The sequence below is a fragment of the Akebia trifoliata genome, chromosome 4 (genome assembly GCF_017979445.1).
Source record: "Akebia trifoliata isolate Shusen 1 chromosome 4, ASM1797944v1, whole genome shotgun sequence".
NCBI lineage: Eukaryota > Viridiplantae > Streptophyta > Magnoliopsida > Ranunculales > Lardizabalaceae > Akebia > Akebia trifoliata.
The window spans coordinates 44,771,222-44,840,168 of NC_141378.1; the positions used below are offsets into that span (position 1 = coordinate 44,771,222).

Genomic DNA, 68,947 nt, shown 5'->3' on the forward strand with positions numbered 1-68,947 from the left:
TTGAGTCTTTCCAAGTGGCAGATCTTATCTTTCGCTTCTAGGTTTCTGTCAACAGCTCTCCCGCAAGTGCACCTAACACAGATCCTCCTACAAGGTCCGTCCATCGCCATTTTTAATTCTTCTCTAATACTTCAAATCCTAAATTAGAGTTTTTTTTTATTTATTTATAAGATTAAAGCGGGGTTCAGGCAGCTACCCGGGGCGCTACAGAAGGAGAAGTTCTTCTCACGATGCAATTAAATGCTCACTTTAGAAGCCGCTTTGACTATGCTATTATAAAGAGGTGGTGTTGGATAACTTCGTGGAAGAAGAATGGGAAAAAGCTTTGACCCTCTTTTTTGAATTACAAGTGGCACTTTTAAGGAGGTATTTCAAATAAAGAAAGGCCTATCTATTGCAATTTTAGTATAAAAACTCCTTACTTTATTAAGTTTCTTTGCTGGACAAATCTTACTTTATGAATTATGATATCTTAATTAATCTTATAAGATTTCAAATTTTAATAAGGATCATTAAACCCACATGGACAATCAAATTAGCAATCCAATAATACAAAGTTCTAGATTGCATGTAAACACTCAGATTCCACTAAAAAAATTAAAAGAATTTTTTTTTTTTTTTTTTTATCTTGATAGTAGATACTGGATGGATATCGATCTCTCAAATTTAAAATTAAAATTCAATCGTGAAAATTATTTTTTTTTTTTAAATTCTTAGAATTTTATTCTTTATAATCTTCTATGTTTGATCAAGTTTTTAAATGCCACATATTAATGTGGTTAGAATCCACTCCAAGGTATGTTAAGTAAGATATTAATTGAAAAAAAAATAAATAAATAGAAAATTATGGCATGGATCTTGCTCAGGGTTTGCTTGTAACGAACTTGATAAAGTAGGGTTTAGTGGTTAACGAGCTTCATAAAAGCAAGGTTCCCTTAGAGTTGTCAGAATTTTAAGGGAGTTTTTGTAATAAAAGTGCAACGGTTAGATTTGTCGGGTAAATCTCTTTCAAATATTAATGCAGGAAATTTATAGTCTTCTCCTTCGAGTGATTGTTTACTCACCGTCCAATAACGTTTTGACATGTGGTACTGATGATGACGTAAGTCATAATGCATATCCACTGCCCAGAAATCTTAAAATGTATTATGAGATACTCATGGATTATCATGTTGGCAATCCAAGACTACAACCTTCTAAATTTCAAGCAATATCTCATGGTAAAAAATGAGAAGAAAACAAAGTTTTTTAAGCTTGATTAATGATGTAAAAATGTATAGCTGTCGAACACTCAAATTTAAAATTCAAATAAAATGATAAAAAATAACTTTTGATATAAAAAAAAAATTGGTTGAAATTCGTAGAATTTCATCCTCTACCACACTGTTCTATTGGATCATATTTTTGAATGCCACAATGTGATCTTACCAAGAAATTTCATTTTTTACTGTAGGCAGGAGAGAAATTCTCTTATTATTGCTTATGTCGTTTGGACTTAAACGGGTCGTGTTCAGGCCGGATACGTGTGTCTACACATATCCATAGCCAAATTTTTATTCTGATGCACATCTTGATCTGAATCTGACTCAAATCATATCCGAATTTTTTTTATTTTCATCAAACCCATATTCAGATCCAATCCGACCAAATGAATTGAAATAATTTCAAATCATTTCAAAGTAATTTATCAAGACCACTCACCTTTTAAAGAGAGCTTGGACCACTACACCTAATATTCATTTGTTAATGAATGATAGACTAAAAAATATAAAAATATAACATACAATATACAAAATAATATAGCATTCGGATCCGTATCCAACCTGTATCTGACCTATATCTGTATCCGACTCGACGGATATAGGGAGGGTCCTTTTAAGTAATTTTCCTTTCCATTTAAGGGATACTAGTAAGTCACGCACATGTTCTCAAAACCTTTGGGGACATACTAATAAAATGACTAAAATGCTCTCATCTCAACCTCTTTGTCAAAAAAAACTTATATTTTCCGAAAAATAAGCATTTGAATGATATAATTAAAAATATATATATATATATATAGATTTAGAATAATAGCACACCCACTAACCCCAATTTTTCAGATAAAGCTTCATATAAATATTCTCCCTACTCCCGACTAATTCATCGCAAAGTTTTTACAACTTTAAAGAATAGAAAAAAAAAAGGGGGGGGGGAATGTCGAGAAAAATCAAAGATTGCCATTTCAATCGTTCGAAAATGAATTGACCATACTGATCAAAATGACTCCATTTATTCTCTCTTCCTACACTTGCAGATCAAGCAGCTTTCTCACTCTCAAATGCCAAGGACATTGCAGTCACCCTTGCTGAAAGCAAGTGTAAAAATTTCAGTAAAGATCTGACAATCATTGATCCATCAGATTATGTTGTAAAACTGTACTCAAATTAAGATTTACCTCCTAGTCCAAAGACAGATTGTTATTGCGGATATTGCGTTGCTGATCCATGATTCCTTTGCCTAAATGCATCTGTAATAAGTTCAATTCTGCTGGTTTCCCACTGAATGGTGAAGCAAGCTTGGGTTGAAACCATCGTTTCATGGCTAGGCCGTTGATTCTAATTTTCCCGAATGATTCATTCCCTTGATATTGTAGCCCCAGTCTTCTCAGTAAAGCTCCAACTGCTTGACCAACTCTGTTGACCAAAATGTATTAAACGTTGGACATGTAACATATTCAATAAGGAAAATCCTAAACTGCCTTCCTATGACATTCGACACTGTGCTGACATGGCAGTGTGTATAGAACCATCAATGCCTTCCTTGAGATACGAGTGAAAAGATCTATGGTTCTGTTCACACTGCCATCAGCACAGTATCAAATGCAGTGTAGTAGGAAGTCAGTGTAGAACGGCTCATACAACAAGATCCAAAATGCTCACACAAACACTAAGGGTAGAGAATAAAATTACATTCTGGATGGTCAAAAAAGTAGATTTCGAAAAGCTTTTTTCATCTGAATAGAAACCCAAATCTTGGAGTTTCTCCAGAGAAGAAGAAATAGAATAAAAGTTAGTATGGTAATATAACAGCTCGAGGCGATGTTTCATAAAAGAGGAAAACCAACATTCCAAGACAATCCAAAACACTACCAAGACATTGAGTGTTTCGGGGTCAATGTTTTGTTCCACTCTTGGTTGAAACCAGATGTTCAGCTGAAACATTTCGAAATCAAATGAAACTTTGAACCATGTTGCCTATTCCTCAGGGGGAAAATGATTTTGATAGTTCAAATGTTCGTAAACCCTTGTACTGAGCATGAACTAGCAATGATTAAATGACTCTAATCATCTAAAGAGTGAATTTTTGCCACACTAACCTCATACCAATGCAAAATATTTTTTGACATCTTGATAAAGCAGTTAGACTTGAGAGAGTTTTGTGAACTTAGGTAATGGCCAATCAAAGGGTGGCCCTCTTTTTGAAACAGTGCAGATTGATGTCCGTGACACCACTTGGTCCTACTTTGACTGTCAAATTAAATGATATTGACAGGGACAATCGGAAATTTTCCAATCCTTATGCATACTGGTGTCTACAGGGGTGCTTTTCTCACCTTCCTGCCAGCTTCATTGTTTTCTCTCCTTTGTGGGTTAAGGTTTGTGTCTTTTCTACAGGTAGAAGAATGGAAAGGTTGGGCAACTTTGTACCTGCATACAGAATTCAATGATAGGCAAGAGCAATTAATAATAGTGAGAGGAGAAGTTTTAGAAAGTCTAGTTTATATCCTGAGACTAGAAGCTTTGTAAATACAGCACATCTCCCAACAACAAAAGGAGTTATACATAGATACACTATTGGGGAATTGAACTTATGAGCCACAATATGAATATGAAAGTATGAAATGAGAGAGAGAGAAGAAGGATATCAAAGAACAAATTCAGTCTCATGCCAAAGAAGTGATCATCAAAACCAGCTCTTTACAAATGATGATATTTAGAGTGAAAGAGGAAAATTTCCCCATGGTATAACTATTTAGGGTTACATTGGTGGGTTCAAGTCCAGCTTACCCATCAAAAAAAAAAAAAAAATAGTAGGGTGGCCAAAGTGGATATTGTTTTTAGAGTGATATGTGAGCGAGAGAAAAACTCAGACAATCTCGACCAAGACATTCTGAAACATTCCGGGACAATTTGAAACATTCAATGTTTCGCTCCAATGTCGGCCGAAACCAAAATATCTTGGACAAAACAATCCATAAAGGAATGAAACTTTAAACCATGTATGTAATCGATGAATACCAATTAGATTAAACTAAAATTTATAAGATGACTATACGACCAGTTATGCTTTTTGGAGTAGAATGTGGGGCAAGAAAGAAACATGTTTATAAAATGAGGAAAACAAAAGTGAGAAAAAGAAGTCCAGATAGATAAGCGGACCAGGAAAAAAAGCTAAAATTATAGAATGCAATCATCCATGGAAATTAGGAATAACCCCAATAAGTGATTAAATAAGGGAAATTCGTTTGAAATGGTTTTGTGAGGTGAAATGAAGATCATTGATAGGACCAATGAGAAGGAATGAAAAGGTAATAGGCCAAAAGGGATATTGATTGAGGAATTGATAGAACGTACGGATACAAGTGAATTATGAAAACACAGGTTTACATAGAACTGAATGGAAATCACCATCATCATGATAAGTAAACACTTTGACAATAGAAAGGCATCTTGATAGTTAATCCAAAAACTAGTTTGAGCAAAAAAAATTGGTGAAAAGTAAAATAAATTTTTTAATAGTGACAGATATTAACGTTAATAAGTTCTTTACAAGGGTATATTTAAGGGTATTTTAAAAGGTTCTACATTTTAAGTGCTTTTCCAATAAAAATCAGCAACATATTGCATTGGTTCAAAGTTTTGTTCCATTTTTGAATGATTCAGCCGAACATTCTGGTGAGACCAGATCAAAACATTGACACAGAAACATCGAATGTTCGGATTGTCTAGGAATTTTGGTCAAGACCATCTCAGTTTTTCTCATGATTGAAACATCGTACCTTGAAATATAGCAACACAAAAGAATTCGTTAAGTTAGAATGACAAACATAATCCATTTTTCAAAATTTTCCATCAGTTTGATAAACTTTCTTCTTTCTCACTTTCGTGCTGCATGGAATTGGATAAGTCAACTTGATGGACATTGAATGGATTTTGCTAGTAAGAGAAAGATGCTTTGGAGAATGATTCCCTTTGCTTTGAAGTGGTGTTTGAAAGGAACGATTAAGAGTGTAAGAGTATACTTGAGCATTATCTCAAGTAGTGCTCTATTTCTACGTTTTTTCCTGAGGTATGGGGCTATCCTCCCATTAATACATTTTAGGAGTCCAAACACATTGAGATACCAGACATTAAAAAGGGGCCTCTTGAAGTGTCCCAAGTTGATCTAGAAGTTTCCAATGCTGCAAATGACATAATTTCTTAGAGCAATGTGGACAGAGAAAGTAAAGCATTTCTGTGGGTAGGATTACCAGCAGCAAGCCGATGCTTGAGGCCCTTCAAAATTGTTAAGAGGTACACCTATACAGTAATAAAAACAAAAAAAGAAAAAGAAAAAGAAATTAGTCTCAAGAAAATAACAAAATGAAAGCTAATTGTTTTAGCTTAAGCCCTGATTTTGCAGGTGATAGATGCAAGAAACAGGATGACTAAACTGCAGTGATATAAGAACAGTGTTGAAGAGCAAAACAAACCAGAAATATATTCTTATTTTTTAAAGTATATGTAATGTTATTATTAATAGCAATGATTGTTGGTTGAGTTAACCAAATGATACAAAGCAAAATCTTAGGAATTCAAGCTAAAAATAAGGTCCCACATAAATAAAAACCAGAACATATTTCAAGACATGGATTTAGTTAAAAGGCTTGTCCAAAAAGATGTTGATAATGGTAAGCAGCCCAAAGTTTTTAAAACTCACGAGTACTCCAAAATTTTGTAGCCAGCTATCCAAATAAGTACGCTATAAAATCATTGCAGCACTCAAGATTTAACCAAACACCTGGGCAGAATATGCAATGAGAAAACAAATAGAATGATTGTATAGTGATGGTACACTTGCAGCCGTTGATTGTATAGTGATGGTACACTTGATACACTTCAATGCAACTTCAAAGATCATTCAATAGACAAATAGAGGGGTATTTTAGAAATACCCCCCTGTTAAATTGATGATATTAGGTTTACCCCCTTGCAAAATGCAAAATTAGGTTTACCCCCGATTGTAAGTCGACGTTGCGTTTTCTTGGTGATTTAACGGTTAAATTTTGAATTTTTTTTTCAAAATGCTCTTCAAATAAATTAGTAAATCAAAATCTGGAAGTAAAAAAAAAATCAAAATTTCACTGTTAAATCATCGAGAAAAAACAACGTTGACTTATGGTAAAGGGGGGCAACCCTAATATCACCAATTTAACAGGGGGTGTTTCTTAAATACCCCAAATAGAACCATATATTTTAGATTAAAAAGCTCACCTCAGCAGTATGAATAGGCAACTTCCTTGTATCAACAATGATAGGGCTTTCTTTCAAAGAAACATACGGTACAACACCAAGTGAAGCAGATTCCTAAGATCCAATAAAAGGCCCAGTTGATTTGAGTGTGAATGTTCATACCTACGGATGAATTCATAAAGGACCAAGAAAACTTTATAGTTTGTTCACTGACCTCAAATAAAGAAAAGGAACGTGGATCGTATTCTCCAAATCCATCAATCAATGAAAATAGGTTCGAGCATCTTGAAGTATCACTACTGACTCCTAGATTCTCAACAAGTCTAGCTCTCAAAGAAGAATCACGAGGAAACTGCAAGCATGCTAAAACTAGTGAAAAGACTTCCATAGTAGGTACAATTCCATCTGCAATTGCTTCTCGATAAACTGTTAAGGCCAAAGATGTCCTGCAAATAAATAAATTACTAGGAGATCTCAACCCAATGGATAATTATGGAAGCATGTCTATACAGAATATCCACGGTACTGAAGGGAAAGAAATTAAATACCATTTATTGTCAATTTGTGGTTTTCCTGATTTGAATGATAGAACACGCTCCCCAATTGAATAAGCCTTGTCAAACCTCCGTAAGCACATTCCTTCAAGGAGATCAAATTTAATTGATTATTGAGATTCGTAAGGGCAATTTGAATAGAGAGACTACAAATAAACATTTGGCACTTGACATAAGCACATTTGAAATCGAAGGGAGTTTTAGGCAGTAAAACCAGTCAAGCAGCCATTACTGGGAATGAAATGATGAAAACTTGTAAGTAACACATTATCTAATCAATCAGACAGACCCAATGAGCTTACCAATTAGGCATTTGCACATTATGAGGTTTGGGACGACATCATCCTCTTTGGCTTGAGAATGGATTGTCAAGCCTAGTTCTAGCTCATCATTCCTACAAATACGGAAGATTAGATTTTTTTTTTTTTTTCTTCTTAGCTACAAGATGTGATTCAATATCCAAGATTTATGAAAGGATTCACTAGGAAATATATGACTAAGATTTAAAAAAAGAAAAAAAATTGAAGTGTAAAAAAATTACTTTTCACTTGCTACTAAAAGAACAGAGTATGTTATGGTATTGGGGTGGACTCCTGCTTTCTTCATTTCAGTAAGAACCTCCATGGCCGTCTGCAGCTGACCCCCATCACCTGTAATCATGTTCACGAATGCAAATCAAATTTGCAATTAGTGAATTCCACCATCACCAGGACAAAGTAAAGGAATCAATGATAGGAAGAGTGACAAATGGTCATGGTCGTAAGTACACCACCTTTTCTGATAAGAAAAATTAGAGCACTTTTGCATGGAAGAGTTGAAATTTATGTTTTACTATTTCTTGGAGTTGTTTGGTATGTGGTCTTGTTTGCCGGAGTCGGTGATCTCATTATTTGGATCTTGGCTTTTTTTGGGGGTGGCATTCACAAAGTCGAATAGGATCTTGTGGTCCATATCTCCCTTCACCATTTGTTGGGGTTGTGGAAAGAGAAGAATCGTCAGGTTTTTTAGGGAAAGGAACTCTCACTTCAAGATGTTATTATATCGATAATGGGCTTTTTTTGTGTAAACAGTTCAAAGAGTTTAGGGGAGTTTTTTTTTTCTTGACAATTTTATGGGTAGATGGGATTGGGTTTGTAGAATCACCCGTGTTACATTGGGTCCTTAGCCCTTGTCGCTGTTTGTTGTTGGTCATCTCGACTACTTCTAATATATTTTTGCATTTACTCATCAAAACACACTCACACACAAGGGTCTGTTAGGACGGACACAGAATGAAGGCCAATATACCAATTTACCAAGCTGAAACTAGAAATTGGCAAATTTGGGCGTCAACTAAGAGCAATTGCTATTTTGGAAAATACTATTGAAAAACTCAAAAACAGTTCGGAAAACCAAAATCTAAGTTTTCTCAAATCCACATTCTAGAGCTTGAAAAGTATTGTGGGGCATGTCCTCATCCTCACATAAAAATCTTGGTAGTTGATTGGACATTATGAAATTGGAGAAATCTGAGTTCAGAAAAGATAAACCATATTAAAGAGACGTACACAAGGCGGTGATCAAAGCATTGAGCGTTGAAACTGTTGGCCGCAATTTAATGGCCTTAATCTCCTTATATAGCTCCAATGCCTTCTGCCAGTTTTTGGCCTGAAATAAGAAAGGTGAAGCTTTGTCAACTTGCTACCAGGTGTTATCAACTAGGGTGGTAGCCAGAAGAAAATAATAGAAGTAATAGATGAAGAGATGGGGAAAGGGTGACATCGATGAGAGCTCTTGGAATAATGCTCAAATCAATTTCACCATATATTTATATTGGGTTTTTTTAACATGTTCCCTACATAGTCACCAAGTCGGGGTTTGGGAATAATTCGGTAAGGGACAAAGTCGAAAAAAATCAAGAAAAAATCGGGAAAAATCAAAATAGTGTTAGGACAATGTTATTTTTCGTACTAAGTCATGTTATCATTTATATCATCAAATCCTATTCTAAACTTAGAGAATAAATGGCTTGTGGAAAAACCCTTTAAAAAGTGGGGACAATTAAATCACACATTTTTGTTTAAATCGTGACTTTTTTATTCATGATTAAATCGTAACTTTTGTTTAAATAGCGATTTAATCATGACTTTTTTAGAAAGTCGGCGACTTTGGTGACTATGGTTCCCTAAGGGTACACATTAAGATGCAATAAATACACCTCCAAACTTTATTTTCCTACCAAAAATGTCCTTAAAATTTTATTTTCTACCAAAAATACCCGCAAATGCTCATTTCCAAGGTGTATTTACCGCATCTTGACATGTGACCTTAGGGCACACATTAAAAAAAAATCCGTTGATATTAAAAAACTTTATTGTGATTACATAAAGGTCCTTGCAGTATTGGAAAATTATTAATAAGCCCCTACCAGCACCAGGTTCTGGTGCATAATATTTTTGTAACCAAATCAATATAATCTAATTAATTAGGAAGAAAATAAGCATAAATTGGAAAGAAAGATGCAAGTTTTGTTGATGAAGAATGCAAAATTGTATAAATTTAGTCAAAAGGTTTGTAAAAGTAATAATAGCTGGGGTTTGGCATGGAAAATAACAATGGTAATCCTATGAAGAATGGTTCCAAATCTCGGGTGCCTCCCTGTTGTCTGAATCTTAAGAAGGGATGACTTGAATTCTGGGAGTACCAAGAAAGGCCCAACCCAACCATAGTGAACTTCACATAAATATGAAATTGTCTCAGCCTAGATAGTTAAATCTCCTTCGAGGTGGCACCCTCTTTTCTCAATATCCAACAAAACCAAGTCAGGTGCCAAGACTGAGCTCAAGATAACAATCCCCATCAGCATATGACAAAAAAAAAATCACGATAGGTGAGACATACATTGCTACAGGCCCCCATCAATGAACTATATGATACATTCCCAAGCTTTGCTCCTTGCATTCTGGCTTCTTTTATGATTTTAAAGGCAACATCTATCTTCCCTGCATGCCCTGCAACATCTATTAATGCACTGAGGAACATCTGCATCAAATGAAGGTCAACAATTTTGGTAAGTAAACATTGTTTTGCAAGAGAAAACTGCTTTAAGAATTGCAATGATCTTCAAACAATATGCAACATCACTAGGCTGAAAACATTTTGTCGATAATACATACTGTACGTGAGTCAATTCAAATTAGAAGCATATTAATGACATCTAATAGTGCAGCAATGAATATATGTAGTCTAGACTGGCCTATTTATCAAAACACTGAAATTTATGTTTCTTGAATTTGAGGAAGTAAAAAAATATCTCTTCTGGAAAATTTGTCATCTCATATTGTTTCTCCGTTTGATAGAGCTCAAACAGTTAGTAGTTAGAAAATAGGCCCTACTGAGTGCCGCAGAGCAAAAGAAGAAAAGTACCAAACAGATATATTCCAAATGCAATATGATATTCTAGAGTTGGAAATACCTCATCAGGGACCACACCATTTCTTGTCATGTCACCATATACACTAAGTGCAAACTCCAAATCACCCATCTGACTGCAACTATTAACTGCTATTGTGTAAACCTCTGGAGTTCCCTTGATGTTATATTGATGGATCATCTTGTATACTTCGCGTGCTCGATCAAACTAAATGTAAGCCATTTATCTATGTTAATTGCTTACAAAATATTATATGCAAAATTATCCAAGTGAAGTTCAACAGAGAAAAAAAAAGAAGAAAAAGGAGCAGAACATGCAGCACCTGACCAGCTTGTGTGCATGTCTTCATCAAAGCACCAACAGTGAAATGATCCGGGTCTATGGGTGTTGGTTCTGCTCTCATTTCTGCCAAGACATCAAAAGCACGATCCACTGCTCCTGATTGACCACATGCAGTGATAAGTGCATTGAATACAACTCGGTCAGGCTTCACTTCCTACTGCATACAATACCTTGTTCAGTCGAAGACATTTCAGATAGCAATGCAGAAATATATAAGAACGACAAAAACTACATTATGGGATAAGTTAGTACCATTGGCTTCAACATCATCATCTACAACTTATCCAAATTACTAGGGTCAGCAACAATAATCTTGTTTCACCATTAAAATCTACCTTCAACCTCATCTTCAGTCAAAGCATGCATCTTAATATAATTATAATCCATGTTTGTCATTTAAGAAACAATTCGTGATTAATACATGTTTCAATAATATGCCTAGTCCAGAAGACATAAAATTCAACCGAATTTTGAAAAGTATGGTTGTATTGTTCAAGGGACTTGTGAACATAAAATAAGATACAAGGGAAATAAAGTATATTTTTGTTACATGTCATTGAAAACCATACCTTAGATCTTAATATCCCATAAGCACCAAATGCCTTTGCCACTTGTCCAGCTCTGGCACAACCATCAATCAATGCTCCATATGTATGAACATTTGGTTCTACTCCACCATTAACCATTTCATGAAACACCTAAGGAGACAATCTCAAAGCAGTTCAATAAATATGGGAAACTCAGCAGATAGGAAAAAAGAACAAGAAAGTTTTCCAGAGCTGTGATAGGGAACTCCAAGCAGTACAAGTTCAGGACTGCATTTATAAAGCCACTCAATGACACACAAAAAAAAAAAGCATCTTGAATTATATAGGTGCAAGCGAGAACTTAAGAAAATTATGAGATTTAAATTGTCGATCATGTTGACTCTTGGGAAGAACATGCCATATGATGAGTTGACCACATGTTTTGTACCTATAGAATTATGCATGTACAAACTAATTTGTGGGTGCAACACACTCAATCACACTAAGGACCCCAATCTATGTCAAACCATTCCAAGTAACTAGCCCATTGGAATAAACATTTTTTTTTTTTTAAACATAATTTTGCTTACTAAAATATAGAAGCAATAACTAAGGCTTAACAAACTAGTGGTACTTCAAACATAAAGTGTTAGCAAAGGGATTTCTGTAAAAATATTTTACTCAAGAAAATAATTTATTCTGAAGATTAAATTCTATTAAGTAACAACTTGTCTTTTCAAAAACTCGTAAGACAAGTGATGCACGACAGTGAGGGAAGAAGATAAAAGAAAGGGGTTTTAGGAGAATTTGATTTCGGTGGTTTCTTGAAAGGATTACAAGATTCTTAATGAATTCTTGATCTCTCACAAATAAACAAAAAAAATTGTCGAAAAATATAGATTGAAGAAGAAGATAGACAATAAGAAAAAATATTAAAGAAAGAAAAAAAAAATGATATATTTACCTTTGAATCACCCCAGTGATCTTCATGGCATCACCATGTTGAATGCACCAACATTCAAACAACAAAAAACAGAAACTTTATGTATTTTTTTTTATTCCACTCATCATCTCTATCAATAAACCCTAATACAATCTATAAATAAAGAAAATCAACCAAGAATCTAAATAAAACTAAAATTCCAAGTAAATAACATAATTTTTGTAGCTTTCTCTCTCCTAAATTTTCAACCCTTATAAGCTAAAATAAAAAAGAAAACTAAATTTACCAAACTACCCTAAATACTATACTAAAACAATGGGCTAATAAAACATGTAAATAAACAACAACAAAAAAACATAAAAATAAAGGTCCAAAACATAAATTAAACAAAATCTAATCTTCAAGCTTTGATGTCCCCCAACAATTCTTCCCAACTGGGAAGATTTCGCCACTAGAGAAATAAAATTGTGGTAATTCCCCTGCAAGTCAGGTTTCTATAATCCACACGCAATTTGATCCTAACTTGCTCAACCAATGCACCCTCCACGCTCCAATATATTTTCTAGCAACAACTAAAGGTGGCTCTCTAAAATATTCCATATATAATGCAATTCATTGGTTTATCCAAAAAAACATCTACTTTTTTCTTTTCCAGAGGATAAAACCTATGTAAGCAATAAAAGATGTAGCAACTCAACAATTTCCTTTTCTAGTTATTTAGATTTTTCAAACATAGATTCTTCTTTAAGATCCAATAATGATACCTCACACCTGTCAATCTCACTAAAACCAGGCTCATAGATTTCTTTTTCAATTTTTGCATTACTCGTCCTGAGCTTAGGCGCATTGACATTAATCACATTTGATTCATTCTCCCAGTTTGAGCACTCTGGTTTATAATGTCCACAACAATTGCACTTGTTGCATAAGTTCTATTGTCTAAGCTCTTCATACCATTGTTCAAGTCGTTATTTGTACTCCACCATTTCTTTATAATACAATCACGAACACAACGAAAATATGCCCAAGAGTGGCATGTTTGACGTAAGTTTGACAACATAGTTGTTAGTTCATCTAAGAACATGCTTATCGGGTCCATCTTCCCCCAACGCGATTTGCTAATGTTTTTACTAACTGAATATAGGCTTTGATACCAATTTGATGCGGGACAGTAAGAGAAGAAGATACAAGAAAGGGGTTTTAGGAGAATTTGATTTAGGTGGTTTCTTGAAAAGATTAGAGGGTTCTTGATAGTTTATGATCTCTCACAAATAAATAAAAAATTGTAGAGAAAAATGGATTGAAAAAGAAGATAGAGGATACGAAAAAGAGTAAAGAAACCTTGAAATCACCCCAATGATTTTCATGGCATCACTACAGTGAATGCACCAACTTCCAAACAATAAGAAACAACAACTTTTTTGTTTTTTTTATTCCATTCCTCATCTCTGTCAATAAACCCTAAAACAATCTATAAATAAAGAAAATCAATCCAAGAGTCCTAATAAAACTAAAATACCAAATAAATAACCTAATTTTTGCAACCTTCTCTCTCCTAAATTTCAGCCCTTATAAACTTAAATAAAAGCAAACTAAATTTACCAAACTACCACTAAATACAATACTAAGATCATGGGCTAATAAAACATGAAAATAAAGCCAAAAACATAAAATAAAGGCCCAAAACAGAAGATTAAATAAAAATAAAATCTAATCTTCAAGCTTTGATGCCCCCATCAACAAGTTTTCTAATCCAATTTTTTTTTGTGTATCCAAAAACACATTCTTGTAGATTGGGCTTGTTCAAGTATTGAGAAAATTGACCTTTTTTTAATGAGTAGAAAGTTAACAATTGGTACTGAATTTTGTTGCAAACACTCCTATATCATAGAAAAATAACATGTGGGAAAGTGTAGAGCAAGGATTTGTGAGGAACAAAGGCTTATTGCACTATCATAGATACAAAATGTGAACTGCTGCACTATAGCAATGAGAAATGATTTGAGGTCCTTATGGGAAATCTTGGAATTCTTAAATTGAACTGACTAAATTAAGGAGTTTCAATACTTATTTTCATTTTACACATTTTAAATTAGTTCAAGTTGTTTTCATATTTCATTTAGGTTTTTAGGGAGAAACTTAGTAATTTTATGCAGTTGTGTCATTAAATATGATGTGTCATTAGCATTCAAGGTTTTTTATTCCTATTATTAGGGGTACATTATGCTTTTGTGGATAGCAAGTTACCATAGTTGTCTCTACTTCAGAATATCTTTAACATCTTGGGTGAAGTTTATTATTAAGAAGTATTCCTTAAGGTGATCACTTTTGTCTCTCTTGTTGGAATTTCTCCTTATAAAAATCAAAATCACTTGTAAGAATTTAATTATGTGCTTTGTACAGACTCCGAGGATTGCAAGAGGAATTATGTTTATTGTAATTTGGAGCTCTTTTCATGCATCAGCGTATTTTATTGCAAGATATATGTTCAATAAAGAGGAAATACGATGAAAATATATATATGGGTAAATTGAGGCAGAATAGGAATGACAAGGCACAAAGATAGAAACACCAGCGGAAGAAAACCTCAACCGTATGTTATTCTCTTCTTCGGTAGAATAGAGCCATTACAATCATAAGCAACATATCTTTTGATTAGATGTTGAATCGATTTTCAAAAGGGTGAGAGAGAGAGGGTTTAGGTGATTCTTCCAAATCATAAGCCTTTTCCATAACTTATTAATGAGGGAGAGTACAAGAAATCACTGGCCTCCCCCCCTATTACATCAAGAGAGAAAGTCAATTGGACCATCCTTACTTGAGGATTGGACTGGTAAGATCACTGAAAATCGTCAAGTGTTCAACCATAAGAGCTGTTCTAGAGCTCCTTTATTCCAATACAAAATGCCCAAAAAACTAAAGTGCTTATAGAGAATAAAACTCAAACAGAGACGAATCTAGACATGACTAATAGTCAATTTTTGACCTAAAATGCCAAAATGACATTAAACGAAGGAAGACATAGAGGATTGACGTGAATTGCATTTTCACGTACTTGAAAGAGTTACAATGATATGTAACCTATTATATTCAATCCTATGAAAGAATGATCCACAAAGTGTCATTTCAAGAATAGGCAGAGGATGATAGAATCAAATAACTAATGAGTTATAGTTCATTCTCTACTAACAAGATTTGGTGTTTTTAACAGAAAAGTTAAGAAACTTCCTTCACTTCTCTAGTCTAAAGGTGTCTATCTCAAGTGTACCATACAGCACTAAAGGTATGTTATTGATGATAGAACTTATGCCAAACATTCTTATTTATCTAAACTGAACAAACGGAGATAAAATTGACCATACTTCGAACATGGCATCGACTTTTCCACTTTTAGCACAAGTGGATATTAGAGTAGTGTAAAGTTTGCAGTCAGCTTTCAGGCCAGCCTCCTTGACGAATTCCAAAACTTGGAAAGCCCCTAAATTCAAGAAAGAGAGATCATTTATTTTAAAGCACAAACTACGTGTATATATATGAGTTGGGATCCGTAGACTCGTGCAATGGGAACTCATATGTTCACTCTCAATCCTAACCGTGTAAACATGAAATTCAATGGCTAGGATCAATCTTAGAGATACACAATGTATTTTTAGGATACATCTTTTATCTCAAAAAATGGATTTTGTGTTTAGACGGTTAGGATTAAGAGTGAACATATGAGTTTCTTTTGCATGAGTCTACAGATCCCAACCCTATATATATATGGGGAATGCTAACGTCCAAGACCTTATGGGACGTTAGCATTGTCCGCCACATTAGCCCTACTCATTTTGTCTTTTAGTGAAAAATACAAGGGCATGTTAATCTGTTACATAATAAATACATTTAATATGCCCTTAATAATTGCATTTATTTTGTTGGCATTGATTGCCAAAGTGTTTACCAAAGACAAAGTATTTAAAATGTCCTTAGCATTTATTATGTGAAAGACTAGCATACCCTAGTCTTTTTCATTAAAAGACAAAATGGGAAAGGGTATTATTGGAAAAAGAATGTACTGGAGAATGCTAACATCCCCATGAGTTCTTGGAAGTTAACGTTCCCCTTTACATATATCAAGACAGAGATATGATCCCAGGCAACTAAAAATAAGAAGTATGTTGATACTAAAAGTTAATTTACCTTCTGAATCTTGTGAACTTGCACACACAGACAAAAGCATATTGAATGTGCTCAAGGTCGGATTTCCAATCAACTTGGTAAAACGAAATGCTTCTTTTACAGCTTTTTGACTTTTACAAGTGTTGAAAAACCTCACATGATAAATCTGAAACCAAATCAAGATTAATGAACCTCTGCAATGGTAAAGTCAAAATTAGAAAATTTACATATAAGGAAAATAAAGATTGACCTTATTCATATCTAGCAATCCTCTTTGTTCCATTGATTCCAGCAATTCTATGCAATCAGTTAACCTGATAAACACCCGCAATATGTATGATTTCAAGGATAGACTAATAAAGAATGGGAGATTATGGATGAACATAGAACAAACATCATCCTAAATGTAATAAACCCCCAATAACTGAAAGAAATTATGCTAGGTAATTCTAGGAGCGTCAATGGGCCGGACAGGCCCATGACTCGGTCTGGCCCAACCTGCAATGGACTAGGCTTGGGCAAGGCAACCATGCCCAACTGTTTTTCAAAGTGACCGAGCTTGGGCCACATTTTAGCTACAATTAAAAGTGGCTTATTCAAGTCTCAGCTGACCTCCATTGACACCCCAAATATTCAAGTTGGTCCAAAATTTTGAAAATGGAAGCATCTCACTTGTCACAAACTTATGTATAAGTGCGAGTAACAATATAATCGGAAGATGAGTAGTACCTTCCATCCCTTATCAAATGATCATAAGTGTTGAGGTATTTCAACAAATCATGGTTATTATTGGCATGACTTCCATTTGGTCGAGGGAATATGGCCCGATCTGTCTTACCATTCTGAGGCAGAAGTCCTTTCCCCATATCTCTTCGAAATTTCCCACCCTTACTGAAATCTTTTCTTTTATCGGAAGAGCCTTCTTTATAACATCCAAGAGACATTTGTCCTATATAGGTTGAAGTCTTAGCATACATAAGTTATAGAAAGCTAATACATAAGTTATAGAAAGCTAATACAGTCCAAGCAACACAAGAATAAAGAACCTACAAACTAAGAGGGGAAAAAAGATAAAATTATTAGATATGTTCTAAGGTATAATCTGAACTGAAGTATGATGAAAACCTTGTGCTGAATGTTCCGCTCCATTTATTGTACTAGGTCTTATCTGCGAAGAAAGGCTTCCGTTATGTGGTAGGCAAAGAGAAGATATGGCTTTTATATCCCTGAATTTCGATGTATACTTCATCTCTGACTGGTTTTCTTCATAGAACGTGTGGAGTTCCTCTCTAACAGATTCTCTGAAGAAGCCATTATACCCAGATACTTGAAGTTCACCGGCTTTGTCCACTCCATGACCTGGTTTGTGATCTTGATTCATTTCTCCACAGGCATGGTTTAATGGAATAGCAGCAACAATGGATGCACATTCAACGATCAGTTCGGAACCTGACACAGTTTTCCGATACTGCTTCTCTCTTTCCTCTGAAGCATGGCTGTTCTCACTGGTTTTCAAACTTACAGATTTTATTTCCAACGTAGGAATCTCTTTATTTAATTTTCCAAGACCCGAAATCCTGCTCTCAAAACCTTGCTTCAATAAACCTCTCCCTTGTGTGGACATTTCAAGACTTTCAATTGTATCAAGATCTTTGGAACTTGAAAGCTACAGAATTTGCACAAATATTAGAAACCCGTTAGAGCAAAAAGTGATTCTATCTAGAATAATGCTGAAGTGGCCTCAAGATTGTACCTCATATCACACATCCCGACGTGAAAGTGTGTAGGAACCATAGAAGATTTTCATCGAGATACAAGTCAAAGAAGCTACACACTTTCATGTCAGGATGTTCCTACACACTTCTATCTAATGTATTTTTGCACTCGAAGAGAATTCAATTGAAATTCTTAGGGTTGGAGGAATCTTTTAAAACATAGAAAGTGTGTGCCGGATATATAACAAATGGTTATTTCTAATATGTACTTTATGAGGTGGACAGAAAAAGATGATGAACTCACTTGTTAAATTTATCACAAGAAATAAGCATATGCTTAGTTACTCAAACAGACCTTAAATTATGCATATAGTTTGCATCTTATTTCCAATTTAATGGTCTCAACCTATGACTTTATGTTTCTTTTTTTCTTTTTTATTCAATGAAGCTGCTTTACAAATAATTCATTTGATGCTACATGATGAGAAATGGACTCTCGAGAAGAATACTGGGATCTTGTCAGATTTCTCAAGGAAATCAAGCTTTTGGGGTTAAATGGAATCAGAAGGTCTCATACCTCTCGGGTTTATGATCTTACATCCAAGAACCTAGAAAGATGAAACCCAATGCACCGATCAAACTGTATTTTGGGACCATCAATTGGTGTCATGCGTGCTATGTGACACAGTGTGCACTACTGTACTACAGTAAAAATAAAAATAAAAACTAAAGAACCCACAAATTCAGACACATTACAAGTAAAAAAATTCAAACAAGAGAACCGAATCAAAAGAAAAAAATTTAAATTCTTAATTATTATATATTTTACCTTATTGGCATCCTTCTTCCTTCTGGTATAATTCAAGTAGACAACAGTAAGAGCAGAGAAGATTGCAACAGCGATAAAGACATGAATTGGTTGCGAATAAAGCGAAGTTTTGATGAGAAGCCGAGGGGATTGAATTTGAAACCCTAATTTCTTGCATTTTATTCGAGAATAGAGACCAGGGGGCCTTAATCGATGACCACCACTAAGAAATTTTCTTCGTGGAGAGCAAAATTGAGACGTCGATGAAGAAGAAGAAGACGAGAGAGGGAAACAGGAAATTAGGATTAGGGTTTGAGATTTTGCAGATAAGCTTACATCCATGGAAGCACAGAGAAGGGAGAGTGAGTGAAGTGCGTGTGTGTGTGTGGAGGAGAGACATTAATGAAGTGAGGAGGTTATGAAGGTGACGGAAGAAACATTGTTGCCTAGCCAATCCACACTTGCTGACGTGGCACGGCTACTTGTTTTCTGTCCTAGTTATGTGTGCCGTTGGTTAAACCGTTACTATCAAAACGGGTAAAACCGTGAAACTGTAAAAACAAAAAACGTGGCTACTCCAAGTTTAAGATGAGGTCGACTTAGTGCACATTTCTCTTTTAACTGTGCCAAAACTCTGAAATTCTAATTTTTTGCTTTTTATGAAAAAGTTTTCTATCTCTTTCTTTCTGCTTCGCTGCTACTACTACTTTTCTCAGACCGAGGCATTCTTCTTTACTTGTATTTTCTTCTCTATACACTTATTTTCTCAATGGCTGTTAATACAACCCAACTTCGACAGAGTTTTTATATTCTTGCCTTTGTATTTGTTCGGGTCAGCGAGAACGCTTACCCCTGGCAAATGCCGCTAGGGAAGAATTTTGGCCTACGGTAACCAAATTAAGGCTGGCCTTAGTTTTCCTATATATCATTTCCTTAGAGAGGTACTGAGTAAGATAAATCGGGCCCCAAGTCAAATGTCTTGAAACTTCTACCGTCTGGTGGAGATTGTAAAGAAGATTTGTATAAGCCCCCAAAACTTCATCTCTAGATACAATCTAAAGGCCATCCCCCAATGGTTAGGGTACTACTTGCTATCCTCTAAGAATGCAGCAGTGACACTGGTTCCTTTTCTTTCTAATTCTGACAAAGGGTGACACAAGGACCCCCTATTCATCTCTGGGGACTTGGAGTTTGCCCCTGACACTCCCCATAAGAGATTTAGGTTCCCTTAGACTTTTCAAGGTAAGACTAACCTGAGATGTGATTAGACTGATGTCACTTTCGTTAATCTCACTGATTAGACTAATGTCAAGGGACATGTGATCAGTTTCAAAACATGGGTATCTCAAACATTCGCTAAACATTGAGGGGTAGGTTAAAATCATTCTTTTTTTCAGCTATAATGATTTTCTGACACAGACACCCTTACGTTACACCCTTATATCAAAATGGTAGATCATTTGCCTCGGCACATGCATAATCATAAATATTTTTCTTATATATCCCAAAACAAATAATCTACGATTCTGTGATGGGGTGTAGAGGGACATGTGTCAGAGGGGAGGAATCGTATTATCATAACTCTTTCTTCAAAAGGAAAATGATGCTGAATTATAGAATCGTTGATTTTTTTAACTTGTATCTAAAGGAAAGAAGTCTATGATTATTTGTGCACTGTCATGTAACGTGATTGTGAATAGTGCTGAAGTGACTTTAAAAATTGACCTTATTTTGCACTTCACTGATGTGGAGGTGTTTATGAATCATAGATGCTTTTCATAAAGATACGAGGGAAAAGCATCTATAGTTCTGTATGCACCTCCCCATCAAAAAAGTGGGAAGTGAGGTTACTCCAACACAACTCTTTTTTTAGAGAGCTTTGATTAAGAGTCGTGATGAATGTATGTGGTTTTGAGTACGCAACTGACGTGGCAAGGGCACATAACGTACCATAGATCATTTTCTTTGGGATACACAGATAAAAGATCTGGGGTTATGTGCCCATGCCATGTCAGCCGCATACCCAAAACTGCATGCATTTATCATTATTCTTCTATTAAACACACCAAGTTTTACTAACAACACACCAATCCTCTTGATATCAAAGAACTGTAGGTGGTGTGTTAGAGAGGAGATGCAACAAAGCTATATATGGATGTGGGAAGAGTGAAATATAACTGAATTATAGACCTTAATAGTGGAGCCATGTTTCCCTCTTCACAACACAATTAATTAAATAAAGTCATTTTACTTTCTTAATGATTACCAGTTTCTAAATTGTAAAAGAGAATGTTTAAAGACATAATATATAATAAGAGATTTTAAGCGATGAAGAGAGAGTGAAGTAAAAGAAGAAATACAACAAGAAGGTTGATATTTAAGTAAGAAATAAAAGACTCGTGAAAATTAGATGTTATATAAACAACCTAAGATATTTATTAAGTCTATATTACACAGCAGAATGTGATGAACAAGTTGGAGTTGGCCGATTTGTTTACATAAAAGTCGTGAGGACTGAGGAGGTGGTGACCAACCCAGAGAGGAGTCCAACGAGAAAAGCACTGTTGTAAGTGGTGGGTTCTCCTTGCATGGAGTTGTTCCGTGAGTCGACATAGCTTTCGTTTAGGAATGGACCACCCACCATGGCTCCTAACGCCACATTAGGATTGTGTTTATGTGAGTCCAACCATTTGAAGCCTTTACAACCGGTTTTTGCATCAGCTGGAATCGAAGCCCCCCTATGGTGTACATTTTGTGGGTAGTAAGAACCATACCCGACAAGATAGCTCATCGTATTTGGATTGTCCCCCAATACATAGTCAGCCTGGAAAGAAAAAAAGTAGATCATGGTTCAAAATTTCACTCCATTTCAGAATGTTTCAGATTATTTCAATTTCAACCAAAACCGGAGCAAAACATTGTCCCTAAAACATTCAATGTTTCGGGAATGTTTTATATTGTCTCAGAATGTTTCAGTAGAGATTGTATCAGTTTTTTCTCTTGAACGAAACATTGTCACGAGGTCTTCTGGGTCAAATGACAACCCAACATGACACTACAAACAATATAGAACTTTGCTTTTTAGCTCTAGAAGCAAAGAAACTTCTAAGCTGGCTCTCATCAATTGACACATAAATTCCAAATCTTCAAAATAACAATTGATTTGGATTGTTATATTCAAATATTGGACTGTTAAAATCAGATCATGGAAACCAATTTCCAGAACCAGGAATCACACTTAGCTACATTGTTTCTCGAAACTGATTTTAGAATCTAGAATTAGAATATCACTTCGCTGACCATATTTTACAGTTGTGATACTAAATATTACATACATAAGCACAAAAACATCACTTCAGCACCATGGAAGAATCACTCCTATAATCTGAACCAAAATAACATTGGATTCTATAATCAGATTACGGACAAGAATCAGATTCTAGATTATGAACCAAATGCCATGTGAAATCTTTTCGACCCTATTCAAGGCAAAATATCCTCTTAAATGCTAATGAACAAATTCTTCCTAAAGGAAACCATTCTACATGAACTCTGATGGACTTTTCGTTATATTTTGATAAACCGGAGAGTCACAATAATCAAATGAGTTGTACTTAAGTCCTTGTACATGTACCATGAATACCTCATTAGTGATGATCATAAATACCTGTGAAACGGCAAACTTGCGGAGGTCAGCAGGAGTGTAAGATTTCCCGCTGCAATATAGGGTTGGTGTTTGTGATGTTAGCATGTAATCACTATAAAGAAGAGCAAGGAATGCTGAGGCTACAGGATACTGAAGAGAGTTCCATTCACTGACCCAAATCAAACCACCTGCATAATAAGTATAATGTTGAATTTTTCAATTTCAAACATGCAAAAAAATGCACATTTTAAACAAAAGACCATTTTGATATAATACACATTTAGCTTTATCAAATTCATCGGCCTTGAGAAAAATTGTGATTTAAAGGAATGTATGATGCACCAAGACTGAATTAATATGCAGACTTGATGATCTAACTCTTTGATGAGTCCTACCTAGGAAATGTTATTGTGACAAGATGATGAAAAAATTACCGTCTGTTCTACTAGAGGTGGTTGATGGTGAATCCGGAAGGAGAGAGCATATAACAGCCTCAGCCGTTTTTCTGTACATCTGGAGTGCAAGATTCTCAGTATCTGAGGTATCTTTTTCACCAAAGAAGCTTACCCTGGACAACAGAACCTGCACCGAGATTGGAAAAATGTTACTTGTAAAATTAGGACAACTAGAATCCATGTCAGTTTAAACGATTCATCGAAGAATAATGGTGAAGTGACCTCAAGATTGACCTCATTTCACACTTTTCTGATGTGGCGGTGCACATTGAACCGTAGATGTTTTTCACTTGTATCTAGATGAAAAGCATCTATGGTTCCTACACACCTCCACGTCAGAAAAGTGTGAAATGAGGTCAATCTTGAGGTCACTCCATTACAACTCTTCATCAAAACTCAGTAAGGTCATCAAAATAGCAACATTGAAATGTATGGTCATAAAGAAGCAATATATATAATTCGCACTAAAGTAGAGCACAAAGAAATTAAAATTCCATGTCTTGGGAAAGAACATGTATACCTGAGTTCCTGCAAGTTTGTTATCCCAACTAAACCATGATGGACTTCCCCAATCGCCAAACACTTTACCATTATGTCCAGTCACATATTTGAGGTAGAAACGATCCTCGGTTGCGTGATAGAGCCAAGTAGCTGCCCATAAGAGTTCATCTCCATATCCTGTAGAATTGTAGTAGGTCTGGACTTCGGGAATGCTGACACTGTAGGAACCTCTGTAAGTATCAGCGAAAGAAAATAGTTGTTTGGCATGTTTAAGAAGCAAATCTGAATAGGTTGAGTTGATGTCCTGGAAAACTAGTGAAGCTGATGCCAATGCAGCTGCGGTTTCTGCTGCGACCTCTGTTCCCGGAAAAGATGTATTCACTTGAGTGAGAGGCCTTTTCTCGGCCATGGTTTCGGGTCTTTCCCAACATTTGTGGTCAATTTCAGGATCACCAACCTATCAAATATAATAATGCACATTAGAAGAGGCAATTTATTAGGATTGTTTGGCTTGTAAGCCTAGGAGATCATCTACGTAGGAGACATTGAATGTTTGATTTCAACTTACATACAGTAGACTTGGATTTGGAAGGATAGAGACACATACCAAGTTTTCCAACTTTCAGAATTGCAGGATCCTCTATGTATAGAAAGAAAAGAATTTAACATAGATTTGAATTTGCCTAAGAACAAGGCTAGAGTGACTGCGCAAGACACTGAGCTGACGTGGTGGTAGGCACAGAACCATAGATGCTTTTCACTCATATCTCAAGGAAACATCTATGGCGCTGACCACACCTCAACATCAGCAGAGAACAATGCTAGAGTGACTGCGCAGGACACTGCATTCAACACTGAGCTGGCTTGGTGGTATGCACGGAACCATAGATGTTTTTCACTTGTATCTCAAGGAAAAAACATCCATGGCTCTGTGCACACCTCCACGTCAGCTCAGAACAACACTAGAGTGACTGCGCGACACTGAGCTGATGTGGTGGATACAAGTGAAAAGCATATATGGTTCCATGCACACCTCCACGTCAGAGCAGTGTTGAACGCAGTGTCATAGGAAGTCACGTTAGCATTTTTCTTTGTCTAAAGGTTTTTCAGACCTAGTCCAATTGATACCAAGTATAGATCCTACTTTCAACTCTCAATTGTCCAAATTGTATGAAACCATACATAAATAAGAAACTTATATGCAAGAACAGCATAATGTGATACAAAACAACTATAGAAGTTACCGATATTGAGAAACCTGAATATAAAGCACATTCGCAGAAGGGTGGGCATTGATGAGATAATCCGTTATCCACTTAAGTGAGTCTACAGCGGGATCAAGCTGATTCACTGCATCCATCTGATCTCCATATTCAAGGATGGCCCATGACAAAACTGTAGCAGTGAAAGCCATCGGAAAACCAAATTTAATGTGATCCCCAGCATCATACATTCCTTTTGATAGATCCAAGTTCTCTTCGCTTCCATCATCCAAAGCAGAATCCCCTCTCCAAGATATCTTATTATTTACCAATTTACCAGCTGTAGGAATGAATTAATATTCCCTTAAGTTAGAGCTAAGAGACACAATATCACTATAATTAAAGCTTCAATTCAGCTTAAATGATAGAAAATTAAAATGAACTACAAATTAAAAGTTAACTCTTTACTTCCATATATGTGGATTATCATAATGGGGTGAAATGATTTTAAATGGATTATTATAATGCACACCCAAGTACATAAGAGATAAATTCTGAGCATTTACACTGCAGACACTTGAATTTTACATAGTTAGAACAGCATCTTAGTGAACACAATTTTAACTGCTACTACGGTAAATTTTCGGTTAGTTAAGAATCCCAAAATCAATTTAATAGAAAAGGAAGATGTTTTCAAGAATTGAAATGAATTCTAAATTTGGGGGGACCAAATTAGAAACTTGACTTCTAGAAGATCTCCATACTTGGCTTCAGATACAGTGGAATGAAGGACCAGGATTCATATAGCGGACCCAAATCTTTGGTGTGGCTGTTTGTTGTTGTTAATTTCCATAGAGGCATCATATATGAAGATGTAAACAAATAATCAACTGTAATGTTCTAAACATTCAAAACTCTGTAACAACATAAACAGTATCTAAAACTAAAAATAACTCTCACTTCAAATATATGCACATGGGCGTGTCTTTTATATCGCAATGTACATTAAATGCATGTTAGAGCCAATGACAGTGAAGCTAAATTTATCTTAACATTGAGTTTAGTCCCACATCGGACACTCAGTGCCTTGTCTCTCTCCTTATAAGCTCTTGAGCCTCTCCACTCATTGCCAATTGATTTTGAGTTGGACCCCCATATTTATCATGGTATTAGAGCAGGCCTTTCTCTCCTCCAGACCACCTAGTTCATATGTCCACGTGCTTTGGACCAGTCTGGCCCACACGTGCGGGAGCATGTTGAGTTTAGTCCCAACTCAGACACTCATTGCCTTGTCTTCTCCTTATAAGCTCCTGGGCCTCCCACTCTTTGCCAATTGGTTTTGAGTTGGACACCCAAATTTATCACTTAAAATTCCTGACAATATATATATATATATATTTCCTTGAACCCCTTCTTATACTAATATGCTAACTGTTAACCACTAACCCCACCAAGCAATGTATATATCCCTTCCCCACATAAAATGTTATGATAGGATTATACCTTGTATTCTGTTGATGGTGTTTTATAGGAACAATTTCGTAACTTTTTCCCTAGGGACAATTTCATCTATGTACGAACTATAAATTCATAGTAAACTCGTTTAAGAGTTTTTATGAGAGAAATTTCCCAAAACATGATCAACATTTGACGAAATTATGATTCTGGCTCACTATTCATTTCAATTCCCAAAACATGAAGAGCAAGATCACAAGTTTTTCAAAGTGACAATCTCGCTGATGTGAGGTAGCAAGTTCTCTGATATTTATTTGAAAAGTGACAATCTCGTTGGTCATAAAAATGATTTTCTCGCACGTTCGCAACTTTTTAGCGAGATCATCACTTTATAAACCAACAAGATTGTAACTTTTCAAATAAATATGAGCAAGATTGCCACTTTGAAATACCTGCAATCTCGCACTTCATGTTTTGGGAATTAAAATGAACAATGAACCGGAAACAAAATTTAATCATATTCAACTCACAAAAATATATATATATATATAAGAAAGATAATAAAATCCATAGATTAACATGGAGAATAATATAATGTCTAGAGAGAGATATGCATTAAAGCTAATGAGATCTCCAATACTAACTTGCACCAACAAAGAAATTAAAGCGAAAACTCAAGAAGATTAAGCTGAACAAGGTGAGAAATTAAATTACATTTTTGTATGTCGAAGAATTGCATGGAGATACTCAAAGCATCTGCATATTTCTTCGTGATTGATCCTGGAGGCCCTGGAACAGGAGCGACTTCAGAGTGATGCACTTTCTTTCTAATAGTAATTACGGCAGCTCCAACAACAAGAGCCGCAATCACTAACACGAATAACCAACAACAGCATCTGCCCTTCATATTTGATTTCGAATCAGCTGCCATTCGATCAAAATTTTAGAAAGAAATTTTGTGAGAAAAAACAGATATCTCCTTAGCTAAAAACTGAAAATCTCCTCAAATTTTAGATTTCACGTAAAGCGAAACTTCAAACAAAGAGATTTCTAGGTTTTAGATTATAAAACCAGTCGCATCGAGAAATGTTTCAATGGAAATTGAGTTCTTGGAAGCTGAATGAATGTGGTTTTAGATTTTAAGGGGTCGAATCTCTACAAAATCACTCGCTCTGCAACTCCTCTATCATTCGAGAGATTGAGATAAATGTAACTGGTGAGAAGATTTCTAGGGTTTTTGATTCGATCAAAAACCTTATAGTTAAAAAAAACAAATCGAGATTCGAGACAGAGATTGTGTTAAAGATACTGCGCGGAAGGAGACACCAAAATCGTTGGAAACGAAGTTTCACGGAATATTATCTGTTTTGTCAGTTGTTGCTGTTATAACGTGTGAAATGACGGAGATAACCCTACTCATTCCAACACAATACAGGTATTTTCTCTATGGTGATATGAGATCCAATGAAGGACTGCCATCTGTACATAATAGAGTAGGCCCAGCTTAGCATTTGGAATATTCTTGTGACACGTCAGATAAATCACATGCCACGTAAGCATTGGATTTTAGTGGCTTTCCATTAATCGCGCGACCGTTTATGGAATGAAGTAACTGATCTTTGACTTTGTTCAAAGTTTGTTTTGAATTCTCAATTCTAACCGTTAGAAAGTCCAAGATTGTTTTTAGTTCTCAATTCTAACCGTAAAAAATGTTTGTCTGTTTTGAGTAAACACGAATTTCATCCGTTTAAAGAAGAATCGTGATAATCTGCCTACCGCTCATGCCAAACTCAATCAATAACCTGATGTGGCAAGTTTAGGAATATCTACACTTCCCGATGAGAACAATGTATCCCAAGGAGTGCAAATCTGCAATTCCCAAACTTGTCATGTTAGATAGTCGATTGTATTTGCCATGTGAGGTAGTCAAATTATCACGACTCTTTTTTAAATGGATGAAATTCGTCTTCCCTCAAAATAGACAGACAATTGAAATGGTTGGAATTGAGAATTCAAAACAAACTTTGACGGTTCCTTGAGATACATTTTTTTATGAGGAAGTGCAGCCGTATATCTCAAAAAGCATAAATCCACAATTCTCGAACTTGTCATGTCAGGATAGTCAATTGAGTTTGGCACGTGGGGTAGTCAAATTATCACAATTCTTTAAAGAAAGTAGTGATGATCTTATTCTCCCATGTGACATACTCAAAATACTCTCTTAGTGTGGCATGTATTAGAACCATGGATTTTTTGTCTCATGATACACATTTGCACAATCTCATAAATATGTGCAATTGTGTATCTTAAGACAAAAAGATCTATGATTCTAGCACATGTCACATCAAGAGAGTATTTCGAGTATTCCACACGAGGGAGTTAGAAAATCATTACTCTTTAAACAAGATGAGTGATAAGCTCTCTAACATGACAGTGTGTAGAACCATAGATAATTTCCTTGAGTTTCTTGAAGATAAAGATCTATAGTTCTAAGCACTACCACATCAGGGAGTGTACAAAAAGCGTTCTTGATGGTATGGGATGATCAATGTTTTTTTATTGATGTATTTTGATGATCAATGTTAATTGTACTTCAATTGATTTGTTTAAGATACAAGATGATTCCACTCATCATATTAGACAAATTGACTAAATCAATAATGTTTTTCGTATTTCTATAAAAAAATATATATATTTCTTGATTATAGAAGTTTTTTTTTTTTTTTTAATGAAAATATAATCTTATGACTATACATCTTCTAATTCATATTATTTTATAATTAAAAATAATTATTTAAAAATACATGTGCTACATATTTATAATTTAATAATTATAAGTCAAGTTAAGTTATACAAGTATAAAAAATTATCAAAATCCTCTACCTCCTAAAAAGGAAATTAATTTTCTTACGTTTTCCATTTTAAAAATTAATTAAAAAATATTTTTTTAATAATTATTATTAACAAATCTTTTTTTTTATTTCGATTCAAGCGAATACGTCTCTTCTTATATCGTTTCACACTCTTTTTAAAAATTAATTTAAAATAATTATTATTAACAAATCTCTTTTTTATTTCGATTCAAGTGGACACGTCTCTTAAAAATTTGGAAATTGATTCTTATCATATATAGAAATATACTAAAATTAAAACTCTAAAAATCAAATAAATCTTTAAAAAAAATATAAAAATTATTTTTTATTTGTATTGATTTTTTCTATTTTCAAACAAATATTTAAAAATTAAAATAGTTATTACTTAAGTACCGATTTTAATAAATAAATTCTATTAAAAATTAAAAAGTAAAAAGTTCAACGTGAATCCAATTTTAAACTTTAGTTAACTGAAATCTTAGAAAATCTGAAAATTGATTCTTATCAAATATATATATAGAAATATACTAAAATTAAAACTCTAAAAATCGAATAAATCTTTAAAAAAAATATAGAAATTAGTTTTTTTTTTTTTTGTATTGATTTTTTCTATTTTCAAATCAATATTTAATATTTAAAAACTAAAAACGTCATTACTTAAGTACTGATTTTAATAAATAATTTCTATTAAAAATTTAATGAGAATCCAATTTTAAAGTTTAGTTAAATAAAATCTTAGAAAATCTGGAAATTGATTCTTATCAAATATATATATATATATATATATATATATATACTAAAATTAAAATTCTAAAAATCGAATTAATCTTTAAAAAGTATAAATTTTTTATTATTATTTGCATTGATTTTTTTATTTTCAAGTAAATTAATTAAAAAATATTTTGACCAGTAATTTTAATTTTATTGGTTTGGTTTTAAAAATTAAAAAGTTTAACGAGAATCCAACTTTAAAGTTTAGTTAACTGAAATCTTAGAAAATCTGGAAATTGATTTTTATCAAATATATATATATATATAGAAATATGCTAAAATTAAAACTTTAGAAATTGAATAAATCTTTAAAAAATATGATTTTTTTTATTTGTATTGATTTTTTCTATTTTTAAATAAATTAATTTAAAAATATTTTTTTAATAATTATTATTAACAAATCTATTTTTTATTTCGATTCAAGCGGATATGTCTCTTCTCATAACATTTACCACTTTTTTGTATTTGAATTCAAGCGGATACGTCCCTTCTTAAAACGTTTCACATATTTATCTTACGTTTTTTTTTTTTAAATTAAAATATTTTTTTAATAATTATTATTAACTATTTTTTTATATTTGTGAATATGTCTACCTTTCTATATAAAAAATTAATTTAAAATTATATTTTTTTAATAATTATTATTAACAAATCTCTTTTTTATTTCGAATACATCTTTTCTTATAAAGTTTTTTTTTTAATTAATTTAAAAATATTTTTTAAATCCTTGTTCACGACTCTTCATTCATTTAAGATCCAGTATGAATCTTAAATCCTTCATGTACAACAATCTCCTCATGAAATCCACCAATCTCTCTCTTTGTCTCTCTCTCTCTCTATTTCTCTCCAGTGTTCTTGCAACCCCACTTACAAATTCTCAAACAATCACAATTCCCTCAAATAGCACCCAAAAATCACTCCCATTTGATTCCAACGAAACTTAAAATTCCAAAAAAGAAGAAAAAAACAGAGTCCCCTCGAGAAGAATATGTATCTTCTTATTTCTTTGGTTTGCTTATTAAAGGTTGATTAGTATCTAAATATTTTATTATTTCCTCTTGTGGGTTTGTTTTCTTTATTTTGTGAATAACCAGTTATTTTCGTTCTTAATATCTGTATGGTTTCATCGGGTATAAAATTATATCTGAATATTATCTCAAAAAGATGAGATTCTTTAGTTACTGTTTTATAGATTTTTCTTTGCTTCATGTATGTTTCTTTATTTGTTCTTAGAATTTAGAATTCACGTTTTATTTATTTATTTTTTCTTGGAATTATGGTGTGAAATATGAGAATATATTTTGTAGGTGAGATTTTTAGGATCTAATTTTATCTCCTTACAATGTAGATGTCCCCTTAAGAATTCATGTTTGTTAGATAATTAATTCGGATCATGATGCTTCTTATTTATATCTGCCATTAAATATTGGGTGAATGACTCTTATCATCATACTTTTAAAAATGAGTGGGTCTTCATTTATGTATTTGTGATATTAAGGATATAAAATAAAGAGAATATTAGATATAATCTCCAAATCCAATATTACTTACTTAAATTAAAATCAAAATTGTCTAATCCATAAATGTCTTAGTCCTAATAAATATATTATTTAATTCATTATTTTTCAATTTGAATTTTGAATCGTGCAGGACCCACTAATCTAATAAATAGAAATCATCAACCAAATGATGCGTCCCTTTCCGGTGTTTGGTATATCCATCAGTATATCAAGTTAGTTTATTTATATATAATTTTTTAATAAAAAATATTCGATAACTTGATGTACATTTCAATGTTACTGTAGCACGACTCATCACAATCATTGCAAAACTTACCTAAGATTTTGGATGATATTTATGTTACGGTTCATGTCCAATTTACACGTAAAAATAAAAAAAAATAATGGTTTTATGACACCCCCCTCTCACGTACGGCCCCATCACAAAATCGAAAATCATAATACGTAGAACTGTAAATCTTTTCTTGCGTATCCCGAGGCAAATGTTCTGCAGGGAGAGTATATCTCAGAGAGAGAGAGAGAGGGAGAGAGAGGTGTCAGATTATCACGACTCCCACTACTTGCTAATGTACCTAAATTTTTCCTGATCAACGACGACATTGAAGAGAAAACTCAGATTTTAAAGAAAAATAAATTGAAGCTTTTTCTTCTTCCATTAGGCTGTGATTGCAGATAATTAGTCCGGGTAAGTCCTCTCTCTTTGTCTTTCTCTTTCTTTTTCTCTCATCTTCAATCTCAAGTATATAAAAAAAAAAAAAAAAAAATCATTGATGTTTCTACTTTGTTCTCTCACATCTTCAATCTTTTGATTTTTTTTTTTTTTTTTTTTATCATTTAAGAAAACGAATGAATTTCTTTCACGATTTGAAGATGAGTGTTTCAGAAAAAGGAAACAAAAAAATAAATAAATAAATAACAGAGTTTTGATATTGAGGATGAGGGATTTTTAAATCGTTTTCATGGGTCATTGGATTCGAATTCGGAATTTCATTTTAAACATCCGTCATTCGGATTTCAATTCGGATATGGAATTTGTATTTTCCGATTCGAATACGGATATAAGTCTATCCAATTCGATTAGTATTCGTTTACACAGACCCGCTTAGCGTACTCTCTTGATCTTCTCTCTCTTTTATTGGAATCTGTCTCTCTCTACTCTCTTATAAATCCCTCTCTCTCGTCTCTCATTTTTCTGGAAAACTGAAGTTAGGGAGACCCTAAAAGACTTCTGGAAAACTCAAATCGAAGCTCTCCGTAAGGTTCTCACGTATACTTCTTTCTTTTTTCCTCTCAAGTTTGGATTTTTCGTAAAAAATAAATTTAGAGTTAGGCGCACCAAATGCTTGTTAAAATTCCTGCACGTGATCTGTCTTTCATAGGAACCTCTTGCAACTGACTGTGGTCTAAGAGACCAGCAAGTCCAATATAGTTTTTACCATTTCGAGTAATGGTGGTCTTTGGAAAGAAACAAGAAAGAAGATAGATAAGAGTAACTCTTCTTCCAAGGACAGCCATACCTCCTCCACATTCAAAGAAGAATTTGGTTCAACAACTCCACAACTTTCAACTTCATTAACTTCCAAATTTAAATACATTAGAACCCACTACTTTTTAGTAACTAACAGACCCACTAACCCACATTACTCAACTTCCTAGACTTTCTACATAACTCCCTAAACTAAAGCTAACAATTAGCAACTGACCCAACAGAACAACAACAAAGTAAACAAATAACTGAACACCTACTACAACTATACCCAAACACCTACTACAACACCATTTCTAAGTAACTAACAGCACTATCTGAAATGTGCACACATCACAGTCTATTAGGAAGAATAGTTTAATATGGAACCCGTTTGAATTATCTTCTGTAAGAAGAAAAAAAATACTAATTTATGGAACCCCATTACTATTTTTGTGTGTTTTTCATGTTTAGATTGTTTGTGAAGGTAGTTGTTTTTGTAATTTAATCAAACTCTTCACTTGGATTTGTAAAACCAAGTTTTTTTTGGGGTGCTTTTTCAAAGAAATACTGGAAGAACTGAAAAAGCTGTGATTTGCCTATGTTTATGATTTGATTGTTAAATTGAATATTAAATATTTATGGGTATTTTACAAATTTTCTATTTTTATTGATTTTCTTTTTTCATTTCTTGGTGTTTTTGATAGTTTTTAACTTCACATTGGTTGTGTTCCTTAAGGTCGGTTCGGATGGTCATTTTTGTGCGATTTAAGTATTTTATTTAAATTTTCTCTAAAATCAACTCTTAAACTATTTCCTTCTTTTGAGCATCCAAAGGTGATTCAAACAGATCCTTAATTTGTTTCTTATTTATATATTTTTCTATTTGTCTAATTTTCATCTTGTCTAAGATTCTTATTGGTAGGAATCTACATTATGGTACTCGAACCAGGAGGGAAGGATATCTTGTTTAAGATTCTTATTGACCTCGCAATCTTGCATTTGTGGTGTAGAACATCAACCAATCGAGTCACTTTTTGAAGAAATGGGCAAAGCGGATTCCCCGCAAGTTACGAGAAGAACAACTAGATCCTCCTCTTCGAATAACGTCCTTGAAACACAAAAGACAATCGATCCCCGTCCATCATCAATACATAATGATCTTGTTTTTGGAGAGAACCCCATAGATTTGAAGACTTTAATTTCTAATTTCCCTGGTAGACGTCTTCAGATCCTTGAGCTCTTACAATTGTTGGGTCCCCCATATTCTCCCATGCTTCCTATTTTCCTTTACGGTGGTGTTTCTACAGGAAAAACAAGTGTCATTCTTCAAATGTTTAGGCATCTAAATCGCCCTTTTATTTATTCAAGTTGTCGTACTTGTTACAACCAACGGATTTTGTTTGAATCTACTTTGAATCAGTTGTTGATTCATAAGAAGAATGCGGCCAATGGTTATTCGTCTGCTAAACGTTGTGAAAGACCTGTGGATTTTGTTGATTTTCTCCGAGAAGCGTTGATTGAGTTAGTAAATACTCCTAATGGAGATTGTAGGAATTCGGATTTAAATGAATCAGGAATGATTTACTTGATATTCGATAACATGGAACTTGTTCGAGAGTGGGATAAACATTCCACTGTGATCTCCACGTTGTTTAAGCTCTATGATTATCTGAAATTGCCTCAAGTGGGTCTGATCTTTATTAGCAATACTTCACCTGATACCTATTACTTGAATATGGGTTCTATGGATTCTATTCCCGTTTATTTCCCTGATTACACAGAAGATGACCTTTATCAGATCTTCTTGAGAAACCAGGCTAACCCAAAGCTGTATTCCTCTTTTCTTGAGTAAGTAAGCACGTTTTTTTTACCCAATGTTCTATCTTTGAATCTTTTCTGTATGTAGTTTAGCTAGTTTTTTTACCCCCTTTTATTGTTCTTTGGTGTCTTGTCATGCAGTGTTGTTCTGAAGCCTTTTTGCAGAATTACTAGACGACTTGATGAATTATCTATTGCTTTACAACCGTTATTTCAAGAATATTGCAAACCTTTGAGTGACTTGGGATTAGTTCCCAACGAAGACATGAAGCGAAGGCTGTTCAGTCACCTTCAGCCATACATATCCCCTTCTTTGAATGAGATATTTAAGGTCACATCTCATTCTTCTCTTGAAGTTGAAGTAACCAAAGTTAAGAAGAAGGGAAATATGAGCAACTTGGGTTCTTGTGATGGAATTGACTTCCATATGCCTGTCTGTGCAAAGTATCTTCTTATTTCTGCATTTCTTGCATCGAGAAACCCAGCTACCCTTGATGCATCACTGTTTGATTCAACTGGAGGTGGTGATAATCGAAAGCGTCAGAGAAAGTAAGTCCATCTGATCTTTGGTATATAAATATATATAGGGTCGGAATCTGGTGACAATCCTTTTTCTTATAGGGTTAGAAGTTCTAAAATGGGATAATTTTTTGCGAAGATGATCTCTATGGCGAGGAGATCATCCTCAGAAAATATTAGCCCATTCTGAAACTTCCAACACCATAAAAAATAATAAAGTTGGGGTTAAGGGAGTAAAATAGGAAAAAAATAATAAAGTTGAAGGGGTAATATTAGTAAAGGGTGGAAGAAGAAAGAGAATAAAGTTAGGGGTATTTTTGAAACGAGGTAGAAGAGAAAAGGTAGAAGATGTCCTCGAGATACGTTGCTTATGGGGTATAAATCTTAAGACAGAGAGTGGGACTGACCATTGTGTTTTACTACATAGATGTATATGGTAATTTTATCGTTTTGTTCATTTTTCGTTTAATAATTAAGTTTTTGTAGGAGTGGGCTATGAGTCCATGACATGGATCTCTAACTCATACACATGTTGTGTCTTGGTCAAATCGGTGCCTTGGGGAATTTAAAGGATATGGGCTCCAAGAATGGTTTTGTCTAGGTTCCAAAGAAAACACAACAGTAACACATTTATATTTACTTTTTTTTTTACCCTTAGGAACTCCAAAAAATCCATGGAGCAGAAGGAAAACGTGGAGCAAGAATTGCTTATGAAAGGGCCTGGAACTTTCCCATTCGAGAGATTGTTAGCCATATTTCAGTGTATTACATCAGTGGCAGAAGGTTTTCCTGAGGAAGAGTGGGGAGAAGATGTTGTTTTGGGAGCTGAAGGTGGTGAAAATGGACTCATGTCCGATGTTTTATTGCAACTATCTACTCTATGCAATGCTAACTTTATCAGCAAAGGTGGAAGCTGTCCTTTAGAAGGCTCAACTCGGTACCGATCTACAGTGAGCGAGGAAATGGTTTTGAAGGTGATCCTCGTATCCTCTAATGTTAATATTTACCCATTTCTACCGATCAAAAAAAATATTTACCCATTTCTCTAGCCTATGAAATCAAATTATTATGATATTCAGTTTTCTATTACTTCAATATGTTTGAAATGGTTGGTAGGTAGCAAGGAGTGTGAAGTTCCCTCTATCAAAGTATTTATACAGAGGATGATCATGTGGTGAGTCCTACTTTCAATGTGTTCTCTCTTTTTTTTGGAAATCTTGTATTCTGTTTGTTCAAAAATCCTTATTTAAGCTCATGATGCTCAAGTATCGAAATTTCCCGTGAAGAAATGCTTAATTGTAAGTTGGTAACCACGGTTTAAAATCTGTCTGAATGTAATATTTCAGTCTGGTTAAAAACCACAATAGTCTCAACCAAAGCATTCTGAAACAGTTAATGTTTCATGGTCAATGCCTTGTTCCAGTCTCGGTCGAAACTGGAATGTTCAGTTGAAACACTCGAAAGCCGAACGAATATTTGAACCATGATGGTAACTAAAGAATTACATCACTTTTTCCTATCTCGTTGATACCTATAATAAATCAATTTAATGAGGGTGTTGCAGAAATTTCAATTAAAATAATATGTATTTTTTTAGATAAAAAGAGTTAACAGATATCATTTGAAAGATTTAAGGTCATGGTTGAAGAAGAAAAAGATATCATTGGAAAGATATGGACAACTTCTTCATAATGGATTAAATTTTCAGCAAAAAAAAAAAAACACACACACACTACAAATTAGCAAATTCAGAGTCTTGTCACCATTCTTGATTGCGCACCTCCAATTCTAGTCTGAACTTTCTGGGAACTTGCTTTATTAATTTCACATTTGGGCACGGAACAAGCTTATAGAATATTGCAAAAAAAAAGATTATAGAATATTACAGATGTTTGAGTATCCTCTTCCTTTGTTATGCACTTATAAAGTTTTTATGTCAATAATGCGATTATCTCGTAGAAAAATTTTATGTTCTTAATTTTCAATATGTTCCATGCTATTTAGAATATAAGAATTAAAATATTTGACGAACATGTGTAGACTTAGTTTCTGTGACCCCCCTATTGTTTCTCAGTGAATCTTAAAAAAAAATGTAGGCATATTCTGAAGCTGCACCATACAGAACATGGGGTTGTCCAATTAACAACGAGCTATGGTCGATATTCAGTCCCATGGTGTCAAATTGAACATAGGGTACCTTGGAACAAAGACTCAACCATGTCAGCTGGACAAAACAAGCGTCATGCTGTAATGACATCAAGTCTTGAGCATTGCAAGAGAAGCTGTAAGGAGATGGCATCCACTTCATTGCTATAAATTCTTGAATGAGATGGAAGGTTTTGCTGTATAAGTCTACATTAATGCTTTGGATTTGTTTGAGAGTCCCAAGTGGAGGAAGATATCCGTCTCCCGCTATAGTTAGAAACAATTAACATGGTTGAAAGCAATGGTCCCTCCAAACATGTGAGGCAGGGACCAGTAGAGCATTTTGGGTTGAGTTTCATGTATGTCTAACATAGCAGACCTCAGATCTTTGAATGGTATATGTTTAGTGTTCATTTTAAGTTAAGCCATCTTGTTTGTGCTTTGGACTCTATGCTTAGTGTCTGTGACCTTTCGATCATGGTAGAATGGATTTGTTTGATTGATAGTTCTTCTCCTTAAGCCATTGGGTTCACTAGTTCTGATGAAGTTTGCCAATGAATATGGGACTGATATCTCAAAAAACTATTGTTCATAGTAAAACATTTCACTTTCTTCATAGAGTTAACTATGAGTGCTTGAAACAATTTATTGCAACATTTAGAGAGATGGAAAATGCTGAAGTAACAGTAAAATGAATATTGATTCTCTCATCGCTGATGTGGATGTATGTACGAAACCATAGATGCTCTTTATCGAGATACGAGTGAAAAGCATCTATGTTTATGTGTGCACTTCCACATCAGCAATGTGAGAATCGATGTACATTTCAATGTTACTCCAGCGCGACTCTGTAGAGATATCTTAACATGTATTATTATAATATGATAGGCAACCTCATACATTGGTCACAGATAATACGTGCCTCATGCATGACCATATCAATTATTGCATTTTGGAAGGTTATGGGATCCGTGACTCGGGTGGGAAGGACCACTAGTCGGAGTCTGCTTCCTAGTGATCAAAAGTGTGCCAAGTGTGGTTGGCACTTAAATTATTGTTTCCTAAACTTCTTGACTTCCGTTTGAAGTAGAACCTATAAGCCAAAAATGGGCAGAATTGAGAAGTAACTCATACCCACTTTGAGCTTTTAGAGTTCAAAGGCAATTGTTTATCAAACCTGCAATGGGCTTTCCCAAGTTATCTCTTATATTTTGTAAAAATGTCAAAATTACCTTCCTTCATCAATGGCTATTTTCGAAAAAAATTCTCCTTTTAATCCTAATTCCTTATAAAAATACCAAAATTAGCCTAATATTACGGTCTTTCAAATCTTTCTCAGTGACAGCAGTTTCATCATATATGTGGTAAGACTAAATTATTTTCCTTGGAGAGGGAGGTATCAAAATTATCAACGATGTTTATAAGCTCACATGATGAAAAATGGGTACAGGGATACAAAAAAAGAGTGAATATTACTATTTTTGCAATTGTGTAATTCCATAATACACAGAAATAATTCAAATAAATGATAAGTTACAAAATGTGTCCCTCCAAAATCCTTAGATGTGTTAATACGGGGCAAAACCAGGATCCAGAAAATGTGGAGGTTCAGCTTTTCAATCGTCGTCTTTGAATTCTCTGCACAAAACAACAAAAACCATACCCATATCAATAATTTTTGCCACTAAATTTTTTTTTTCTGATGTCAAGTGCTTGGTTACCCTTTGACGATTACAAATTGCTGTAAATTTTGGCTAGTCTCACTGTTTTCTTTGAGAAATGCACAAAAAAGTTTGCCATAAAAAAGTAAAACTCTGCAAATTTTCAGCGATTCACCGGAGTATCAAACAGGGCACTTGTTTCTCTGTATTTAATTTAAAGAGAGGGTGACCAAGACTTGTGAATAAACACAAAATCATGATGATTAAAACACATAATTCAACGTCAAGATAACATATAATCCCAAGGACACATCGTACATCCCTAAAATAAATCTCGGCTATTGGATTTTGTGTTTTTCAAGTGTTGGGGATCCTAGCCTAATTTTATATTAGTGTGACATCATGAGCTCCCTTGACATTAGAAGAAGGTTGAGTATTTTTCGTAAAAAAAATAAATTTTGTTTTAGTGGATTATTACCTACGATCAAGATAACGAGGTTGAATTCCAGAGCCTTGACATGTAGTGCAAATCAAGGAGCCCGCACCATCACAGTTGATGCATCGTGAAACTTCTTTGTCATCCCCACTGAGCAACACGGTTATACTACCTGTCCCCGTGCAGAATCTGCATTTCTCTGAAACCAACCCATAGTTAGCAATTTGGCGTACTGAAAAATTCAATTTGAAACTAATTCACGTATACCTTGAAATATATGTTCAATATGTTTAAAAATTCAGCCAAGAAAATGGATATCAGGAAAAAAAAAATGTGGTACGAGAATAATTCAAGGTTCAACACCTTACAAACCTTTCAAAAATCGAATTGCATTTATAACTTTTACCAATAATAATAACTTAATTATATAAATACAATATGAAATGAATTAAATAGGTCAAAACTACTAACCAAATTCTTTTAAAATCATCACAATTAGACTTCATTTTCGAAGTCGTTCCCGTGTAAATCAAGTCTTTTGTATATAGTGTAAATCTACTTCTTCTCATTGCATATGGACTTTCAAATGTTATCCAATTTTGCTCAAATAATGATTAACCATATGATTGACTCCAGATATGAATAAAAATCCTCTAAACATGAGTTCAAAAGAATAATTGAAGCTCCACCAAATTCTTCTATAGAGAAAGAACACTAGGGTACTTCTACACATGTTTGTCAAATATTTTAATTCTTATATTCTAAAATAGAATGGAACAAATTTAAAATCAAGAACATAATATTTTTCAAAAAGATAATCACATTAGTAACATAAAATTTTAAAAATGCATAACAAAAGCTTTACTTAACTAAATATAATTTTCTGCCAAGACTCGCTTCAAAAAGCTCTGAAATCGAAAAGTACAAAAGAGAAGAACGGTGAAAAAACTGATCTATTCTTCGATAACCTCTATACATAGATGACAAATGATGGTTGGCAATTGTCCAAGAGTGAGTCAATAAGGGGAGAATAAAGAATGAATCAAGCAATAATGTAGAATCAATTATATATATATAAAAGTTTTATTGAAAAGAGGACAATAAGTCCCCAGAAAGATACAACAACAAAAAGTTACTCTGATTCAGAATAAACCGAATCCTAGTAGAACACAAAATCCTCAAAGTAAAAACCCCTAAACTCTTTACATTGCTTACACCAGAAAAAAATAAATCACACCAAGACTGCCTAAAATCTGCTCATGAGTAGTCGACTCATTTCCTTCGAAGATAAGACCATTCTTTTATTTCTAAAGACCACAACAAATGGCAAAGAGAGCAATCTTACGGAGGATCCATTCTCTTTTAGAACAAAAAGGAAACCTCCAGAAGCTTAATAGAGAAGAAACCGAAAAAGGATGACACCAGGAACAATTGAAACATACATACTCTTTAAGTTTATAATACTATATGCATGCAAGATGCATTGGGGGTACAAATCTTTTTTCTTCACGATCCTAAATATTGTGATAAGAAAGCACTCTTAGTTCAAATTGGTAGAACGTGCGTCTTCAAAACCCGATGTCGTCGGTTTAAATCTTACATTGCATAATTACATTGTCCCGTTCTCCTTATTTCTTAAGTTGAATTACAATAAAATAACTTCACTAACTTGAACAACAACCCAAATTTGACCTCGACGGATTAAAGAAAGAATAATTCATTTATGGGTCTTGTTAACGTGAAGTGCAATAAATACACTTTGGAAATTGGAATCTGAGGGTATTTTGGTGCAATAAATAGTTTATTTATTAATTTAATTTGAGAAAACAATAAATCGTGAATGATACACCAAAGTCAAAATTTCAAGAATTTATTCTAGGAAATGTACAACTGTTTTCATTAATTCAAAGTTTTCTCGGGATCAGAACGGAATTCCTAGGGATCAGTTTAGTTTAGCTTTATAGAGATCTATTTGTGGGAATCCCTAGGAATATCCTCTTATCTCAATTGTTCGTTTGATGGATTACTGTCTTCCTAACATTATAGAGAGAGAAAGAGGGACTTACGAGCGCCAGAGCCACTACAAGGGAAGCAAGGCTGAGTGTTCTCTCGCTTCGCCTACAACATGAATAATAATAATAAATAAATAAATAAAAATGGACTGAATTGCCACTGTTATTCTAGAAAATTACCATTTTAACCAGCTTTCAACAAGAAAGACTTACAGCATTGTCGATCTGAGACTCGTAAAAGACTGGAATCCCTATTCCAACTGCCACGCTAACGACTCCAACTGAAATCGCTACAACCTAATTTTTTTTTTTTACATAATAATAATAATAATAATTATTATTATTCACAAAATTATAATAAAAAAATTCAAAATAAATATATAAATAAATTGAGATTTACCGTGTTTTGATCGAGATCCAATGCTCTTATACATGGATAAGAAATTGGTGACCGTTGATTTCTGGTGGGTTTGTAAGATTGAGATGAAGAAGAAAGCTTGAGACATGAAGAGAGGACAGGAGATTGAAGTACAAAGGACATGATGAAGGATTTTGTTCTTTGTAAGGTTAGAGAGAGAGAGAGAGAGTCTTTCTCTGAAGAAGAGGGAATGGTTTTGCAGAGAGCCCCAATTTTCAGAGACAATAAGCCCGCCACATGTTTTTGTAGATATGTGGGGCACATAGTCGAAGGGTCTGATTCTCTGGATTGACAACCCATACTACATTCTCTAGTCTTCCATCGATTATATCCAAAACAATAGAGTTGCTATTGCCACACCAACTTTTACTAACACCACACCACTGTGTGCAATTCTTTGGCTATTTACATGGGATTGGTGTGGCAATAACAGCTCACTAATATAATTATTAAGTATTTTAAGAGTCGTGATAATCTCACGCCCCCCTCTGACATACACCCCCCATCACATAACCTTAAATCATTTGCCTCAAGATACACAAGAAAAAGATTTATGATTCTACATATCCCAAGGCAAATGAGTTACAGTTCTATGATGGGAGCGTATGTCAATTGTCAAAGGGGGGTGTCTGGAAATCATTAGTCTTATTTTAACCTTATTTTAACCTTATTTTCTATGATCATTGATCATTTATTGTTGATTATTTTACCAATTGATCACTGATCAATATGTCATATTATTATTTTTAGATAAAAAATATAATTTAAATATTTAATCATTGATCATTTTTTTTTATAACCAAGTATCCCTGTTTACAATGCATCAAACTCGTATCTGGGCTTTGCCTAATCCATAGACCATGCTCTTGTCCAAGGACTAGTCGTGGGGCATATGCAATGCTCGCACATCACACGCATCAGGTAAGTGAGGGTATGCCCTTGTGGATGACCACTGATAAATTAATGCTCATATTGGGTATCGAACTCACGACCTACAGGCATTAATCGTTTATTGGTCTGAAATATCCATTGAGTCAACCCCTCAGGGTTTAATCCTTGATCATTGCTAACATGTTTGAATTTTGATAATATGACGCCATTTTTGCCGAACACCCCTTTCTCTCTCATGCCCATATTTAAAATAAAATAAATAAATAAAAGTAAAAAAACCTTTATGATCTAATCACCTTGTGACATTCAAAAACATGATCCAATGCAATGGAGTTGTAGAGGACAAAATTATATGAAGTTTTTCTAAAAAAATAGTTATTTTTCAACATTGAATTTTATTTTTAAATTTGGGTGCTCGATGACCGTTCATTTTCAACACCTTGAATATGAATATTTTCATGAAATCTAAAAGGCTGTATTGTTGGATTGTCAACGTGATAATCAATGTGGGCCCAACGACCTTGTTTTGCAACTTTTTCGGGATTTGTTTGGTGCTGTTGCCAAGGCTCCTTCAGACTGCCAACGTATTCTGCAGCTGCATGTGGTTGTTATCATGGAAGTTAGCATAAAAAATGCTACTGAATTCGATAGACTGCTTGGATATGTACAGCTTTTTCGTACTATGTTCCTAGCACTCAATGGAAGCAAGTTTGAACTTATATTGCATGACTTAGTTCCTACATTGCAACCTTGCTTGAACATGTTGTTGGCTATGGTTGAGGGGCCCACTGGTGAAGATACGAGGGAACTTGTGCTCGAGCTTTGCTTGAATTTACCAGCACACTTAAGGTCTTTATTACCCCATCTTCCTTGTCTTATGAAGCCTCTAGTTTTGACTCTCAAAGGAAGTAATGGGCTAGTGACCATAGGTCTAAGTACACTTGAGCTTTGGATTGATAGTCTAAATCCTGATTCCTTGGAAGCTAGTATGGGAAATGTTATTTCTGACATTATTTTAGCTTTATGGTCACATTTGGTAGAAAAGCTTTGCAACTCCTTGGTAAGTTAGGTGGTCGTAGTAGGCGATTCCTCAAAGAGCCCCTTGAACTAGAATACAAGGAGAATCTTGAACATGGGCTTCGTTTGGTTCTTACATTTGAGCTGTCAACCCCATTTTTAGTTCCTTTAGATCGTTGCATTTCGTTGGCTGTAGACTTAGTCTTGCGAAACAGTGCTGGAGTAGATGCTTTCTACAGACAACAGGCTTTGAAATTCCTTCGTGTATGCTTATCATCTCAGCTGAATTTGCAAGGAAATGTTAATGTGGAGGGAGTTACACCTGGACTGTTGGCAACATTGTTGGTTTCTTCATGGACTCCTCTCTTGCACATGGCTGAGGCATTGGATTCAGAGAGGTTCGTTTGGATCTATCCTGTCACCTACATAGTGCCTGTGTTCTTATTAAGCAGAAAACCATGTGATTTGTTTTTCTATGTAAAAATGCTATGGAACTTTTTGTGTTTTTTTCCCCTGCGTTGGAACGTATCTACCCGGATTGGCATGACACACATTGGAAGTCACTTTAGTTTTCACTTTCTGTTCATACAAACGTCACTACATTCTTCTACAACTGCTATTATCTACACCAATCTCCAACTTCATTTCCCTAAAAATGCTTTAATCAAGTCCATGGGATTCTCAATAGGTGACCATCTCTTTGAGACAACAAACCACTGTCTAGTAACTAAATGGGATTATTTGACTTCACTCTTCCTGCTCCAAATAGAAGCTCGGTTAAAGCTTATATAATCAACCTTACCCCAACGTGGCTAATGTGAGAAAGAAACACACTTCTTGTTGTTTTTTTTTATAAAATTTTTGTTCATCGAGACCATCTTTTGATGTCTTCATTGCTTTTGCTGTGAATAATCTTTTGATAGTTAGGCCATCTTCTCATTTAGTGTAAATGAAAAACGCAAGTTGTCCTTTTTATTTAGCTTTTTTGTTATTTGGTTGAATCATGCTCTTTGTTGCTGATACCTCAATTTGGTGTACAGCTGCATTTCCTTATATTTTTTTTACAGGCTGATTTGAGCATAAAGACTAAGATTCAACTTATGGCAGAAAAATCTGTTTTTAAAATTCTCTTGATGACCACCATTGCTGCGAGTGCAGAACCAGATCTATACAATCCCAAGGAAAATTTCGTTCTAAATATTTGCCGTCATTTTGCAATGATTTTCCATGTCGATTATTCTTCAAATTGTTCTTCAGTTGCATCTGTACAGCTGAGTTCCAGATCAAGTGATGCTATTGCTTCTAGTTTGAAGGAGTTGGATCCATTAATAGTTTTAGATGCATTAGTGGATGTGCTAAAAGATGAAAACAGACTACATGCCAAGGCTGCTCTTAATGCTTTAAATATATTTGCTGAAACACTTTTGTTCCTTTCTCGCTCAAAACACAATGGTGTATTGACTTCAAGGGGAGGTCCTGTCACTCCTATGATGGTTTCTAGTCCATCAACAAATCCTATATATGCACCTCCTCCAAGTGTTCGAATCCCTGCATTCGAGCAAAAACGACATCATATTATCAGCACTCAACATGTTTATCGGATAATCATTGATTATTGGAGTTAAGTTCAATTTCTTATTATATTTTTCTTAATTCGTATGAATGATCATATTTGTTGCTATATTATTTGCCCTATGAAGGCTAGAAAAAGGGACCCGACTAGCTACACACCGCCCCCATTACCAATTGCATTCCATTTGGATAATTACATTCCAAAAATAATAGAATAAATATTGCTCTCCTTTTCTCATTCTTATTCCTCAACTAATGCCCAAATAATTATTGTTGGTTCAATCATTTTGTATGGTCTAATCTATGTGCAAACAGCACTAGGTTTGGAGATTTTAAAGTCACTGTGAGGCTTAAGACACTCGTTGGAATCCATGTTAACACTTCCGACTGATTAGTGATCATGGAATTTCAAGAAATGAGATCCAAGAATAAACTTTTATCAATTTCGAAACAAAGCCTAAATAGATACCGGAAAAAAAAATCAATACCTTCAATTGGTGCTAAAGAGAACATGAGCAAAATCAATTACAAGAAAAATAGAGCACCAACATAGAAGAAGCCATGGGAAGATGAATAAGCCCCTAAATCATAAGATTTTTATAGTGAAATGCAATTAATAAGTTAAAATCGAGGTTTAAAAAATAAACATTTTTTAAGATTAGAGTGCAACCAACAACTAGTAGTGTGCAACTAGTCCGTCCCCTAAAAAAAAATTAATTTGTTACTCCATTTTGGCGTATAAAGGCACTTTAGTCATGTTAACATTACGGACACTTAAAAATTATTTTTACCAATCAATAATCCCAGCTTCCACACACATAGCAACACTATAGACACTCAAAAGTTGTTCAATATTCTTTTAAAAATAGTTGTGCCGAAGTGAAACAAGAACAAGAATCAAATTGAAAATAAATATACATAATGAACACAAGGGTTTATGTGGTTTGGCAAACTACCTATGTTCATGGAGGAAAGGGAGATCACTCCACTAGCAACAATAAAGATCAATTACAAGTATTCAAAACCTTTACAACTCTCTCAGTCACTAAAAACCTCACAGAGCAATCAAAATAATAATAAAATTCTCTCACAAAATCCTAGCCTAAAAATTCATATAAATACCTAGGAATTTAACCTTGAGCAGTGTATAAGATCTGAGTTTAATGAGAATTCTTGGATGAATATTACATAAATCCTATTAGGGTATTTATAGAGAGTATATCAACCAAGATATTAGAAACTAACCTAATATAGATATACTAATTATCTATGATTCCTAATTTAATACATCTTAATAGATATTACTAAATATTTTATTCTCAATAACCATGTTGAGTTTAGTCCCACATTGGACACTCATTTTCCTGTCTCTCTCCTTATAAGCTAATGAGCCTCTCCACTTACTACAAAATCGACTCGACGGGATTTAGAGGCACAATTAGGATTATCTTTACAGGCGGTTGGAGAAAACGCCTATACTCATTGCCAATTGGTTTTGAGTTGGACCCCCAGATTTATCAAGTAGCACTCAAAATACATGTCTCCGATAAATCTAAGCACTCAAACCTTTGGGCAAAGCCCTTACGCATACAGAAGAGGTCATTTTTTACTTCTGATTTAACGTCTCAAAGCTCAACATAGGAATATTATACTTCACACATCAATTAATCAAGAAAATCCAAGAAGTCAAGAGAAAAAATTGAAAACTCAAGTAGTCTTCGCGAATTTGGGAAATCAAAAGCTAAACCCTTAAATTGGGAGTATTTTAAAAAAAAGGGAGTCCTTAGAAGAAGAAAAAAATAGCAATTGAGTGAAAAAACAAGTCAATCAAAAATGACAGGTGAAGGATATCGAACGTCAATTCCTTACGCTAGTGAAGAATTTTGAATATTGATTACCTAGCTAGGTGACGGGTATTGAACATCCATCACCTTACTAAGCAGATATTGAACATCCATCATTTCTATCACTTGATTAAAGGGGTCATGAGGGTATGATAGGACGATGATCAATGATTAAATCTTATAAATAGAGAAACCCCTTATAAAAAATATACTCAGAAACAATTCGAAAAAATTTAGAAATCCATCAAGGAATCCCCAAGTCCCAAAAAATTCCAACTACTGAAACTGTCCCGAAATTCTATCAATGTAATAGGTAAAATACTATATATCTAAAATAATTTAATTATCTAACTTTTTATATGAGTCGTGCTGGAGTAATGTTGATGACATTTCTAACGTGGTGGCGTGCACATAACCATAGATGCTTTATACTCACTCGTATCTCGAGAAAAAGTTTATACGGTTATGTGCCTGCCACCATGTCAAAATGTCACTTTTTTCACTCCAAAAATGTCACTCCAGCATTAATGCTTTTATATATTCTCTAGATAGAATAAAGCTACCCCTTGCTTTGTCAAATTATACTAGAGCACCCCCTTACGTATCAAGTACTCTGAAAGTTTAGAAGGAACACCATCATAGTAAGGTATCTTGTAGAAATCAGATACCCTTTTGGAAATTAGATCTTTTGACATTATTCCAGACCTCCTTAGTATCCAAATTCCAAACCCTGAAACCTAAATCTTTTGTGGTCAAATTTAGCCACCTTTGTTTAACATATTCATAACTGGGTCACAATCAAGGATTTGTTCAATCAAATGAGCTAAACCTTACAAGGTTAATATGATATCCTAAACAAATCCAATTCTCAATTTCAGAAACCATAAATAAAGTATATGGAAGCATCAAAAGACGAGAAAAGGAGTGTCTAACATCTTCCCCTTTTTAATTATACCACTTTTTCTATATCTTGAACATAAGACCAAATACAGAGTCATAATTTTAAGCGATCATTCATACCCCTAAATTCAATGAGTGGTAGACTAGCGACTCCAAGAACCCGAGATCTAATAAACATGGTTAACCTATAACCAAGTAAGAAAGTCAATCTGTACTAGAACCATAGATACATATATGTGCATCTTCATAAATATGTGCACTTGTGTATCCCAAAGCCACATTAAGAGAGTATTTTAAGTATGCCACGTCGGGAGAGTCAAAAAATCATTAATCATATTGTAATAATAAATCTTCAATCACATGAGTCTTTCAATAACCTCACATAAGCAAATAGAATCATACAACAAGAATCGCCATTACAGATATCATGAAAATATACCTGTATAAATGTTCAAGATTATTTCTATACAAAGTCGATTTGGAACTTTCATATTGAAATTCCGGTGAAGGATCCGATTACATGTTGTTTTTTCCTCATCCGACTCATCAAGGTCAAGTATACTCAACTACTTGAGGTATTATTTCTAAGCTTTTAATATAAAAATTATCTACTAAATTACAAACCCACCCATTTTTACCTAACTAATTTTTTAGTTTATAAAATAATTTTTCAGTTAATAAAATACTTTACTCCCCAAATCTATATGATGGTTGGATCTTCTGCATTGAATAGAAGGATTACTATCCAAAGTACTCTGATAATCAAATACTTACATGTTTTCCTGTAATAATTATTCAGTGGTCTTCTCTTATGGTACAAACCATTAAACGCTCGTAGAAATTGATCATAGGAGTTAAATCTCTTCCTCTCATCAGCATTTTATTATTAATAAATTGAAAAAAGAAATTATTATATTAAAAAATATATTTTTTACTAAAAATAATTATGTATTGTAACTAAGAATTATGAAAATTTAAAATTATTATATTTAATAAGAAAGTCTATTAATTGATAATTATATTGAACAAGTATTTTTTTTAAAGAAATTTTAGAAAATTTTGGAAAACATAAAAAATATTATAGTTGAAGAAATTGATTATATTAGTATGATCACTGAAAAAAATTACTTGACTATATTGGTCACCAATGTTTTAAATTTTTATTGATTTTCAATTTACTCCAATATCTTAGCTTTTACTTGTAACTCTATTATAAATCATTTAAAATGAAGTAATGGATAATTCTGAGAATAATGCAATTAAGAACCAAAAGAAAAAAAAAAAAAAGAGGACTTTACTATTACAAATTCTTTAGATATGTTCATGTTATCTTTTGATACTTAAACCAAAAAAAAAATTCATGTCAACAATGTGGGTATCAGGGTCATGTCAAATGGATTTTTCTTTTAACATATTATAAGCATGTATTATAAACTCCTTGGACAAAACTCTAAAATATTTCACTCCCCTTTCATCGAGAGTTTAAATGTGCTAAACTAATGAACCATCATCTATCTAACAAGTTACTTTTTGGATTGGAGATTATGATAATTGGATTTGAGTATACATATATATATATATATATACACACACAATCTCAACCGTTTATATATGAGATCGAACAGTTGAGATTTATTTTATTTTACTAATATTGGTTTTTCTTCCTCTTGGACCATGTGCATAGATATATTTCAACATTAATCATTAATCCTATGCATTACTAATAATAATAAAAAAGAATAATGCTGAAGTCACTTCAAGATTGACATTGATTCTCAATTTGTTGACGTGTATGTGTGTAGAGAACCGATGCTTTTCATAGAGATATTAGTGAAAAATATATATGGTTTTGTGTGCACCTCCACATCAGCAAAGTGAAAATCAATGTCAATCTTGAGGTCACTCCAAATAAATGATCCTCATCAAGATTATTTGAAAATTGGTTCTTTTCCATATCTCATGCTGAATTAACTTGGGATTATGCCATAACGATAGCTTGTCACACTGGTAACCGATTTTGTACTGTGTGTCTGAGAATGAAAAACATCATCAACAGCCATATGTATATCATGATTTTTGAAACTCATTTTGACGTCTCTTCTCGTCCATGAATAAGACCTAGTCGTCTCAAACATGTTTTCCGATACATTTGAGTCATCTTGTTCAACAATAAGACAAATGAATCATGATTTTAAATCTCGTCCAATGCGTCTAACTTGTCTATCTGTCACATTGGTGGACAATACCAAGACAAATCGGAAAGAGTCATCTTGATCTCGGACGAGATTTAAAATCATGATGCATAGCATTGACTTTATCAAGTGAGGAAGGCTCGTAACATAGTGGAGAATACGTTATCAGGTTCACTCTAATCATGCCAAACTATAAATCGGTACAAACCAAGTTAATTCGTAGTTTCACGAAACTAGTGAAACAATTTGCCCTTTTATTTGGGTTGATATTATTAATGCCCCTTTATTTTGTCACTGTTAGAGACGCTTTTAGGAAAATAACAATTAGCTCCAACATTTGTCAAATTTAGAGGAATCCCGACCTAAGTCATCTTCTTTAAGTAAAATAAATGACCTAAATACTCTTTATGAAACTATCGCTACTAACTGGTTCGTTCTAGAGTGGTGAACCCAAATTCAAATCAAGCAAACTAACGAACCAGGTAACATAAATGGAGATAATTTGATCGTTAAGAGTATAAACCTTATTTGGGAATTCCTATCATTCATTATTGTGGTTCTTATGTCTAAATTAGATAATGTTTATTGATGGGAAAGCGAGCATTGAGAGAATCTTTTAGGCAAGAGGTGTGGAAAAAATATTTGTAAATAAAGTTCGTCACAAGTTTCGCGAGGGAATAGTCTTTCAGATATGTTTGAAAGTAACATTTTGAGTATGGAGCTGTGATCCTTAAAAGAACAATTACCAATTGAGTCTTGGTAGAGTGACCTCAAGATTGTACCTCATATCGCACATCCTGAAGTGAAAGTGTGTAAGAACCATAGATGCCTTTTGACTTGTATCTTGATAAAATGCATCTATGGTTCCTAACCACTTTCATGTCGAGATGTGCGCCATGAGGTATAATCTTGATGTCACTTCAGCATTATTCTTACCCATTTTGTTTGGATATATTTCGATGAAAAGCATCTATGATTCCTACACACTTCCACATCAGAAATGTCCCCCCACAATGTTACTCCAGTACAACTCATTTTGTTTTCAAACTAGAGTTTGCCCATGCCGAGTAAAAGAGAGAACACGAGGTATTATTGAAGAAGGGAAAAAGAGGAAAAACTACATAAAAAGTTTTAAAGGTGTTTTTAGAGAAGAGTAGAAGAGAAGAGATGATAAATTAGAGGTATTCTTGAAAAAAGGAAGAGAGGACAAACGAAGAGAGACAATCTTCCTCCACATACGTTATTTATGGGTATAAAGCTTGGGACAAAAGAGTGGGGACTGAGGTCCACCATTGTGTTCTATCATACAGATTCGCAAAAGATGCCAAGGGTTCAAGGGAAATAAATAAGCAAAAAATCAAACAATCATCAATATATCACAAATTTGTGTTCTTCTCATTCCACTGTGTCCAGTTTATTATTCTATGTCAGTTCATATCTGCTTTCACCTTCTCCATCCCCTTCTTTTACTTATTGTTGGTCTTTTATAATTTTCGAGTCAACAACATTGTACTATTGGAGGAAAAAAATCATAAAATTAAATAAATAAACAGCTAACATTACCGAATTGAAACTGCAGAAACTAACATACATCCCCTTTGGAACTACAGAATTTCTGCCCCATCAATCAAAAAATAAAAATTAGAGGGCCTGAGAATCAGAAGCATTTCATTGTTCGACAAGTGAGTTCACAGGATGGAATCATTTTTTTTCCTTTTTATGAAACAAATTAATGAACTCTCAGCGCATCATATCTTATAAAGAGTGAATGGGACAGTAGTAGGTTTTAGGGGCTACTTAGTTTGCTGCTGGTCTTCGCCGCTACATATCCTTGTCCCACTCAGAATGTACCCACCAAAAGCACTCATCTGCATACATGGATGTGTTCTAGATGGTAGAACCTGCAGAATCATCAAAAGATATAATCGTTAAATACTAAAGAACCTGATTTTCCTTTTTGCAAAAAATTGAGTTTTTATTATAGGGTTTCATGCAAACAAGCATAGTCACCAAAGTTGTCGACTTCTTCAAAAAGTCGTGATCAAATCACGATTTTAAAGATTGGTGATTAAATCATGACTTTTAGAAAAAGTCATGATTTAAACAAAAAAACGTGATTTAATCATCACTTTTTAAAGGGTTTTTTCGCAGACCATTTATTCTTGTAGTTTAAAATAGGATTTGATGATATAAATGATAACACCACTTGATAGAAAAAAATACATTATCCTAACACTATTTCGATTTTTTCATGTGTTTTTTTCCGGACTTTTTCCCAATCCCCGACTTGGTGACTATGCTAACAAATATGCAAGATAGTGCCTATTGTTTCTATATCTAATATGTTATCATCAAGACCAGTGTTCTCAAATGTGGTCACATATACTATTTTCAAAGTGAAAATTGCATATGCTACAGTTGCATACCCCAAATTATGCTATCTGCCATTATGTGATGGGGCATATTTTTGTGTATGATGACATATATGAAGTGTGTGCGATGGCATATTTTTCAAAAAAAAAATTTCAAATTTTTTTTTGTAGCATATGCTGTTCGCACGTAGTCGCATATGCTATTTGACAACATTGATCAAGGCCTATGCACATTGTCTTTTTCAACAAAACACTTCAATGGTTTCGAACAATCTTTGACAAGATTCCTATGTAGACAATTTCTGAAGGAAATGATAGTATTAGAGAAGTGTAATTCGAATTGCCTTCAAAATTGTAATTGTAGGAAAAAACGAGTCTCAATTATTGATGGGTTACGATTCTGCTTTAGGCGGCAAAAAAGGGGAAAAAGCCAGTAAGGAAACGGGGTCCGTAAATTTCACTAGAACAATGGAGGGAACATAAATACATTACATGCAAGGTATTATAGTATGTAAAGGAACTCAAAATAAAGTTCATGGAAACCTCCAAGTGTAAAGAAGCATCATTAAAAAGTTTGAACAATTTACCTGATATTCACGTAGCCAAGGTTCTGAAATTTGTAAACCGATTGCCATTTTCGCGACTTGTAGATTGTGCATGCATGTTGCAAGAGGCTGCAAACAGAGAATAAGTTATTGTTTCATCATGTCTTCTTTAACACCCTCTAGCAAGGAAACGACCATTTCAAAGTGTGGGCACAATTCTAAAATGCAGGAGACCTAGAAGTACAAAATTTTGAATCACAGAAAAATTAATTATAATTGGGGGGAAAAAAGATGGAAATTCATCCAGCATTAATACCTAAACTGTCAAATCCACTTGAGAAGACAAACAATAATAGAAATAAAGAAAATATATCCACCACTGAATCCCATGGAAAACGATGATTGGGTTGAAAACTGATCGCTGTATTTCTTAGATCTAATTAACATGATTCCCATGCTATTGAATAAATCAACTAAACAGGACCAATATAAATATGCAACCACCAGAAATTCGAAGCAAATCACCTGAAGATATTGATGATAAATGGCAAATGGTGCTGAATATGATAAAAGTGGTAGTAGTTCTTGAACTATGCTCCAAGTATCCAGCTCTGGGGCAGCAATGATTAGGCTGCAAAACGGGTTGCTATTCTAAGTCGTTGTTTAGTATTAAATGGGTACCTCTGTCGTGCCAATTAAAATACAGAAGAACAGTAGTTACCTAGAGAACCCATTTTCTTTCCACATGTCAATGATTTCTTGCTTTGCCTTCTCTCCGGGTTTAGTGGATTTGCAAGGTTTGATATCAAAAGAAACACTAGGCTCATGCATGGATATTGAAATGGGACCTGGCATCCCATTTACAGATGAAGGAGAGGTTCCTTCAGTACCAATTGAATGTGAAGGAGGATGAGATACTTCATCTTGAATTGTTTGGCCGTCTGACATAGCAAAGGAGCTTTCCTGTTGTTCAGGATGGTCTGAATGTTTACTTTGAGCTAAACAGAGACCAGAAAGAGGAGATCGCACAATTCTGCATCAAAGTAAACGAAAATGTTAGCGACTAGAATTTGTATATAAAAATCTTAATGAATAATTACTTCGTGCAAGCATACCCCTGAAGAAAACCTTAAAATGCTAAATGATACAATCTACAGTTGATGGGCCCTAGTTAAGAGAGACACGCAAATTATTAATTTGATTGTTGATCCAATTGCATCATTCTGGGCAAGAAGACCCAGTGAATGGTGGCTTCCAAACTTGCAAATGTTCCAATGCATATCCAAGGTATCCCCGACAAAAAAAGTTCAATGTTCTGACATATACATCCCTCTTTTCAGAAAGGACCGGATCTAATTAGTTGATAATTATATATATTGTCTATGTCAGTCTCAGTTCTAATCAATGCACCTCTACATGTTTAGGAGAATTATCCATGTGTTTCCACGATTCACACGACCTCTCAGATGGGTAACCAATACAAGGACCAACTTAATATTATTTTGTAAACAAGAGAAAAAAAATTGCATTCTTATCATTTTGGCTTCTCACAACCTGGTGAAATCCAGGGTTAATCGTCGGATCAGGAGAAACAGCTACCGTAACCCTCCTCATATCTATGTTGGATGTAGTTCATTCCAGGTATTGAACTTCATCAAACTTCCTTAAATCCTCATCATCATCGAAGGCTTATCCCAAAGGTTTCAGTAAATGAATCATGTTCTTCCATTCAATTCTTTCCAAAGTCACTTTATCTGCTATTGAAGTTCTGTTCATATCCTCTCACTATTTTTTTTCTTTTCATGATAAGTATATCCTCTTTCACTATCTCAGTTCACATTTTTGGGTTTTCCTCTCACTCCTTTAGAAACTTTAACTTGTACACTCCTTCTAACTGGAGCTGTAATTGGCCTTCATGGAATGTTCCAACCTATGTTACCTGATTCATGGGTTCGCTTAGTTTGAATTCGAGTCCGTGGTTCGTTCACCATTTGAGAATGAACCTGGGGGTAGATAGAAATGAGGGCATTTGAGGGTTGGAGTAATGAGTAGGGTAAAAAAGATGGCAGATTTTGGGAAGAAAAAATCAAGTTTTTTTTTTTAAATATATGTGTTTCGTCATTTTTCATTAGTCTATTAAAAAAGACCAAGGTCAAAGAGGCATGTTATTAGATTGAAATTTTAGGGGAATTTCTCAAACATTATCAACATGTGGAGGGGAATTTAAAAAAAAAAAAAAATTAAAGTAAATGGAGTTTACTAAATTCACTACATTTCACGAACCCACAGAGAACTTGTTCAGTTCGAATTGGTTTGTACATTTCTAACAAATTGGGTAACCTTGGTTCCAACAGTTTTCGGATGGACAAGTATATGCACGTGGTTAACATCAAGCATCTAAAATAAATCTTCAACTTGATAAGTAGACGTAAGAGATTTGTCTAGTAGGATATCCATGTAAAACAGTACGGGAAAAACAAAACCAAAAAACTACAATTGTTCCCATGGTTTCTCATATTAAAATTGGTAAAAGCTAAAGAATGGCTGAAGACCTGCACAACTCGACAAATGCAACAAGTCTAAAAGTCATGCTGCAATATAAAGTAACTAGCTTTGAAAAATAGAATTAAAATGGATGAACAGTGCTTGATACACCAGAAACCAAAGCTATGTATACCTGCTGCAGATTTTGTCATTGAAGTTGAACATCCTTACTATATCCATAGGATATGGCGTGACCCCGAAATAGGTATTGCAAACATAACCTGCACCTGTAATACAGATAATGTTCTTGTTGAATGAAAGACAATCAAAAACGTGAAGTCAAAGTAAATATGTTATCTATAACTCAAATATTCTCTCGTATATACGTCACAGATTATTTTTCTTTCTCTGTGGGATGAATTTAAAATTTAAAATCTACGTAAATCAGAAAAGAGTAGCAGTTAAACATAAAAGCTATAGAAATACATGATTACAGCACAAACCAAAATAAAGGATAGCAGCATAAACAAGATGACTTGTCACACAAATATATTTTTAATTTATTAAATAATGGCAGTGTTTTTATTTATTTTTTCAATTAGAGGACTTAAGAGAAGCACTTCAAAAATAGAAAAAGAAATACCTCCTAAACGTTCTGCCACAGCACCAGTGATAATACCTCCTATCATATCCACCACAAGTACATCTGAATATGCACTAACATTAGCCATAGAAAGCAGAAGAGAGAGAGCATCCACTCGCAAGAACCTGAGGACCATGACAAATACGTGTTAAAAATCAATGGTCACAGCAGCTCAACTTCCCAAAGTAATAACCCCAAACCAATGAAATGATTAAGCACCCATTTATTACCCAATTCTAGCTGGATATTTTTTGAAGTATGTCTCACATATACTGCAAAAGAAATGAGGGACAATAGGTCAGTGGAAACAAAAGATTGCCAGCATTGTATCACTTGTATTTTGTGAATAGTTATATAAAGCTAACTAAAGTACTCAAACCACCACAAGTTCCCAAGAAATTAACTATGAAAAGAAAAGGAAGTCTTAGAACTCAAATGTTAAGATCATTGTTACCATAGAAATACAATATGATGCAACATAAACAAACTTCATGACCTTCCCTTCTCTAACTTTTCCCATGAGGCTGAGAAGAAAAGACATGTCAAATATTGTGAAACCAGTAAACTTACTTCTTCAACTTTACCTCGGTAAGGTGGTAAAGTCTAAGTTAGACCTATCTAAAAAACACTAAATAATGAGACAGAGAGACAGAGAGACAGAATCAAACCCACCCGAAAAGTAAGAAACGTAAGTATGAAAGAAGTTTCAATCTCGAAGGCCAATAGGATACTATCAGCGAAAAAACACATTAACAGAACTTAAAACTTGAAAAGTTTAAATAGAATAAATTGCGCATTGGATGCTTTGAAGATGAAGATCAATATACCCACGAGAATTCTATGCAGTTGAAAAATTAAGGCAATAATCACATAACTTATGTTGAAAGCTGAATCAGAAAATTACAAAGGAGTGCCGCTGATACAATAAAAGAAAATGTAACTCAAAAGTCTGAACCTTCACAATAAGTACATCTGCTGAAACATGCCAATAAGTCTTATTAACTTTGCATGAGGACTCCAAATAACAAAGCTGAACTTCAAAGATTACCTTCGTGTGAAAGGACGCCTCAAAAGTACTCTAGGTGCATATTTCTTTTGTTTCTTAAGCCTATATTTCTCCTGCAGTTAAGACTGGAAATCAGGAGGCCTTCAAATAAGCAAGTTTGTATTTCTTTCTTTCATTTTATAAGCCAATCAGAAAATCAGCTAAGTTTTGAAATATGATAAGACATGCTCACTTGTGAAAACACTGTTTTATTCTCAAATGTTGAACTGTTAGCAATCAGAGCTTCAACTATCTGATCACCCGTTGCACCCTGACTGCAACAATTACCAATAATTAGCCAGAAACTTTAAATTCAAAACTTCTTAAAAAACACAAAGGGTTTATCAAACAGGTACATGCCACATGTGATTCAAGAAAAAATTATTACCACAGTTCTGGCTAACAAATATATGAATAAATTCCACACGCAGTTGACTAACTCTTAGACAGTAAAGGAAAACAAAAACCTAAACAGAGAGAACTTAATCAATGAATAAAGACCATCTTCATCTAAAATTCCAAAAGAACCTAGATGCTAGTTTTTGTTTCATCGCAAGATGATGTACATGGAAAAGATACTTAAAAATATGTACTTATGTACTAATGTAATATCTTTAGACATGTTAAATCAGAACAAAACCACATGCTAGCTCCCTTTTTTGCTATAGCCTATTGGATATCTTTGATGCCTTCTTTTGGAGAAAATAAAGCCATAAAAACTAGCGAGTAAGTAACTAAATAGCAATTCGTTCACTTGTAACGATATGCAGTTTTTACATTTGTACAAACAAATATCACTAAAATGCAATTTCAACAACAGAACTTGTAGAAACTTGTACCTTCACAAAGAGAGGAATTGTAACAAAAATACAGGTCCCAGATCCAAACTATACTCACTGGAGTTAGTTTATTCTCTAATGATGTGGATGTGGATGTGGATGTGGGTGCCAACTAGTTATCCATTTGTACATGTGAACTTTAGGGCTTTTTGCTCATGCAAGAACATAAATAAAGCCACATAGCCCCTTGTGCAATTCTATGATCAGATAGGATGAATGCAAACCCAAATCTTCATCACTGTGGAGCCCCTAAATTCTCATCATGGAGCTCAGTTCTCATCACTGACATTCCAGCTCCTCTGAACATAAGAGAAAGCACCATAAATATAAACTTCTTTCCTCCACTCATTCACCACAGAAGTCCTTTAATTAGGTCCCAACTCTAAATTATAGAGGTGAGTGGTAACCAAATCATTGTCTACGCTCAGCTGTACCAACGTATCAGAATGTTGAATACATCAGCTATTCTAGATCATGAAACAACCTGCCAATGTTTTTTCATCAACAAATGATTGAATATTTTATGTTGCCACAAAGTTGGCCCATTTGGGATCAGCTGGATGTGTCTTGTTTCTCCATTATATGTCTAAATCCATTTATTATGTTAATTCTATTGTTTACATCTCCGCCCTTTCTACGTCAACCCATGTCCTTTTGTCTTCCTATCATTCTTTTAGAACCTTTGATCTGCATGTTCCTTCTAACTACAGCTAATATCGGTCTTTATTGCACACATCAAACAATCTCTATCTACAATTATACCTACATTGTTTTTGTGTCTATCTTTTTCTTGTGACCCAGAGTTTCAAATCATTAATTTCCTTACCTTTTGCCCCATTTCCAGTCGTTTGTAAACAAGCTATACAAAATTTCATTATTGCGCTAAATCCTAACCTCGTATCGCAATCCATTTAATCAACTCTATGAATTAACTCCAACAGGTAAATTTGAAAACTGCATGAATCCATTATTGCCTAAACCTCAGTGAATAAAAAAAAAACCAACAAAAGGTTGGTGAGATGGCCAGGACCTTGCCTCAGGAAGCAGAGGTCCTGAGTTAGAAGCACTTCACCCCTTGTTGGCCACCACCCCGGTGCTTTAAAAGACCGGGTACACAAGGCACGTGCTGGAAGTGGTGACAGGCGTGTCCATGGGAGTAGTCGGACTAAGTCTGGATACCCATGTATCAAAAAAAAAAATTTAATTAAAGATCCTAACCTCCGCATTGCATCTATATCTTCACCAGAAAGACTTTGGGCAGTATTATTATCAATCAATGCTCGATTGTCTTTGGATTCGTCTTTTAGTTGAATATCACCTTTCTCTTCAAGATCACCTATACAAAGTAAGAAAATTATGAAACGTCAAGAGAACCGGAAAGAAAAAGATGTACAAATAAAAAGAAGCAATCATTAATGGGTGATTGCTTAGTTGGTAACGCCTATGGGCTATGCGTGATGATACCATAGACCTGAGTTCAATTCCCACCATCACTGATTTACTGATCTCATTAAAAAGGCTTACTCATAAACTTAATAATACTAAAGGAAATAAACATTGCAAAAATTAACTTGATAATGATGATATTCGGATGATAAAAGTTGAGTGGGTGTTTTTCTAACATGAGTGTGATTTTTCTATATTTCTTAAGGAGATGCATATTTTGTAACTCTTACCAAATCCACGAGAGACCATGTATACATAGATAAACAAGTGAGTTAAACCAATGCATCTAGAAAAATCACTCCCAAGACTGACTAGTTGGACACCACTAAAGGTTGGTTGCACACAAACCTTCAAAATATATCCTTTTTTTTTTTTTTTTTTTTTTTTTTATAACCTCCATTTTAACCTATTAATTGCACTTCATTACAACAACCTTAGGGTTTAGGGCGTATTCAACTTCCTGTGGTTTCATCTTATCTGTTTGTGCGAATTGTATACATTTTTTTTTTTGCTCGGCTGTGCAAAAATCAAATATTTCTTATAAATTTTTTTGTATTATTTTTGGAGTGCAATAATCCAAATGAAGAGCAAAGGAAGATTTTTAAGTGGGTGCAATTGGTAGTGGATGGCTTCCAACTAGTCAATCCCATTCTAATGTGGTCTAGATTGTTCAAAAGACCAGTGGAATTAGGAAAACTTTCAGGGTTTAGGGTGAATGATGGTCCGTTGATTTCTCACTTGCAATTTACGGATGATACTTTGATTTTCCTAGATCATTCCAAGTACCAGGTGAGAGCGCTTCGAGTATTATTGTGTTGCTTTGAGGCCATCTCTGGGTTACATATCAATTTACGATAGAGTAAGCTTTTTGGGTAAGAGAAGTGAGTGATATTCACTTGATGGTTGCTACGTTGGGTTGTGGGCATGATACTTTACCCACGTCGTATTTGGGCTTACCTTTGGGAGCACCCTATAAAAGTATCAAAATTTGGGAAGGAGTGGTTGAAAAATTGGAGAAAAGACTGAGTACGTGGAAGGCCAAGTATCTATCTAAAGGAGGGAGAGTAATCTTGATAAAAAGCACATTGACAAGTATTCCGGTTTACTTTCTTTCCCTTTTCACGCTTTCTAGATCCGTCGAAATCAGATTGGAAAGGCTTATGAGAAATTTTTTGTGGAATGACAAGAATGGAAGAAGAAAGTATCACCTAGTCAAGTGGAAGGTTATCTGCATGTCCAAGAATAAGGGGGGATTGGGGATTAGGGGTCTTAGAATAGCTAATAGAGCGCTATTAGAGAAGTGGTTGTGGAGGTTTGAGGAGGAAAGGGGTAGTTTGTGGAGAAGGGTTATTAAGGCTAAGTATGGGGGAAATAGACTAGACTGGTATAGTAATGAGGCAAAAGGTTTGTATGGGTGTAGTGTTTGGAAGGGGATTCTAAAAGTGGGAGAGGCATTTGAGAAAGGGATTAGGTTCAAAGCGGGCATAGGCGAGAAGATTAGATTTTAGAAAGATAGTTGGTGTGGCACATCGCCTTTAGCGGCTCAATTTTCGTCCTTGTATGCTTGTTCTCTAAAAAAGAATGAACCGATCCAACAGTGTTTGATCCGCAACGATACTAGCTCTACTTGGGATTTGGGGTTCAGGAGAAACTTTAATAATTGAGAGCTAACAGACGTGGCATCATTCCTTGATCTTTTATATTTACGTCTTTTCAATAAAAAAGAACAAAACAGATGGGAATGGACGAGGGCTAAGGACTTGAGATTCTATGTCAGTTCTTTCCATAAATGGCTTAATCCTTATGTCAAGCGATCTTTCTTGGGGTCCATTATTTGGTCTAACTTAGTTCCTTCTAAAATCTCCTTCTTTGTTTGGTTGACCTCCCTTGGAAGAATTCTTACGATGGACAACTTGATTGTTTGGGGTTGGATCATACCTAATTGTTGTCCCCTATGCTTGAAGGATGAGGAGACTGTCGATCATATTTTAATTCATTGTTCTTATTCTTATCACATTTGGTCAATGTTCCTTGGTCTTTTCTGTATGCAATGGGTATTTCCTCGTAAGTTCTCCTTGTTGGTTGAAGGGTGGGCTAGTAATGATTTCTCTTCAAGAAAAAGATCCCTTTGGACTATTCTTCCCTCGACTATTGCTTTGGGGGGTGTGGAGTGAGAGAAATAACAGGGTGTTCAAGAGTAAGATGAGAAGCACTCACGGCAGCTTCTTGGAGATTTTGGGCCTGTTGTATCTATGGTCGAAACAGAACATAGAATTCAAGGAGACTACTTTTGATGACTTTGTTTTTAGATGGAACTCTTTATGTAATGATTGATGCTTTAACTTTACTTTGCTTTGTTGCTCTTTGAGAGGCTTCCTCGGCCTCCTTGTACTTGGTTTTCTCTCTTTTTTCAATATATTACATTTATAAAAATAAAAAAAAAGGGTTTGAAAAATGCCCATAAAAATAAGTATCCAAGTCAATTTATTTCATTAAAATTCAGATTTTTACACTCAAATACAATGGTGTCAATTGTGCATAAGCATAGTGAGTTGGTGACAACACCATCAAAATTCACAAAATTGAGAACTAAACCTTCGGCCGTAGCAAGAACGCGAGACAGATAAGGCCCTTTCGGCCCGCTTTCCACTTGAAATAAAGAACCAAATGGGCAACCAATCAAAGGGCGCAGAGAACACTTCTTATCCCCAATTTTTAGAGTCCTGCGACACATAATTCAAACAACGTCATTCTGTGAATCTATGTGTAACAGAATCTATGAGAAAATTAATTAATTAATTAATTAATGGACTTACGATCCAGGAGAGAGACGAGCGAAGACGAGACGATCGCCATCATTGATGTCGATCAAGACGTTGCAACCTTCCCATGTGATTCTAGGGTTTTGATTTGAATCGTTTTGCAGACTAATTGCGGCCATATCTTTTAGAAGAACTAAAAGATGAATATTTGATCTTAGAAAGAGAATAAAAATATCAAAATAGGGGATTTCTAAGAGAAGATTTATGCAGAAAGTGGTCTTCGAAGAATTTGTTCTCTAAGATCTAAAATTTTAATAAACACTAGTGACTAGAGAGTACACGTACAGTCTACACTCTACAGAGGGGTTTAGTACTTCAGCTATTAGGGTTTAAGTTGATTACGTAGTTCGGACTGGTATAAATGGACTTGGTTTGAGTCAACCGATTTTAAGGTTTTCTTTGTTAACATGTTCGCTAAGGGCACACGTTAAGATGCTTTAAACACACCTTGAAAATGAATTTCCCATTAAAAAAAAGTCGTGATAATATGACACCCACTTCGCCCCATCATGGAACCATAGATCATTTCCCTCGGGATAAGTAGAATCATAAATATTTTCTTGTGTATGTCAAAGCATTTGATCTACAGTTCTGTGATGGGAGCGTAGGGGGTGTTTGCTAGAGGGGAGCGTCATATTATCACGGTTCTTAAAAAAATATTCCGACTCTCCCATGGTCATTCGTGGGAGAGGGGTACACGAACTAGGCTAAAAATCGGTGGAGGGTCCGAAGTTCTCTGAGTCTTTTTGAATTTAATTGAAGATGATGTTTTGTATGAATTGGTGTTAAGGACATATTATGTTTTATCAGCTCTCTATTTTCTTGTTTTGCTTTTGAAATTATGTGTATGTTGGGCAAATTTTGGGTTTCTTTCTCAACTTGATTATTAAACTTCATAGAGTTAAAACTTTGTAAATTCAACTCTAAGAATCAAACAGACCTTTCCAATTTTCCAAACCCCTTCCTCAATGAATCTAAAAGAAAAATCTGAAGTCCTTTCAAAAATCTCATGCACGCCGGGAAAAAAAAACTGAATCTCGTTTATTTATATACTACTGTGGTGCAAGTATTAGAGTGGCAGTAGAGTTTGAACCATGGATGACGACAATTCATGTCTGGTGTTTCCATAGAAAAGGTACTTGATGTTGGAGATGGGAAGAAGATGAGAGAGAAGACAAAGAAAGAGTGCAAGAATTATGGGTTCATTTGTACGGAGAGAGAGAGAGAGAGGGTTAAGACTGCTGCTAGGATTTTTGGAGAGGGAAAGTTAAAATCAAATTTGATTTCTTTTTAGAGTAATTATTTAACAACTTACTTGCTAACATTTTTTTTTTACCAACTTTGTAAATAGATTAAAATGTGTATTGTCCTAGTAAATGAAATTATTTTATTGCAAGTTTTGGTAACTCATCAAGTTTTGTTCCATTCTTTTGTTTTCTAGAATGAGTTGTTGCATAAATCCTCTTCATTGCATGAATTTAATTTGTTCGAAGACTACGGTGACTCATGCAAGTCATCCATTCTTAATATCAAAGTGAGCTACCAAGGTTCGAGTGAGCCTTTATTTTCCAGACCCCAAACCCAATTACTATTTACATATTGTACTTGGTTGAGTGGGCTTAAAATGCCTCTCACTAGCCCATAGACCCAGTCGGGGCTATTAGGTTGTACAATGGAAACTTTGAGGATTCAACGATTTGATCTTAGACCCATAGCTTGGTTGACATTTTGCAATCTCAACTTAAACCAGCTTATCCATCAAATAATAATAGAGTGCTAATTTTCTAACTCAATTATAATATAACAACTTAAAAACTCATTGATGTGGCATGTCTAAGAACCGTAGTTTTTTTCCCTTGGGATACACAATTTCATATCCCCATAACACATGTGCAGTTGTGAATCATAAGGGAAAACTCTATGGTTCTTGCACATGCCATGTCGTTGAGTTTTTGAGTTATTTTGTCATAATTGAGTTAGAAAATCATTACACATAATAATAACTCAACAATCTCAATCCTTAGGAAGTGAGCACAATGATAGGCATGCAAGCAAAGTTATTATGTATATCTCGTCAAGTGTTTCCAACCTTGTCTTAACTTTTTGAAGAAAATCCTTGATTTTTTTTTCCATCTTTAGTTCTATTATTTTCTACTTCTTCAAAAATCCAATTATCTTAAAGCTTCAAGATTGATTTTTTCTTTTAAATTTTTTTTTTTTTATAGGTTTGAAGGTTGAATTAAATAAACTCTTAAGTTCAAAGGTTTGATAGGTTCAAGATGATTTGAAAAGAATAAAATAAGGGTTGGTAGTCAAATATCAAAACACACCGAGGTTAAGGAGCATGTCATCAGTTAAAAAATATGGGTTTCTCTAACAGTGTTAATTTTCTAATTCAACCTGACAGAATAACTCAAAAACTCACTGTCGACAATAAATTTCAACGGATCTACTTCGAGATCCGTGAAAATATGATCGCAAATGATTTTATTGATTTTTGATGAAAAGTAGATACAGATCTCAATGTTTCCTCTGATTAACAGTCAAATACAAAAATAGTGATGACGTATGTAGCTTTTCTTCTCTCCGTGCTTCGCGCTTTATCGGCTGAGAAGGTTGCTTGAACGGTGGCTTTGCTTTGTGCTTGATCTTCTGTAGATCTTCTTCTCTCCGGGCTTCGCGCTTTATCGGCTGAGAAGGTTGTTTGGATTCCGGAGAAGGGCTTTATGCTTAATCTTCTCTTTAGTCGGAGTCCGGATCCCTGAAGAACCTTGCTTTTGTCTCTGGAGGAGGGCTTGAGAGCTTCTTCTTCTCTAGAGGGAGAGCTTCTGTCTTCTGAGAGAAAGTGATCCAGATCCTCTCTCAATGAGAGAGGCTCTTGTATTTATAGACTTAAAGGTAATTTAGCTTTCCAATTATACCCTCAACTTAAGAAGGTTTAACTGATTTACTTAAAAGGCTAAATTTGTCCAAATCCAATTTTATGGATTTTATGGATTATTATTGGCCGAACTCATTTGTTTGGGTGTAAGGCCCAATGCTTAATGTGTGGATCACTTGAATTTGCTTAGGTCACGGACTTTATCTGCAGAAGCCTAAAACCCAGGCTTGTAAGAGGCACGTTCCCATTTAATGGACTCAATTTGGATTTGAGGCATATTATAAAATTAGGGATTTTTATTTATACAATTTGTAAAGGCCTACTCAAAATTTTGGTGCCTACACTCACTAACTTGGCATGAGCAAGAATCGTATATTTTCGTCGGGGTACTCAACTACACATGTTTGTGAGGATGTGTAGTTGTATATACCGAGGGAAAAAATCTACAATTCTTTCACATGCCATGCAGTGAATTTTTAAATTGTTCTATCAAAATTGAGTTAGAAAATCATTATAAAAAAAAGAGTCATGATGAATGCACACGATCTTGGTATGCGATTGGATATGCAGCTAACATGACAAGGGCATAGAATCATAGATCATTTTAATCAGGATACACGAGAAAATGATGTGTGGTTTTGTACCCTTGACATGTATGTCACGTAACCAACTTGTGCATTCATCATTATTCAAAAAAAAAAAATTAGAGGGTATGCCTAAATCACCAAAATCTTATTTTATATACTTTTAAGATAAAATATTTATTAAGTAAAACATTTTATTGATGTTTGGTTAAATAAATAATTTTTGCATTATTAACGTCCTATGTTTCTAGTGATTTGTCGGCACGACAGTTTACTCTGTATTATTAGTGTAGGTCACAAGCATAAAAAAAGGGTACGAAACTGGCCAACCCATCAACAACTTTCATCATGTGAAATTGTTTGGATATGTGAGCTTTTCTGATGTATTGATAAACCTCAGTCTAGATGTGCCACCTGTACAAGTATGTGGGCCCACCCTCTCATGTACTTTTGGTTTGTTGTATATTTAGGATGGGCCAAACATTCATGAGCGATGAGACTCTCTATCAAATTGTCAGAAAAACATTCCCATCAACTTGAAATGGACGGCACTCAGCCAGCCCAAATCTTCGACATGCGGCTTTGACGAAGATATCAAATGGATGGCAAGTATAGCAGGAGCATAGAAAAGTATGGGGAGTTTACCAAATGGCAAATGTCCAAAACGGTCATGTACGAGGGAGAAATTACTGACCCAACCCCTTTTTTTTTAAATATTTCTATATCAAAAGAGTCATATACCCCTTTTGGTATTTGACAACAAAGCCATACATGTTTACCTTTTTAGCCTCCCGTAAGCATAAAATAAATTAAAAAATCACAAAATTATGAGGGAAAAAAAAAAAAAAAAACAGAACTATTCTTAACGTTTGGGGTTAATTTATTTTAGATTGGAAGTAAATTCAGTTTAATGGGTATTCTTTTTAGAAGAAAAAAAAGGTCGGGTTCATTTGTTTGAAATTGAAAATTCGCTTTAAAATCCATACAATGGATGTTATTTTTATAAAAATAGATAAATACATGGGTATATGTACGTTTTCGATCAATGTTTTAAAATTTGAATTGATGATTTAATTTTTGTTTTTGTCAAATTGGTCGATCTAGTTCAATTTGACTAAAATATTTTTAATCACAGAAAAATCAATCCAAAATTTCATAAAATCTCAGATAACAAGTTCTAATCTGGGTAGTTTTGTAAATTGAGGATGCACTCTATACACCCAAGTTCACGTGATTGGTCAATCTTGATATCTCAAATTGACTTTTCAACGACAGTTTTTTTTCATAATTTAACTAGGCGTAGGATTATTTATTAGAAAATTTAGAAATATATTCACAAAAACAGATTTTTCATTATTGGAACCAATTTTATTACAAAATTGGATCTGATCTGATCTTAGAAACACTTCAATATTTGATAAAAGTAATCCAAACGCTTCATTGGATCGTAGATGAGAACATGAAATTTCATTATTTACATAAAAGAAAAGAAAAAAAATTACCAAACAAACCCTAAATAGAATCTATTTTTTGTGTTTTAATGTACATATCTCACATAAAATGATCACTCGTTCAAGTAAAAAGCTTAAAACTAAAATGACCGTTACAGTTAAATAGATGCGGACTTCTTGATGAACTCTATACAATCTGCAACAGCTTCGCTATGGTGCTGGTCGGGTAGATAATAAAATCTGGATATATTATCAGGTTGGTTGCCACGTGTGGTCTTGGAGAGAGCGGACAACATGATCAAACGGAAGACAGAGTCACGGAAGCGCTCCCATAATGAGATGGGTGAGAAGCAAGTCATGTTGGTGCTGTTATTGTTCTTATTGCCTCTAAGCCTTGGAATGCAAAGGATGCTCTTCATGTTGCTTCTTCTTCTCTCTCTCATCTTCCTTATCTTGGGTTGTAGTTGTTCTTCTTTGAAATCCAATACTTATAAGTCATGTAAATGGGTCAAAATCCGATCCATTTACATCTGATAACTTTGGGTTTTGATTGAGGATTTGGGATTGAATCGTAATAATATGACTACCCCACGTGGCAAACTCAATCGACTACCTGACGTGACAAGTTTGAGAAATGTAGATCTGTGCTCATTGGGATACACAAATTCATTTCCCCATAATAATAAAAAAATGCATCTCGAGGGAACCATGTTTCCTGAGGAGCACAGATCTATGATTCACGAACTTGTCACGTCAGGGTAGTCGATTGAGTTTGTCACGTCAGGTAGTTAGATTATCATATCTCTTTTGAGTTTTTGATAAGAATTGTGATTTTCTAACGCCCTCTCTGACATACGCTCTCTTAACTGGCATGACAAGAACCATAAATTTTTCATCGGAGATACACAACTATAATCCCCATAAATATGTGTGGTTGTGTATCTCGAGGAAATCTATGATTCTAATACATGCCATGTCAAGGAGCGTATGTACGTAGGGAGAGTCAGAAAATCATTCTTTTAATAATCCATCGGTTCAACCTTGTTAAGATTCGATAGGATTAGATTAAATAAAACATGATAAATTATATTGTTTAAATATATGAAATTTGTTTATATCTCGTATGACAAATCAGATTTTGATCAAACTGTTAATGAACCAGATTTGGATCCTAATATTGAGATCAGATAAAGATCTTGATCCAGAAAGGTCCAATAATTCGATTCAGTTATTATTGGATTGGTTCCAGATCGACCCGGATCCAATCCATTGACAACAAGATATTTTGATGTTAGTTTAGGAAAGTACATGAGGGCTGGGACAGCTTGGCTTGGTCTGGTACTCTCTGGTTTGGCTTGGCTTCAAGTGAAACTCAGGTACAGTAGGTTATTACTTATTAAAGTTGTCCCATTCTATGTTTAGAAACTCACCGGGTCAACTCAAAAACTTGGCCGAGATGATTTGACCCCATATTGGATCAACTAGTCGAGCCATTTTCAAATTCATAATGTTTATCGTTCTTATTAAAAAAAATATAGCATATTTTTTTGAGTCATGATAATC

At 34.3% G+C, this 68,947-nt stretch overlaps 5 protein-coding genes across 11 annotated transcripts; 1 reads left to right on the plus strand and 4 right to left on the minus strand.

The window, feature by feature from the left end:
- Positions 1-2,040: 2,040 nt before the first annotated feature.
- Positions 2,041-19,364, minus strand: MRL1 (Pentatricopeptide repeat (PPR) superfamily protein). Its single transcript, XM_086441433.1, has 20 exons — positions 18,978-19,364; positions 17,559-18,099; positions 17,163-17,382; positions 16,684-16,747; positions 16,455-16,599; positions 15,635-15,750; positions 11,372-11,500; positions 10,783-10,956; positions 10,503-10,667; positions 9,929-10,069; positions 8,596-8,695; positions 7,590-7,698; positions 7,351-7,442; positions 7,043-7,133; positions 6,709-6,940; positions 6,516-6,608; positions 5,513-5,561; positions 3,596-3,689; positions 2,438-2,675; positions 2,041-2,347 (listed from the first exon to the last, which is right to left on the minus strand). Exons 1-19 carry the CDS (start codon positions 19,296-19,298, stop codon positions 2,441-2,443), a joined length of 3,111 nt encoding a protein of 1,036 aa, XP_086297559.1. The 5' UTR covers positions 19,299-19,364; the 3' UTR covers positions 2,041-2,347; positions 2,438-2,440.
- A 1,945-nt stretch (positions 19,365-21,309) lies between these two features.
- Positions 21,310-27,664, minus strand: LOC147405217 (endoglucanase 24-like). Its single transcript, XM_086441434.1, has 6 exons — positions 26,930-27,664; positions 24,817-25,100; positions 23,578-24,015; positions 23,037-23,184; positions 22,624-22,790; positions 21,310-21,780 (listed from the first exon to the last, which is right to left on the minus strand). The coding sequence occupies exons 1-6, from the start codon at positions 27,144-27,146 to the stop codon at positions 21,451-21,453; spliced, it is 1,584 nt and encodes a 527-aa protein (XP_086297560.1). The 5' UTR covers positions 27,147-27,664; the 3' UTR covers positions 21,310-21,450.
- An 809-nt stretch (positions 27,665-28,473) lies between these two features.
- Positions 28,474-37,834, plus strand: ORC5 (origin recognition complex protein 5). 7 transcript variants are annotated; one of them, XM_086441436.1, is made up of 7 exons: positions 31,823-32,064; positions 32,586-32,646; positions 33,858-34,695; positions 34,807-35,214; positions 35,843-36,158; positions 36,301-36,358; positions 37,259-37,834. In XM_086441436.1, exons 3-6 carry the CDS (start codon positions 33,890-33,892, stop codon positions 36,349-36,351), a joined length of 1,581 nt encoding a protein of 526 aa, XP_086297562.1. In that variant the 5' UTR covers positions 31,823-32,064; positions 32,586-32,646; positions 33,858-33,889; the 3' UTR covers positions 36,352-36,358; positions 37,259-37,834. The 7 variants fall into 7 exon arrangements, with proteins under 7 accessions (XP_086297567.1, XP_086297562.1, XP_086297563.1 ...); XM_086441437.1 differs by having other exon boundaries at positions 31,824-32,064; positions 33,756-34,695; positions 37,281-37,834; XM_086441438.1 differs by having other exon boundaries at positions 31,824-32,064; positions 32,586-32,638; positions 37,281-37,834.
- A 948-nt stretch (positions 37,835-38,782) lies between these two features.
- On the minus strand, positions 38,783-42,103 carry LQY1 (DnaJ/Hsp40 cysteine-rich domain superfamily protein). Its single transcript, XM_086441443.1, has 5 exons — positions 41,839-42,103; positions 41,652-41,735; positions 41,493-41,544; positions 39,469-39,625; positions 38,783-38,967 (listed from the first exon to the last, which is right to left on the minus strand). The coding sequence occupies exons 1-5, from the start codon at positions 41,977-41,979 to the stop codon at positions 38,946-38,948; spliced, it is 456 nt and encodes a 151-aa protein (XP_086297569.1). The 5' UTR covers positions 41,980-42,103; the 3' UTR covers positions 38,783-38,945.
- A 9,515-nt stretch (positions 42,104-51,618) lies between these two features.
- Positions 51,619-62,807, minus strand: LOC147405220 (eukaryotic initiation factor 3 gamma subunit family protein). The gene is made up of 12 exons (XM_086441444.1): positions 62,463-62,807; positions 62,242-62,369; positions 59,419-59,536; positions 57,555-57,636; positions 57,365-57,435; positions 56,547-56,588; positions 56,317-56,441; positions 55,867-55,960; positions 53,911-54,222; positions 53,715-53,820; positions 53,232-53,318; positions 51,619-52,173 (listed from the first exon to the last, which is right to left on the minus strand). The coding sequence occupies exons 1-12, from the start codon at positions 62,585-62,587 to the stop codon at positions 52,066-52,068; spliced, it is 1,398 nt and encodes a 465-aa protein (XP_086297570.1). The 5' UTR covers positions 62,588-62,807; the 3' UTR covers positions 51,619-52,065.
- Between the last annotated feature and the right edge of the window lie 6,140 nt (positions 62,808-68,947).

What these genes read in the sequence shown, in the direction of transcription:
- MRL1 (XM_086441433.1), bottom strand. Translation starts at nt 19,298, where the DNA reads ATGGATGTAAGCTTATCTGCAAAATCTCAAACCCTAATCCTAATTTCC. An exon ending in AGCGGAACATTCAGCACAAG is followed by an intron (nt 17,383 to 17,558) that starts GTTTTCATCATA and finishes CAACCTATATAG; the next exon opens with GACAAATGTCTCTTGGATGT. An exon ending in CTTTTAGTAGCAAGTGAAAA is followed by an intron (nt 7,443 to 7,589) that starts GTAATTTTTTTA and finishes CCGTATTTGTAG; the next exon opens with GAATGATGAGCTAGAACTAG.
- LOC147405217 (XM_086441434.1), bottom strand. Translation starts at nt 27,146, where the DNA reads ATGGCAGCTGATTCGAAATCAAATATGAAGGGCAGATGCTGTTGTTGG. An exon ending in ATTCTTCGACATACAAAAAT is followed by an intron (nt 25,101 to 26,929) that starts GTAATTTAATTT and finishes TCATTCCTACAG; the next exon opens with CTGGTAAATTGGTAAATAAT. An exon ending in CGAATGTGCTTTATATTCAG is followed by an intron (nt 24,016 to 24,816) that starts GTTTCTCAATAT and finishes TATATTTGATAG; the next exon opens with GTTGGTGATCCTGAAATTGA.
- ORC5 (XM_086441441.1), top strand. Translation starts at nt 33,890, where the DNA reads ATGGGCAAAGCGGATTCCCCGCAAGTTACGAGAAGAACAACTAGATCC. An exon ending in CTGTATTCCTCTTTTCTTGA is followed by an intron (nt 34,696 to 34,806) that starts GTAAGTAAGCAC and finishes CTTGTCATGCAG; the next exon opens with TGTTGTTCTGAAGCCTTTTT. An exon ending in GCGAGGAAATGGTTTTGAAG is followed by an intron (nt 36,159 to 36,300) that starts GTGATCCTCGTA and finishes AATGGTTGGTAG; the next exon opens with GTAGCAAGGAGTGTGAAGTT.
- LQY1 (XM_086441443.1), bottom strand. Translation starts at nt 41,979, where the DNA reads ATGTCCTTTGTACTTCAATCTCCTGTCCTCTCTTCATGTCTCAAGCTT. An exon ending in AGTCTCAGATCGACAATGCT is followed by an intron (nt 41,545 to 41,651) that starts GTAAGTCTTTCT and finishes TTCATGTTGTAG; the next exon opens with GCGAAGCGAGAGAACACTCA. An exon ending in TTGTAGTGGCTCTGGCGCTC is followed by an intron (nt 39,626 to 41,492) that starts GTAAGTCCCTCT and finishes GGTTGGTTTCAG; the next exon opens with AGAAATGCAGATTCTGCACG.
- LOC147405220 (XM_086441444.1), bottom strand. Translation starts at nt 62,587, where the DNA reads ATGGCCGCAATTAGTCTGCAAAACGATTCAAATCAAAACCCTAGAATC. An exon ending in AAATATCCAGCTAGAATTGG is followed by an intron (nt 56,442 to 56,546) that starts GTAATAAATGGG and finishes CATGGTCCTCAG; the next exon opens with GTTCTTGCGAGTGGATGCTC. An exon ending in AAAGAAAATGGGTTCTCTAG is followed by an intron (nt 53,821 to 53,910) that starts GTAACTACTGTT and finishes CCCGTTTTGCAG; the next exon opens with CCTAATCATTGCTGCCCCAG.